Source organism: Pseudophryne corroboree, chromosome 6, assembly GCF_028390025.1.
Source record: "Pseudophryne corroboree isolate aPseCor3 chromosome 6, aPseCor3.hap2, whole genome shotgun sequence".
Taxonomy (NCBI): Eukaryota; Metazoa; Chordata; class Amphibia; order Anura; family Myobatrachidae; genus Pseudophryne; species Pseudophryne corroboree.
Genome location: NC_086449.1, coordinates 46,732,057 through 46,804,145, shown reverse-complemented (window position 1 = coordinate 46,804,145; position 72,089 = coordinate 46,732,057). Strand labels below are relative to the sequence as shown.

Here is a 72,089-nt window from a genome sequence, read left to right as displayed (position 1 = left end):
CCCACAGCATGATGCTGCCATCACCATGCTTCCCTGTAGGTATCCTCCAAACATGACACCTGGCATTCACGCCAGAGAGTTCAATCTTTGTCTCATCAGACCAGAGAATTTTGTTTCTCATGGTCTGAGAGTCCTTCAGGTGCATTTTGGAAAACTTCAGGTGGCCTGCCACTTGCTTTTTACTAAGAAGTGGCTTCCTTCTGGCCACTCTACCATACAGGCCAGATTGCTGCAGAGATGGTTGTCCTTCTGGAAGGTTCTCCTCTCTCCACAGAGGAATGCTGTAGCTCTGACAGAGTGAGCATCAGGTTCTTGGTCACCTCCCTGACTAGGGTCCTTCCCACCTGATCGCTCAGTTTAGACAGCCGGCCATCTCTAGGAAGAGTCCTGGTGGTTCCGAAATTCTTCCATTTACGGATGATGAAGGCCACTGTGCTCATTGGGACCTTCAAAGCAGCAGATATTTTTCTGTACCCTTCCCCACATTTGTGCCTCGAGACAATCCTGTCTTGGAGGTCTACAGACAATTCCTTTGACTTCATGCTTGGTTTGTGCTCAGACATGCACTGTTAAGTGTGGGACCTTATATAGACAGGTGTGTGTCTTTCCAAATCATATCCAATCAACTGAATTTACCATGGGTGGACTCCAATTAAGCTGCAGGAACATTTCAATTATGCTCAGTGGAAACAGGATGCACCTGAGCTCAAGTTTGAGCTTCATGGCAAAGACTGTGAATACTTATGTACTTATGTAGTTTTTTATTTTTAATAAATTTGCAAAAATCTCAAAAATACTTTTTTCATGTTGTCATTATGGGGTATTGTGTATAAAATTTTGAGGGAAAAAATTAATTTATTCCATATTGAAATAAGGCTGTAACATAACAAAATGTGGAAAAAGTGAAGCGATGTGAATACTTTCCGGATGCACTGTATATACCTGCAGTACTGTGTAAAAGGGGACTCTACCTGCCGTAATGTGTAAAAGGGGACTCTACCTGCAGTACTGTGTAAAAGGGGACTCTCCCTGCCTTAATGTGTAAAAGGGGGCTCTTCCCAGAGTAATGTGTAAAGGGGGGGCTCTACCTGGAGTAATGTGTACAAGGGGCCTCTACCTGCCAAACTGTGTAAAAAGGGACTTTACCTGCCATAATGTGTAAAAGGGGGACTATACCTGCTGTAATGTGTAAAAGGGGACTCTACTTGCTGTACTATGTAAAAGGGGGCTCTACATGGCGTAATGGGTAAAAGGGGGCTCTACCTGGAGTAATGTGTGATAGGGGCTCTACCTGGAGTTATGTGTAACATGGGACTCTACCTGGCATAATGTGTGACATGGGCTCTATCTGGCATAATGTTTGACAGGGGGTCTACCTAGTGTAATATGTGTAAGCGGCACTACTGTGCGGCGTAATTTGAATAATGGAGATTACTGTACAGCGTAATATGAATTGGTATTATTTTGTGGCCATGCCCCTTTCCCATGAAGCCATGCCCCTATATTTTTGCCATGCGCCTACGCTGCGCCCTGGCTCTATTTTAAATATGGGGGGCGCCGATTCTGTTTCTTGCACACAGCGCTTAAATGTCTAGTTATGGCACTGGGAGTTGGATTCTATATAAGGTGCCGTGGCCGGGTCTCTGTGCCATTTCACAGTAATGCTGTAAGCTGCGCTGACTCTGCTGTATTGGCTGTGTTCTGTTTCCAGACTCACCAGTAACTCTGCTTAATGTGACTATGTATGTTGGGTACGCTGCTATATGCTGCGCTATACTCTACTGTATTGTGCTGTGTCCATACTCACATCTGGCTCTGCTTAAAGTGACTGTGTATAGGGGACCCGTTGCTAACAGCTGTGCTATACTCTGCTGTACTGAGACTCCGGACTCACAAGTGGCTATGCTGTATAAAGTGATTGTGTATAGGGGGCACACTGCACGCTGCTGTATGCTGCGCTGTACTCTGCACTTTGTTCACTTACATCTATAAGCCCTGTGATTCACGCAGTTTGATCCAAGTTTTAAAAAGAAAGAACAATATATATTTGTATTATTTCAACTGGTTGGTGGGCATCACATCCATTGCATCACTGGTGGGCATTCGCATGCTGGGTGGCCTTTTCCTGTGCTGGGCAGACCCTCAGCATGCAATTGCAGCCAGTTGCAGTTTTGCTATTTTAGCAAAATTGCAACTGAAGGTGAATAACGTTCACAGTATGCGATGTAACTCTAGATGCTTTCTATTCCCCCCATGATTCCTGTGTTTTTCTGGGAGCTCCTGATGGTTTTGTAGAAAATATCTGGATTATGACTATATACAGGTGTATATACCAATTTCCTATAGGTACTATAGCATGGATAGATATTTGTACTTGTCTCATGTGATGTCTCATCTCCCACTACAGACACAGAAAGTACAACGTCCTACACCACAACCAATCCTTGTCTGATATCAACTACTGAGACTTCTACATCATTAGAGTCAACTACAGGTAATAACCCCACTCTGTCTGTCTGTCTGTCTGTCTGTCCGTCCGTCCGTCCGTCCGTCCGTCCGTCCGTCCGTCCGTCCGTCCGTCCGTCTGTCTGTCTGTCTGTCTGTCTATCTATCTATCTATCTATCTAAAGGTGGGTACACAATGGCCGATATATCGTCCGTTCTCTTGAACAGCCGATATATCGCGGGTCTGTCGGCCAGTATGTACGGGCGATATATCTGTGAACTCCGTCGTTCACTGACATATTGCGTCGGCCCTGCAGCACAGCCGACGACCAATATATATATATATATATATATATATATATATATATATATATATATATAGGCGCGATGCTGCGGCAGCCGGCTGTGATTGACAGCTGAACTGGGCGGGCATTGACGTCAGTCCCCGACGGATCGGGCAGTGTGTATGCACAGCACACTGCCCGATCCGTCCATAGGGGGTCATTCCGAGTTGATCGCTCACTAGCTAGTTTTAACAGCCGTGCAAACGCTATGCCGCCGCCCACTGGGAGTGTATTTTAGCTTAGCAGAGCTGCTAAAAATTTATTTTGTGCAGTTTTAGAGTAGCTCAATACCTACTCAGCGCTTGCGATCACTTCAGACTATTCAGTTCCGGATTTGACGTCACAAACACACCCTGCGTTCTCCCAGCCACGCCTGCGTTTTTCCTGGCACGCCTGCATTTTTCTGCACACTCCCTGAAAACAGTCAGTTGCCACCCAGAAACGCCCACTTCATGCAATCACCCTGCGGCCAGCAGTGCAACTGAAATGCATCGCTAGACCCTGTGCAAAATGACATTGTTCGTTGTGCCCGTACGTCGCGCGTGCGCATTGCGCCACATACGCATACGCAGAATTGCCATTTTTTAGCCTGATCGCTGCGCTGCGAACAAATTCAGCTGGCGATCAACTCGGAATGACCCCTAAGATATATCTGCCAATCAGTTGATCGGCAGATATATCTATCAGTGTGTACCCACCTTTAGATTTGCAGTGCACATGGGGGGTAATTCTGAGTTGATCGCAGCAGGAACTTTGTTAGCAATTGGGCAAAACCATGTGCACTGCAGGTGTGGCAGATGTAACATGTGCAGAGAGAGTTAGATTTCTGTGGGTTATTTTGTTTCTGTGCAGGGTAAATACTGGCTGCTTTATTTTTACACTGCAATTTAGATTGCAGATTGAACACACCACACCCAAATCTAACTCTCTCTGCACATGTTAGATCTGCCCCCCCTGCAGTGCACATGGTTTTGCCCAACTGCTAACAAAATTCCTGCTGCTATCAACTCAGAATTACCCCCATAGTTTTGCCCATCTGCTAACAAATTTGCTGCTACGATCAGTTCTGAATTAGGCCCTTTGTCAGGCATCAAGGAGTATTTCAGTCATATGTAGTACTCAGGAGTATGATTTTAATAAGACTGTCATTATGATGTTTTTCTTTAGCTGTTAGATGTCATTGCTAGTAAAAGCATCAGCTTGTAATTTCAGTAAATATTTCCTGTACCTTCCAGGTACAGTTTAAATGTTAATAAATTAGTAAATTACATTCAAAGCTCATTTCTCTGAGCACAAAGCACGAGACGCATTTCGCTCCTTCCAGTTGCATTCTGGTGAAGAACACCAACACATTTTGAATCAATATTAATGTGAATAAGAATGCCCTTAACCATCGGTGGATCCTACCGGATGATGGATGGAGGCTGCCGCAACCTGTGCCTTCCGAGATAGAGGAGAGAAGGAGAGGAAACAATCAGCCCGTCAGCCGGGTCCCAGAATCTGCAACCTGGTTTGGCAGTCCCAGAGGGAGGAAACAGCTCCCAATGGGACTGCCTGTAGTGTCAGTGAGCTGAGGTGGTGGATTTTTATTTACCTTAGAGGGCTGCAGTCCTGCAGCACATACTTAAATCCACCACTGCCTTAACCACTTACCTGGCATGGTTCCATCAGATGCCATTACACCGGGCTGGGCTATCCCTATCAGAAATGTTCACTGTGCGTCTGCTGGAGGATAATATTCCAGCATCTGCCACTCTCAAAGGGACCTCTGCTTCTTGGTTTCCTCTCCTAGTGCCTGCCGTTCAGCCGATCACTGAAGACTGGGCAGCCCGGTGGCCCCCCCGAGCCTCCAGCTGCAGAGATTAACAGCCACTGGGGAAATGTAATAGAAGCCACTCTTACCTACCATGTGTACAACTGAAGCTTCAGAGAGGAGCTGCCACTGGCAAACTAAGACTGAAGTGTCACGATGATCTGATCATCAATGGTCCGATATAATTGGTCATCGATGTTTAGACTGATATTTATTTAATGTTTTGTTTTTTTAACTAAATTGTGTTGGATATGTTTTAAATAAATATTCTTAACCTTATTCAACAATAAAATCCCAAAATTTCTGAGCATGACACCATAAACTGAATGTACACTGTAGACCCGCGGATGTTTCAGTTAGTAAAATGAGATAAACATTTCCATAGCTGCAAATTGTTGGCAAAAGGTGGTGTCTCAGCCTCAGCAATGGCGCCCTCTAGTGTCAAACAAAGAAAAAAGAAAAAATTCCAGCGCTAATTAAACCACCAAGTTTAATATACTAATTGGTCTTCGGTTAAATGACCTAAAATAAATGCAGCTCCTAACTGGGCAGTACTGATATGCCCACCAATAAACAATAGCACAAGATAAAAGAATTATCAAGGAGCGCATATATAGGGTAAAATTTATCACAATTTAAACAAAATAACATGTATCAATAAATTACATACACAGATGAAATATAATGATTTCAAAAAGTTAGCAATGCTCTGATTCCTCCAGCGGTAAAAAAAAAATAACAGATTTATAAACATCCTAGTGACATTTGGTGGACCCTTTCATTCCAAGTAAAGCATTCGTTACCTCTAAACCCAATAAATAAAGACACGGAGACTTGAATTTGGCAGAAAAATTGCTAGCTATTTATTTGACCCTAACCATAGCAAACCTGTAAATGAAAACTTTGTTAAGATGCCGATAAAGCCGGCATATGGTGGCAGCAAAAAGAACGGCTCTACTAACCTAAATTAACCGTAAAATACTAAAAATTCGAAACCATCCTAATTTTACTACAACTATCAAAAACCGGTAATAGGTGACAACTCCACCCCCACAGTGACTACCCACCGCTCCTGGGTGCCCTGCCGCTGCCTTCCCGGACGGGTGGTCAAGCGGCCAATAAGTCGATGGAGGTGAGTGCACCTAAACCAAATCAAACTGTAAATCACTACAGCTTACCATACAACCACCAACTGCCGTTCTTTTCCGCCAATAAATAGCCAACGATAAAACCAGCCAAACAATTTACTGCCAAGGCACTCCGTGCCAGAAACCTTTACCAACAGGGCGGGAGGGCGGGAAGGCAATTTCACCAACAAGAGAGAGACAAAATGTCTATCCTTCCCTATATATATACTAACCCTCCCTTTTTCCCAAAGGGCTGTACTTTCCTTCCAGCTAGGTCCACCCCTCACAAGATGTTTAACTCATTCCTTTCCTATGCTGTCAATTCTCTCTCCAAAGTTTAGTAAGTATTGTGTTGTAGCAGAAGTAGTTAAGAAATTAAAACTGGGGTGACATTTAATCCTCTGCACACTCACTAAATATCTCAGTCCATTTCCTGAAAGCATCTCCTCTCTCTCAGTCCATCTCCTTCATTTGTCTCTCTGCTTCTTAGGGGTTAATTCAGTTCAATGCGGATTGAATAGCGCTGAGAGGAAGCTCCTGGAGCTATTTAATTCAGAGTGATGCTGTCCCTGTCTAGAGGATTTCTTCTGGCACCCTTCCAGGGGTGCGAGCAGAAATCCAACAAAACTAGGTCCGCAGTGCTGCTTTGCGACTTAACGGCGAGGCAGTTTAGTCGGAGAATGCCCATTCTTGCAATTAAACACCCTTTTTAGTCCGGGAATACGGGCATTTCTGCCTCTCTCCCCTTTTATCTGCCAGGCTTCTGTGCCAATGGGACAGCCACAATTGCATCACAATAGTGCATCTCCACTGGGTGAACAATTCTAAGCATTTCGCTTCCCCATGCTTTGCCAATTGTTCCACATCTGTATATATGCCTTCATCTATCAATCACTTATCTGTCTTCCATCTTCTGTTTGCCTTCTTGTCTCCAATTTTGTATGTGCAGTTTCTTCCCCATGTGAGCCACTATATCTCCTTTGTCTTTTTAATCTGTCTCCTCTTTGTATGTTGTCTGTCCCTACCAGGGCTTAAAGTGGTTCTGGAAAGGTGGTGGAACTCCTTTCCCCTGCCACCGACCTCCCTCCCATTAGGCAGAGGCAGGGGCAATTGTAGGGTGTTAGGCACCCCCTGTAAACTACAAATTTTTGTCTTAAGCCCCATACCATCTAAAGGAACAGTGCGCGCCGAAGGCGTGCAGCACAAAAAAGGGGTGTGGCATCACATGGCAGGGGTGTGGTCACACAATAGTACCAAATCAAATGACGCCACACAGTAGCACAATCTTATTGTCATTACACTGTTCATAGTGCCTCTATTTCATATTACATCACAGAGTAGCGCCCCTTTCTCACATTACGACACACAGTGCTACCCCATATTCACACTATGCTACACAGTAGTGCCCCTTATACACAATTCCCACGGTAGCAGTGCCCCTTATACATATGCCAACAGTATCAGTTCCGATTATACACATAATAATACCCACGGTATCATTGCTGCTTATACACATAATAATGCCCATGGTAGCAGTGCCGCTTATACACATAATAATGACCACGATAGCAGTGCCGTTTATATACATAATAATGCCCACGGTAGCAGTGCCGCTTTTACACATAATGACCATGGTAGCAGTGCCGCTTTTACACATAATGGCCATGGTAGCAGTGCCGTTTATACACATAATGACCACGGTAGCAGTGCCGTTATTCACATAATGACACGGTAGCAGTGCTGTTTATACACATAATGACCACGGTAGCAGTGCTGTTATTCACATAATGACACAGTAGCAGTGCCGCTTATACACATAATAATGCCCATTGTAGCAGTGCCCCTTATACACATAATAATGCCCATTGTAGCAGTGCCGCTTATACACATAATAATGCCGATTGTAGCAGTGCCGCTTATACATATAATGCCCATTGTAGCAGTGCCGCTTATACACATAATAATGCCCATTGTAGCAGTGCCGCTTATACACATAATAATGCCCATTGTAGCAGTGCTGTTATTCACATAATGACACAGTAGCAGTGCCGCTTATACACATAATAATGCCCATTGTAGCAGTGCCCCTTATACACATAATAATGCCCATTGTAGCAGTGCCGCTTATACACATAATAATGCCCATTGTAGCAGTGCCGCTTATACATATAATGCCCATTGTAGCAGTGCCGCTTATACACATAATAATGCCCATTGTAGCAGTGCCGCTTATGCACATAATAATGCCCATTGTAGCAGTGCCGCTTATACACATAATAATGCCCATTGTAGCAGTGCCGCTTATACACATAATAATGCCCATTGTAGCAGTGCCGCTTATACACATAATAAAGACCACGATAGCAGTGCCGTTTATATATATATATATATAATAATGCCCACGGTAGCAGTGCCGCTTTTACACATAATGACCATGGTAGCAGTGCCGCTTTTACACATAATGGCCACGGTAGCAGTGCCGCTTATACACATAATGGCCACGGTAGCAGTGCCGTTTATACACATAATGACCACGGTAGCAGTGCCGTTATTCACATAATGACACGGTAGCAGTGCTGTTCATACACATAATGACCACGGTAGCAGTGCTGTTATTCACATAATGACACGGTAGCAGTGCCACTTATACACATAATAATGCCCATTGTAACAGTGCCCCTTATACACATAATAATGCCCATTGTAGCAGTGCCGCTTATACACATAATAATGCCGATTGTAGCAGTGCCGCTTATACATATAATGCCCATTGTAGCAGTGCCGCTTATACATATAATGCCCATTGTAGCAGTGCCGCTTATACACATAATAATGCCCATTGTAGCAGTGCCGCTTATACACATAATAATGCCCATTGTAGCAGTGCCGCTTATACACATAATAATGCCCATTGTAGCAGTGCCCCTTATACACATAATAATGCCGATTGTAGCAGTGCCGCTTATACATATAATGCCCATTGTAGCAGTGCCACTTATACACATAATAATGCCCATTGTAGCAGTGCCGCTTATACACATAATAATGCCCATTGTAGCAGTGCCGCTTATACACATAATAATGCCCATTGTAGCAGTGCCGCTTATACACATAATAATGCCCATTGTAGCAGTGCCGCTTATACACATAATAATGCCCATTGTAGCAGTGCCACTTATACACATAATAATGTCCATTGTAGCAGTGCCGCTTATACACATAATAATGTCCATTGTAGCAGTGCCGCTTATACATATAATGCCCATTGTAGCAGTGCCGCTTATACACATAATAATGCCCATTGTAGCAGTGCCGCTTATACACATAATAATGCCCATTGTAGCAGTGCCGCTTATACACATAATAATGCCCATTGTAGCAGTGCCGCTTATACACATAATAATGCCCATTGTAGCAGTGCCGCTTATGCATATAATGCCCATTGTAGCAGTGCCGCTTATACACATAATGCCCACGGTAGCAGTGCCGCTTATACACATAATTATGCCCATTGTAGCAGTGCCGCTTATACACATAATAATGCCCATTGTAGCAGTGCCGCTTATACACATAATAATGCCTATTGTAGCAGTGCCGCTTATACACATGTCCACTGAAGCAGTGCAGCTTATACATATAAGAAATGTCTGAAATGTCACCCCCACTCCACTTGCCACATCTGTCACTGGTGTCTGCCCTCAATGTGCCACCGGTTCCTTATTCCTTCCGCACCATCGGAGGCGGGCTAAGGGCGTCGGTCACAGTCTAGCGCTGCCTGCCCACCCATCCCTTCTATTTGTGCGGGAGCAGCGGCTACACTATAGTGCTGCATCACAGAATTCTCATGGCTGGTCAAGGTGGGCTAGAGGAAATAGAACTGAGAGTACTCCTCTGCTGCATACTGTTATACTTCCCCCATCCAGCTCTCCATGTACCACTGTCACTGCAGCTCTCAGTCTTTTAAAAATATGTCCTGCAAACTGCAGTACCTGATAGTGATACATGGAGATCTGCCTGACTGCAGCAATCAGGGCAGGCTCCATGTCACCACCATTTCTCCTGGATGCTTCCTCCCTTCCTGCAGAAGGCTGGCATTACAGTGCAGTCTGGTAGTGGCCCGTTAGCGCAGTGCAGGCAGAGGTCAGAGTACACTTATACTCACCCTCTCCTGCAGGACGCGCACCCGCCATGGCTGAACCGTCTCTCCCCCCGAGGTCCGTGCTGGTGACATCAGTGCGGTTAGCGCGCTGACCTCCTCCTTTCAGCTGGGTAGGGCTGGGGCCTGTGCTCCCTATAACGGTAAGGGGCTGCGGCGCACACTGCGTGGGCTATTCCTGTAAATCAGCCGGCAGGTGACGTGAGGAGGGCGGAGCTACATATGTGAGGTGGCCCCGCAGCCCGAATAGCCCACCGAGGAACTTCCCGCCAGGTGCAGTGCTCAATCCGGCCCTGACTATAGGCATGAAAAAATGTTGGTGCCCCCCCACCCCTATACATATGGCGGTATATATATATATATAGATAGATAGATAGATAGATAGATAGATAGATCTCTATCTATCTATCTATCTATCTATCTATCTATATCTATATATATATATATATATATATATATATACGCCATATGTACTGTAGATATTTGGTACTCAGGGTGAACAGTAGCAGCGTACTCATGTGCCTTTCACAATAGTAGCATAGATATACACACACACTTCTTTCACTCACACACATCTTTTTTCCTTGCACACACGTCTCTTTCACTTAAAATGCACACACCTCTTTCACTTACATATACACACATGCCTCTTTCACTTACACACAAACACACATGCACGCACACACACACACACACACACACACACACACACACACACACACACACACACACACACACCTCTTACTTACACAAACACACACACACACGCCTCTTTCACACTCACATGCCTTTTACTTACACACACACACGCCTCTTTCACACTCAGATGCCTTTTACTTACACACACACACACACACACACACACACACACACACACACACACACACACACACCTCTTTCACACTGACATGCCTTTTACTTACACACATCTCTTTCACTTACACTCACAACTTTCTTTAAAAACACACACACATTCACACATATAAACACAGTGCTGACAACATTTATTAAAGACACCCCCGGTAATCACCAACCCCGCACACACACACACATACACCACACACACAGTGCAGCAACTTGAGGCAGGTGGTGCCAGTGCCTACCTGTTGCTATCCCCAGGACGCAGGAAGAGACCGAGGAAGCTTGCCAGCTCTATTGGAAATGCCTGTGAGCAGCTGTGTGCTGGAGCTCCCCCTAGCTGCAGCCAGCTGCCAGCTCATCTCTGAGGGTACGAGGAGGCAGCTGCTGCTGCTGAGTCACGACGACACTGACACAGCTCCTCCATCCAGTCAGATGCGGCGATGGATTGTCGGGCAGTGGGAGGCAATGGAGGAGAAGTGCCCCCTGCAAGGCAGGAGCCCGGCGGCAGCCGACTCCATTGCCTCCCACAGTTTCGCCACTGGCTGAGTTATTTCTTCCTCATACCTCTAAATAACAGTATTTTCTACAGCATGTACATTAAAGGATCACAAGCTCATGTTATATTGAATGATATGGGTGTACAAAATTATAGCGCTTTATTGCTTATTCTTTCACATTTGAGTTTTATTATGTGTTCACCAATATTATCATATATAAGTGGCTATAATGCTAACAATTTAAATCTGTATGGTACCCCAATTTCCTCTCATTTAGACAGGAAACTTAAGGGTACATTTACTAAGCAGTGATAAGAGCAGAGAAGTGAGCCAGCGGAAAAGTTTCCCCATAAACCAATCAGCAGCTGTGTATAATTTTATAGTATGCAAATTATAGATGTTACTTCAGTGCTGATTGGTTGCCATGGGCAACTTCTCCACTGGCTCACTTCTCCACTCTCATCACTGCTTAGTAAATGTAACCTTACTGTCACAAATATAAATGTAAATACTTTACATACAAAAAGATGGATACACAAAATGGCTTTGTGGGTGTCACTGTTATATAAGAGATTAGAGTTATATATAACTCTAACATTCAATATAACATGAGCTTGTGATCCTTACATTTACATGCAGTAGAAAATACTGTTATTTGGAGGAATGAGGAAGAAATAACTCAGCAGTAATCAAGTCTGCTTTATACTTATCTAAAATATATAAGGAAAATAGGCATTTATTATTGCACAATCCCTGGGTATAATGTTTATTATCAGCTGGATTTAAAACAGGAATACATCAACGTTGCAGCGTTTCTAGAACATATCTCAATAGTGCTACATGAAAGTAATGTAACTTGTATAACCACTGAATGAGAAACTCGCAAAAACTAGGCAAAATGGGGGTCATTCCGAGTTGTTCACTCGCTAGCAGTTTTTAGCAGCCGTGCAAATGTTATGCCACTTGCCACTGGGAGTGTATCTTAGCTTAGCAGAAGTGCGAACGAAAGGATCGCAGAGCGGCCTCAACGTTTTTTTGTGCAGTTTTAGAGTAGCTCAATACCTACTCAGAGCTTGCAATGACTTCAGACTGTCCAGTTCCTGTTTTGACGTCACAAACACGCCCTGCGTTCGCCCAGCCACGCCTGCATTTTTCCTGGCACGCCTGCGTTTTTTCGAACACTCCCTGAAAATGGTCAGTTGACACTCAGAAACGCCCACTTCATGTCAATCACTCTGCGGCCAGCAGTGCCACTGAAAAGCTTTGCTAGACCTTGTGTGAAACTACATCGTTCGTTGCAATAGTACATCGCGCGTGCGTTTTTTTGCCTCATTTTTTGCCTCATCGCTGCACAGCAAACGAATGCAGTTTTTTTGCCTCATCGCTGCACAGCAAACGAATGCAGCTAGCGATCAACTCGGAATGACCACCAACATTGTTACATTTGTAACCTCCACTAGATGTCACTGCTCAGAATAACCCAGTGATCATTTAAGAGCAGAACTATTCATCTGAAACATCACAGGCAGGGGCGGATTGGGAACAAAAAGTGGCCCTGGAAAAATTTGTACTAGTGGCCCCACATGGGCAGCACCAGAGGTGTAAGGTCTAGCCATGGGCCATGGCAGCAGCACCCTCCCCCCAAGACTTTCCAGATAGTGGGCATGTCCAGCATCAAGGGGGAAGTTAAAAAGAAATAAAATTACATATTATGAGCACATTATATGATACACCTTCAGAATGTAGGAAACTATATAATTCTTTAGAAAGATATATTTTCTTGCTTATTACACCAACCGTATCCCAATCACTATTCACTCAATCTTATATGTCAGCCAAGCAGGCAGACAGAGCATACACTAGATCATCTGCAATCACAGGCTAAGTGGCAAAGTCATTTTCATATATGAAAATTATTTTGCATCTTATTCATTATGTCTATAAAAAGGACCACATGTCCTCAAACAAAACAGGCCACACGGGTGCGTCGGCCCACCGGGAATCTTCCCTGTAGACCCTATGGCCAATCCGCCTCTGATCACAGGTATACAAATTATCACACAGAATAAAGATAGTGCACCATCATTTTCTTTTAAATCACTTCTTATTTACACTGAATATTTTTCTTTCTTTATTTCTACACGTTATTCTATCTCTAGAAATGTTATATTTCGCTCTGCATGACCCCTATGTATAAAAAATAAGGGGGATATATAATACATCATATGTGGTAACAATAAAGAGAAACATATCACATTTGGGTATTGAACTTTCTATAATATTTTATACAGTCTAACAATAAAGTACAAATATTTAAATTAAAAAGAGAAAATAAAACCAATTTTTTTTCTCATGGAAGGGAAAGAGTGCTGCTATTTATGAAGCTGATTCCCTTTTTCTTTTTTAAATCTTCATAGGGTACATTGGGGGTCATTCTGACCTGATCGTAGCTGTGCTAAATTTAGCACAGCTGCAATCACTGACACAGACATGCAGGGGGGACGCCCAGCACAGGGCTAGTCCGCCCCGCATGTCAGGCTCCCCGCCCCCCTTCCCCCGCACAAGTACAAAAGCATCGCCCAGCGGTGTACTTTTGTACTTGAAGAGTAACTCCCTGCGGCTGACCAGGTGTTACTTGTTGCTGCCAGGGTCGCAGCGGCTGCGTGTGATGTCACACAGCCGATTCACCTATACGTGCTTGATTATGAAAACAATCTTCTTTTTAATAGGAAATGTCACGTGACAAATATTCCCTACAGATCATTCATTATTAAATATTCTGGTGCGGGAGTATCTTGAATCCAAAAAACTATTGTGAACATTGGAATTGCAGCATCCCACTAAGAATCGCCTCCCACGTGGGAATAAAAGTAATTTTTCTAAATAATAATTAGTGTTCAAATATTTATTATTCTGTGCAGAATCCTTACAAATAAATATGTTTCCCAATACGCTATGCAAATACAAAATGTAAGTGCAGATGCTTCAATTTCCAAACTAATTTCTATCATTTACAGGCACAGAATCAACCGTTACAGAAACTGCAGAATCCACAACATCGCCTCCCACTATCTCAACCACGGAACCACCTACAGACACTGGATCCACCACTACAGAAACTACAGAATCTACAACACCACCTCCCACTATCTCAACCATGGAACCACCTACAGACACTGCATCCACCACTACAGAAACTACAGAATCCACAACAGAGCCTCCCACTATCTCAACCACGGACCTACCTACAGACACTGGATCCACCACTACAGAAACTACAGAATCCACAACAGAGCCTCCCACTATCTCAGCCACAGAACCACCTACAGACACTGCATCCACCACTACAGAAACTACAGAATCCTCAGCACAGCCTCCCACTATCTCAGCCACAGAACCACCTACAGACACTGCATCCACCACTACAGAAACTACAGAATCCACAACACCGCCTCCCACTATCTCAACCACGGACCTACCTACAGACACTGGATCCACCACTACAGAAACTACAGAATCCACAACAGAGCCTCCCACTATCTCAGCCACAGAACCACCTACAGACACTGCATCCACCACTACAGAAACTACAGAATCCACAACAGAGCCTCCCACTATCTCAGCCACAGAACCACCTACAGACACTGCATCCACCACTACAGAAACTACAGAATCCACAACACCGCCTCCCACTATCTCAACCACGGAGCTACCTACAGACACTGGATCCACCACTACAGAAACTACAGAATCCACAACACCGCCTCCCACTATCTCAACCACGGAACTACCTACAGACACTGGATCCACCACTACAGAAACTACAGAATCTAAAACACCACCTCCCACTATCTCAACCACGGAACCACCTACAGACACTGCATCCACCACTACAGAAACAACAGAATCCACAACACCACCTCCCACTATCTCAACCACGGAACCACCTACAGACACTGCATCCACTACTACAGAAACTACAGAATCCACAACAGAGCCTCCCACTATCTCAACCACGGACCTACCTACAGACACTGGATCCACCACTACAGAAACTACAGAATCCACAACAGAGCCTCCCACTATCTCAGCCACAGAACCACCTACAGACACTGCATCCACCACTACAGAAACTACAGAATCCTCAGCACAGCCTCCCACTATCTCAGCCACAGAACCACCTACAGACACTGCATCCACCACTACAGAAACTACAGAATCCACAACACCGCCTCCCACTATCTCAACCACAGAGCTACCTACAGACACTGAATCCACCACTACAGAAACTACAGAATCCACAACACCGCCTCCCACTATCTCAGCCGTAGAAGCACCTACAGACACTGCATCCACCACTACAGAAACTACAGAATCCACAACAGAGCCTCCCACTATCTCAACCACGGAGCGACCTACAGACACTGGATCTACCACTACAGAAACTACAGAATCCACAACACCGCCTCCCACTATCTCAACCACGGAGCTACCTACAGACACTGCATCCACCACAACAGAAACTACAGAATCCACAACAGAGCCTCCCACTATCTCAACCACAGAACCACCTACAGACACTGGATCCACCACTACAGAAACTACAGAATCCACAACAGAGCCTCCCACTATCTCAGCCACAGAACCACCTACAGACACTGCATACACCGCTACAGAAACTACAGAATCCACAACACCGCCTCCCACTATCTCAACCACGGAACTACCTACAGACACTGGATCCACCACTACAGAAACTACAGAATCTAAAACACCACCTCCCACTATCTCAACCACAGAACCACCTACAGACACTGCATCCACCACTACAGAAACTACAGAATCCACAACAGAGCCTCCCACTATCTCAGCCACAGAACCACCTACAGACACTGCATCCACCACTACAGAAACTACAGAATCCACAACAGAGCCTCCCACTATCTCAACCACGGAGCTACCTACAGACACTGGATCTACCACTACAGAAACTACAGAATCCACAACACCGCCTCCCACTATCTCAACCACGGAGCTACCTACAGACACTGGATCCACCACTACAGAAACGACAGAATCCACAACACCGCCTCCCACTATCTCAACCACGGAACTACCTACAGACACTGGATCCACCACTACAGAAACTACAGAATCTAAAACACCACCTCCCACTATCTCAACCACGGAACCACCTATAGACACTGGATCCACCACTACAGAAACTACAGAATCAAAAACACCGCCTCCCACTATCTCAACCACGGAACCACCTATAGACACTGGATCCACCTCTACAGAAACTACAGAATACACAACAGAGCCTCCCACTATCTCAACCACGGAACTACCTACAGACACTGGATCCACCACTACAGAAACTACAGAATCCACAACACCGCCTCCCACTATCTCAACCACGGAACCACCTACAGACACTGGATCCACCACTACAGAAACTACAGAATCTACAACACCACCTCCCACTATCTCAACCACGGAACCACCTATAGACACTGGATCCACCACTACAGAAACTACAGAATCCACAAGACCGACTCCCACTATCTCAACCACAGAACCACCTACAGACACTGGATCTAGCACTACAGAAACTACAGAATCCTCAACACAGCCTCCCACTATCTCAACCACAGAACCACCTACAGACACTGCATCCACCACTACAGAAACTACAGAATCCTCAGCACAGCCTCCCACTATCTCAACCACAGATCCACCTACAGACACTGGATCTACCACTACAGAAACTACAGAATCCTCAACACAGCCTTCCACTATCTCAACCACGGAACCACCTACAGACACTGCATCCACCACTACAGAAACTACAGAATCCACAACACTGACTTCTACTGTCTCAACCACGGAACCACCTACAGACACTGGATCTACCACTACAGAAACTATAGAATCCTCAACACAGCCTTCCACTATCTCAACCACAGAACCACCTACAGACACTGCATCCACCACTACAGAAACGACAGAATCCACAACACCACCTCCCACTATCTCAACCACAGAACTACCTACAGACACTGGATCCACGAATACAGAAACGACAGAATCTACAACACCGCCTCCCACTATCTCAACCACGGAACCACCTATAGACACTGGATCCACCACTACAGAAACTACAGAATCCACAACACTGACTCCTACTATCTCAACCACAGAACCACCTACAAACACTGGATCCACCACTACAGAAACTACAGAATCCTCAACACAGCCTCCCACTATCTCAACCACAGAACCACCTACAGACACTGGATCTACCACTACAGAAACTACAGAATCCTCAACACAGCCTTCCACTATCTCAACCACGGAACCACCTCCAGACACTGCATCCACCACTACAGAAACAACAGAATCTACAACACCGCCTCCCACTATCTCAACCACAGAACCACCTGCAGACACTGGATCCACCACGACAGAAACTACAGAATCCACAACACCGCCTCCCACTATCTCAACCACAGAACTACCTACAGACACTGCATCCACCACTACAAAAACTACAGAATACACACCAGAGCCTCCCACTATTTCAACCACGGAACCACCTACAGACACTGCATCCACCACTGCAAAAACTACAGAATCCACAACAGAGCCTCCCACTATCTCAACCACAGAACCGCCTACAGACACTGCATCTTCCACTGCAAAAACAACAGAATCCACAACACCGCCTCCCACTATATCAACCACAGAACCACCTACAGACACTGGATCCACCACTACAGAAACTACAGAATCCACAACACCGCCTCCCACTATCTCAAACACGGAACCACCTACAGACACGGGATCCACCACTACAGAAACTACAGAATCCACAACACCGCCTCCCACTATCTCAACCATGGAACCACCTACAGACACTGGATCCACCACTACAGAAACTACAGAATCCAGAACACCGCCTCCGACTATCTCAACCACAGAACTACCTACAGACACTGGATCCACCACTACAGAAACTACAGAATCTACAACACTGCCTCCCACTATCTCAACCACGGAACCACCTACAGACACTGCATCCACCACTACAAAAACTACAGAATACACAACAGAGCCTCCCACTATCTCAACCACAGAACCGCCTACAGACACTGCATCCACCACTGCAAAACCTACAGAATCCACAACACCACCTCCCACTATCTCAACCACAGTACCGCCTACAGACACTGCATCTACCACTGCAAAAACTACAGAATCCACAACACCGCCTCCCACTATCTCAACCACAGAGCCACCTACAGACACTGGATCCACCACTACAGAAACTACAGAATCCACAACACCGCCTCCCACTATCTCAACCACGGAACCACCTACAGACACTGCATCCACCACTACAGAAACTACAGAATCCACAACACCGCCTCCCACTATCTCAACCATGGATCCACCTACAGACACTGGATCCACCACTACAGAAACTACAGAATCCAGAACACCGCCTCCCACTATCTCAACCACAGAACTACCTACAGACACTGGATCCACCACTACAGAAACTATAGAATCTACAACACTGCCTCCCACTATCTCAACCACGGAACCACCTACAGACACTGCATCCACCACTACAAAAACTACAGAATACACAACAGAGCCTCCCACTATCTCAACCACGGAACCACCTACAGACACTGCATCCACCACTGCAAAAACTACAGAATACACAACAGAGCCTCCCACTATCTCAACCACAGAACCGCCTACAGACACTGCATCCACCACTGCAAAACCTACAGAATCCTCAACATCACCTCCCACTATCTCAACCACAGTACCGCCTACAGACACTGCATCTACCACTGCAAAAACGACAGAATCCACAACACCGCCTCCCACTATCTCAACCACGGAACCACCTACAGACACTGGATCCACCACTACAGAAACTACAGAATCCACAACACCGCCTCCCACTATCTCAACCACGGAACCACCTACAGACACTGCATCCACCACTGCAAAAACTACAGAATCCACAACAGAGCCTCCCACTATCTTAACCACAGAACCGCCTACAGACACTGCATCTACCACTGCAAAAACTACAGAATCTACATCACCGCCTCCCACTATCTCAACCACGGAACCACCTACAGACACTGAATCCACCACTGCAAAAACGACAGAATCCACAACACCGCCTCCCACTATCTCAACCACAGAACCACCTACAGACACTGGATCCACCACTACAGAAACCACAGAATCCACAACATCGCCTCCCACTATCTCAACCACGGAACCACCTACAGACACTGCATCCACCACTGCAAAACCTACAGAATCCACAACACCACCTCCCACTATCTCAACCACAGTACCGCCTACAGACACTGCATCTACCACTGCAAAAACGACAGAATCCACAACACCGCCTCCCACTATCTCAACCACAGAGCCACCTACAGACACTGGATCCACCAGTACAGAAACGACAGAATCCACAACACCGCCTCCCACTATCTCAACCACGGAACCGCCTACAGACACTGGATCCACCACTACAGAAACTACAGAATCCACAACACCGCCTCCCACTATCTCAACCACAGAACCGCCTACAGACACTGGATCCACCACTACAGAAACTACAGAATCTACAACACCGCCTCCCACTATCTCAACCACGGAGCCACCTACAGACACTGCATCCACCACTGCAAAAACTACAGAATCCACAACAGAGCCTCCCACTATCTCAACCACAGAACCACCTACAGACACTGCATCTACCACTGCAAAAACTACAGAATCCAGAACACCGCCTCCCACTATTTCAACCACGGAACCACCTACAGACACTGCATCCACCTCTGCAAAAACTACAGAATCCACAACACAGCCTCCAACTATCTCAACCACAAAACCGCCTACAGACACTGCATCTACCACTGCAAAAACTACAGAATCCACAACACAGCCTCCCACTATCTCAACTACAGAACCGCCTACAGACACTGAATCCACCACTGCAAAATCTACAGAATCCACAACACAGCCTCCCACAATCTCAACTACAGAACCGCCTACAGACACTGAATCCACCACTGCAAAAACTACAGAATTCACAACAGAACCCCCCACTATCTCATCCACAGAACCGCCTACAGGCACTGCATCCACCACTGCAAAAACTACAGAATCCACAACACAGCCAACCACTATCTCAACCACAGACCCACCTGCGGACACTGCATCTACCACTGCAAAAACTACAGAATATACAACACCACCTCCCACTGTCTCAACCACAGAACCGCCTACAGATACTGAATCCACCACTGCAAAAACTACAGAATCCACAACACAGCCTCCCACTATCTCAACCACAGAACCGCCTACAGACACTGCATCCACCACTGCAAAAACTACAGAATCCACAACACAGCCTCCCACAGTCTCAACTACAGAACCGCCTACAGACACTGAATCCACCACTGCAAAAACTACAGAATTCACAACACAACCCCCCACTATCTCAACCACAGAACCGCCTACAGGCACTGCATCCACCACTGCAAAAACTACAGAATCCACAACACAGCCAACCTCTATCTCAACCACGGAACCACCTACAGACACTGCATCTACCACTGCGAAAACTACAGAATCTACAACACCACCTCCCACTATCTCAACCACAGAACCACCTACAGACACTGCATCTACCACTGCAAAAACTACAGAATCCACAGCACCACCTCCCACTATCTCAACCTCCGAACCACCTACAGACACTATATCTACCACTGTAAAAACTACAGAATCTACAATACAGCCGCCCACTATCTCAACCACAGAACCACCTACAGACACTGAATCTACAACTGCAAAAACTACAGAATTTACAACACAGCCACCCACTATCTCAACCACAGAACCGCCTACAGACACTGCGTCTACCACTGCAAAAACTACAGAATCCACAACACCTCCTCCAACTATCTCAACCACAGAACCACCTACAGACACTGCATCTACGACTGCAAAAACTACAGAATCTACAACACCACCTCCAACTATCTCAACCACGGAACCATCTACAAGTACAAGTAACATCACTGAATCAAGATCACTTACTTCAACTATAGAACACACTACAGGAACTGAAGTAACCACCACAAAAAGCAATGAGACAACAACAAAGCCATCTACAACATCAACCATAAAACCACCCACAACTGAATCTACTGTAAGAAATACTACAGAATTATCAACAGAAACACCCACTACATTAATCACAACAGCAAGTACGAAACTGCCTGTTATTCTCAGTACGACTCAGTCCACCACCATCTTGTCATCAACCACTAGATCACCAGTTACCGCACCAGGTAAGTCCTGCGTTACAATATTATGATTTTTATTTTATTTATCCATTTATTCAATTTCTATTAGAAAATGATAACTGTTAGGACTGTGAAATGAATTAGAGGCAACCATACAATAAAACCAAAATAATGCACAATTAATGTAACTTTTAGCAAGTTGTGCTCATCTATTGATATTTATTGATACTTGTGCAAATTGAATAACTGTGTTTGTTGTATTTGTGGTTGTGACTCTGGGGCTGATGCTGAGTCGCGGGCTGCCGTTTTACCATAGTTTGCCGTATTTGCACCTCGTGTACATTTATGCGTATGAATGTATAAGGGGGTCATTCCGAGATGATCGTAGCTGTGCTAAATTTAGCACAGCTACGATCATTCACACTGACATGCGGGGGGACGCCCAGCACAGGGCTAGTCCGCCCCGCACGTCAGTGCCGCCCCCTCCCCCCCCCGCAGAAGTGCAAAGGCATTACACAGCGGCGATTCCTTTGCACTTCAAGAGTAGCTCCCGGCCAGCGCAGCTTTAGCGTGCTGGCCGGGAGCTACTCGTCGCTCCCCGGCACGCAGTGGCTGTGTGTGAAATCACGCAGCCACCGCGGCCCGCCTCCCCAACGGTCCGGCCATGCCTGCATTGGCCGGACCATTCCCCCTAAATGGCAGCTTAACACCGCCGTCCAGCCCCCTCCCGCCCAGCGACCGCCTCTGCCTCAGAGGTGATCGCTAGGCAACGACGGCTGCCATGCACCGGCACACTGCAGTGCCGGCGCATGCGCAGTTCCGACCCGATCGCTGCGCTGCGACAAACTGCAGCGAGCGATCGGATCAGAATGACCCCCAAGGAGTGAGAGTCTGTAGATGCTGTAATGCCTTCTGGTGCATGGTTGAAGACACCATCGGTCGCTCCATTGAAACTTACATCGGATCCATTCCAGGTGCAGATTTTCTGCCAGAGTATGGTCTGCGGTGTGAGAGATTAAGAGTCTGTGTACTCAATCACTTCAGCGGCGCGTCTGTGACAGTCCCTTAACATGCCCATAAAAAGGACCCCATCCACATTCACCTCTCTCTTTCTTTCTCATCAATCCCCCCTCAGGCCCGGATTTCCCACAAGCCAACCTAGGCGCCCACCTATGGCCTTGGATGGGCCCAATTAAGAAATCTTGCCTGTAGAAAACGTTCCCAGAATAGCACTGTGCGACTACTGCATGACGTTATGACATCATGCGGACTCGCCCGTAGCCCCAGAGTCCCGTTGTCTGCACTGCGCATGTTATAATATACATGTAATATAAGGCAGTCTGTCCACTTTCCACTTACCATAAAAAAAGAATTACAGATGGGTCCACGGTTATCTTGGCTAGTTTGCTGCACCTAGGCACCCCATGGTTTATTAACATAAACCCTTCATCTATTGTTCTCAGCTGCAATACAATACAGAGAACAATACAGCAGGGGATTAAGTCCGACTGCCCAGTCTCAGTTGTTAAAGGTCAAAATAAACATGGAGCCATCTGTACTATAGTGTACTTAAAAAAATAAAAGCTAGACACTGACTACCCAATTAAATAACCTTGTAATTGATAGATGTCGGTATAAGCGTATAGGCAGACAGGCCCCCTCCTGTACGCTTATACCGACATCTATCAATTACAAGGTTATTTAATTGGGTAGTCAGTGTCTAGCTTGTGAAATTACCCTGGCACCCCAGTAATGTCACTGTTATATTAGGCAGGCACCCTTTGCTTGCAGTGTGTAAATACAAATGAAAGTGCTGTGCCACAAAGTCCGGGAGAGATTAGCCCTCGAGAGTCTTTTGTGATAACTCACCACCATCGTTACAGTACATATCATAGGCACAAAGCAGGACACAGTCATACACATTACTGTGCATGTACCCTAACCCACCGCACTACAGCCCCCACTGCAGATGCCACCTCGCAGTGACCTTCTAATCCCTAGCACTCTTTCAGATCAGAATTGTGTGCTGTATGTAAGGAGTAACGGGGAGAGGGCAATCCACCTTTATACTATTAAGAGGGAAAACTAAGGGCTAGGATTAATTTAGGCATTTTGGGTTAGGGGATTATGTATAGGGTATTAGGGTTAGTTTAGGGGTTTGGGTTAAGGTATTATGATTAGTTTAGGGGTTAGGAGTAGGGTATAAGGGTTGTTTAGGGTTTAGTGAATTGGGTTGGGGGTTAGGGTATTGGGGTTATGGTTAGGGTGAGGTTTGGGGTTAGGGATGAGTTACTGTAGGGTCAGGATTAGGGTAGGGATGCTATGCGTCCTGGATTTACAGATCTAAATATTGTAGATTCAGGCCAAGGGCCCAGAGTATACAGTTTTCAACTGCTGTGTAAGGTGGAATTGCAATATCCTTTACACATTCATCTATATACCTAGAACCTGCCAAGTCCAAGAAATACAAGGTCCTGATCCAATAATCCCCAAGAATGCAGCCTACCAATTTATAAGGACTGGTGGCCTACAGTAGGGCCTGATTCAGACGTGTACACAATGTTCATGCAACTGAGCGATTACTGGTTGACTGCGCACACTACGTGATCGCACTACACATGGATGGACCAAGGTACTATTGTGCTGCCGCTCGCAACCAGGAATGAAAATAAAATGCTATGGATTGTTTGAAGAAGAGGGGCCTCAAACTGGCATCTTGCCTAGGGCCCCATGAGGTCTAAATGTGTCTCTGCCCCCACCCCCCCCTATTCCCCTCTGCCACTCAGTGATTCCCACCCTATATTTCTCTCTCAGAAGTAAGTGACACTATCATAATGGGATTCCTTACCAGAATAGACAAGGTCCTGTTAGCAGGACCTTCCTCTCTCTGCTACATGATGGAGGAGGTGTCCATCCATGAATTTCCCCGACCACAGGCAGCTTCAGAGTATGATGCGGCTGCTTGGCTCATAAACAGGGGCTGCTTGGTAGGGCAGAAATCAAGTCCATTGAGTGCCAAGCGGCGGGCCATCTCCTGCAGGGTCAGGGTCGTGTCCAGCACCCAGAAGATCCACGATTCATATATTGGGATGTGAATGGAAGAGAGGGGATTCCGTGGCCACGTCTGAGCTGGAAGATGGCTCAGTGGCCTGGGCCAGAGGTTCAGTACAGCTCCTACCATAGGAGCCAGGATTGGGTCCTTCTCACAGTCTGGGACTGGGACTTCTATCCCTGTAGTCCCCCCCTGATGGCAGCTCTGCTGACGCCTCTGCGGTGTGACCGTGACACCTGCGCAGTCGGCCAATAATTGCTCGGCTATGAAAACATTGGTATAGTGCAGATATCTGCATCATGCCCTATGATACTGGGAGAGATGTAACAAAACCCGGGCAGAGGCAAAGTGGAGTAGTTGCCCAAAGCAACAAATCAGCTTATAACTGTCATTTATCTAGCAGTGGGTCAGATGTATTAAGCCTGGAGAAGTGATAAAGCAGTGATAAGTGCAGGGTAGTGCAGGGTGATAACGCACCAGCCAGTCAGCTCCTGTCATTTTTCAAATCCATAATGATTGGCTGGTGCGTTATCACCTTGAACTTATCACTTCTCCAGGCTTAATACATCTGCCCCACTCTCCAAAGCTTGATACATCTTCTCCACTGTACTAAAAAGACAAGGATTTTGGATTCCAGGCACTCTCAAGGGTTCAGCCTGTGGTATGCACTATGGGGTCTGACCCCTGTGATTCGGGGATAAAGTAGTACTGAATGCGTTGTAGGAGGTGTACTCCCACCTGGCGCTTCCTTGACAAAAGAATATAACGATGTGGTGGGGTTTATGAGGATGTATTTGAAAAGATAGTATTACTATTAATACAAAACAAGCAGGGGCGGGTTGGGAAGGAAAACCCAGCCTGGGAAATTCATGGGAGCAGCCTAAATGGGTGAGGGCTCTTTTTTGTGGGGGTGAGGTCTGTCGAGGGAAAGGGATCTCTCTTCATAGGGTCTGATTCTGAGTTGGATGCAGTTGCGGCCTTCCTTGTGTCCTTTGCTGCAGCTGGATCTGTGACTTTCTGCTAATGACGCTACAGTGCAGTTTCCTAGCTTACATCCATGCATCCAGAGCCGGCCCTAACCAATATGATGCCCTAGGCAACATTTTCCCTCTTGCCCTCTAGCACCACCGCTGGTTCCGCCTCTGACCTTGCACCTCTTTCCCAGCACCATCACCCCTCACCCATAGCAGTCCTTATTTTGTACCCCCTATATTTTAAATAGGAACAGTTCGCACATTTGGTGCACAGCCCAAAAAGCGGTGTGTTTTTGCTGGTAGGGGCATGGCCACACAATAGTAACCCCAATTCCAATTACGCCACAAAGTACTGCACTTTATTCAGATTTGATCATGCGATAGTGTCCATAAGTCATATTACATCCCACAGTAGTATCACTTTACCTTATAAACGTTACTCCTCACAGTAGAGACCCTTATTCACATTACATCACACTGAATTGCTCTTTATTCACATTACACCACACTCTATTGCTCTTTATTCACATTATACCACACCTTATTGCTCTTTATTCACATTAGACAACACAGTAGTGACCTTTCTATACGCAACGCCACATAGTAGAGCATTTTAAACACATAATGCCACACAGTAATGCCCCTTACACATATGAGACACATAATTAATGTCCTTATAAACATTATGACAACCTTAATTAATGGCCTTTTACACATAATGTCCCTGTTACACATATGCCGCACATTATTAATACCTTTATACACATAATGTAACACATAGTGCCCCCTACACATTTGCTGCACATTATTAGTGCCCCTATACACATAATGACACACATACAGTACTACCCTGTTACACATATACCACACATTATTAATGCCCTTATACACATAATGTAACACATAGTGCCCCTTACACATATGTTGCACATTATTAATGCATTTTTACATGACACACATAATGCTCCTTCCACATATTCCGAACAGTACTGCACAACCAACCCACTCACATGCACACAGCACTCACACTGCCACTAACACTGTGACCTCTGCCTCTGCTTGGATACAGATGTGTCCTCATAAATCTTGCCTTAATGCTAACCTTAGGCACATTTTTTTCATGAAAATGTATATTATTTGCATTGCTATGTGGCTAAGGGCACAAGCAGCTTCTGCTGATTAAAATGATATGCAGCATGCCTATATACTGTGTGAGACTGTGGCTGTATCTGCATATGAAATGCTACACTCAGAATATAGGCATGCCACATATCATTTTAATCAGCAGAAGCTGCCGATGCCCCTAGGCATATCAAATGCCCTAGGCAATTGCATAGTTTACCTATGCCTATGGCCGGCTCTGCATGCATCCCTATGTGCAAGAACTGAGATGCCCACTTTCAGTATCCACAGGTGCTGCAATCATGCTTTGTGCGTCTTTAGATGCCACTATCGTTCGCACCATTGAATCTTTCCCCAGCCGTATGCTAGGTGCAGATCATCCGTCTGAGTGGTATCCGGATGATAGATAGACAGTGTCTAGTTAGACAGTTAATAGCTAGACACCATATGTTAGACAGATATTAGGTCAATGGGGTCAAAAGGTCGATATGAAAATTAAAGCCATAAAAAAGCTAGACATAGTTGATTTTTTTTTTTTTTTTAAAGTTTTTTGGACTTTTTATACCTTCTCTATCCATGTCGGCATAGAGTTGGTTATAAACCTTGTGACGAGCGCAGTGAGCCACCGAGCCAGAAGCGTGGCCAGTGAAGTGAGCCCCGAGAGGTGTCTACCATTTTCATGTTGACCTTTTGACTGTCTAACATGTGGTGTCTATCTATTGACTGTCTAACTAAACACTGTCTATCTGTTATACCACACCCCGTCTGAGTAAGGACTCCAATGTGAGCATTTCACTGTCTCTATATGTAACCACTTTCAGCAGGGACGTGCAGTCAGGGGAGGTAGGAGGCAGTGCCTCCCCTGTGATTAATCATTAAAATCATACAAAGACGATACTTATGACACATGTTCTTCTTTATTTAATTGTAATCATTTTATGGGGTTAAATTACTTTTGGAGACACTGATAGCAGTGCCTCCCATAGATAATGGGAACGGGAACAGAGCAGGGGCGGGGCTAAGCACTGGGCTGTAAAAGCCCATGAAAAAAGATAGGGAAAGCAGCACATAACCAAGTGCCTCGCTGACAGGGACACCACCTCCATGTCAGCGAGGCACCTGTGATTGCACAGCAGTTTTTACAGGCACCCCTGTTGGATTCTTCTGGGCAAGTGGACGTCATCGGCGTGGGATGTAGGTAAGTATGTGTGAGTGTGTAAGTATGTTTTAATACATTTTTTCTTTCAAGGTGTGCGTGTGTGTTGTGTTTTTATTTGGGTATGTTTTTTGTTGCAGAACTACAGGTACCAGCGGGCCCGTTATTTCCCCGCATGCTGCTACTTGAGGTTTTACAAGTACCAGCAAGGGGAGGCTTCCTGGGCCTTGTAGTTCCACAAAAAAAAAATATTATTTTTTTAACACCCAACCAGGGGTGCTGGGCACAGCCTCGGGCATCACCCCTGGTCCTTGGGTGCCTGGAGGAGGGGGACCCCTTCATTTAGTATGTCTGATTTAGTATGTCTTTTTATCCATGAGGTCTATGATGAGTTTTACCTTTCTTGTTATTTAGGGCTCATCTGTGAAAATGGAGGCTATTTCGATGGAAGAAAATGCGTCTGCAAAACTGAGTTCTACGGGGCCAAGTGTGAATTTATTGTAGATGAATTGAGACCAAGTAGGTTTGGATTTTTTTTATCTTAATGCAATAAAAAAGTTTCTGTGTATCAGATCTCTTCTGGGGGTCAGGGTGATAATCAGTATTGGAATGCACGCAGGGGCGCAGTCAGTGGAGTCAGCTGCCGCCGGGCTCCAGGCCTGAAGGGGGCACTTCCTCCATTGTCCCGGGAGGATCGGACTGCGCTACAGTGGGGGGGCCGAGGAGCCAGGTAATTTACCCATGGTCCCCACAGCTTACAGGCCATGCCGGGGATCAGCAAGCGGCAATCGCCAAGGCAAGGTTCTGCCCGTGTGCTTATATAGCACCGTCAGCGTGGCTGGGCACAGGGCAGCATTCTCTCCCTGTGTCCGGCTGTCAGTCAGCACTGTGCGCTCCGACTTCGCTCTGCAGTGGCAGCAGATCCTTCCTGACACTGAACTGGCTGCCTGAGCTGCGGGTGCGGCGGAATATCTTACATGCAATCCCTCCCCTCTCTGCTTGAGAACCCAGAGTCTCTGCCCCAGCCTGCTCTTTCCTGTCAGTCACTCTATTCTACTGATTCTCACCCCTCCTGTCCAAGACACACCACTCACCCCGAGTCCCCGCCGCCTCCTCTGCCCTATCTGACTATTATAATGTCTCTCACGATGACTCCGCCCCCTCACCCTGAGTGCCCGCCCCCTCCTATGCACTGACTATTATAAAGTTCCTCGCCATGACTCCGCCCCATCACCCTTTGTCCCCACCCCCTTCTCTACCCTTTCTGACCATTCTAATGTCCCTCGCCATGACTCCTCCCCCTCACCCTGAGTCCCCGCCCATTCCTCTGCCCTGACAATTATAATCTATTCCAGAGATTTTCAACCTTTTACAACTCGCGGCACACTGACCAAGATTTAAATATTGCCAGGGCACACTCAAATATAATGGTGATGCATGGTGCAGTTGCGTGTCCTAGGATGTCATGTCACAGCTTCTCCACAGGTAACACCTGAGCAATATCTGAGAAAGCCAGAACAGCCCAACACGGCCGGGCCCGAAATTAGAACTGGCTCTGCAACCACTAAACTCACCGGTGTTGATCGTTCCAGGGCCTCAGTAGCGGCAAAACACTGACAGGCCTGGCTCTGCTTCTATGGCGGCACACCTGGAGACTGCTCAGGGCACAGTGGTTGAAAAACACTGATCTACTCCTTGCTGACCCTGCTCAAGATCCCGCCCCCTCAAGTCTCCACCCCTTCAGTCTATCTTTATTCCTTAAAGGTGTGTATTCTGTTCCTGTTACCTGGAGCACAGCAGGACAGGGACAAGTCAGAGCTTCCTATTGGGGGGAAGGGGGGGGGGGGGGGTGTAGTGAGGCTGAAGGTATACTTATGCAATGGAGAGGGGTGCATTTGTTCTTATCTTGTTGGGGGGATTGTCTTAATATTGTCTGTGCTGGGGGTGCTTTATTAATGTGTCTGTGTGGGAGGGGGCTGTATTCATATGCTTTCTTTTATGTGGGTCACTGATGGTCTCCGCTATATCTAGTGGTCACCACAATGCTCTCTGCATTATCTGGTGGTCACATCGACGCTTTCTGCTCTATCATTATCTGACGGTCACAGCGACACTCTCTGCATTATCTGGCGGTCACAGCTGTGCTCTCTGCATTATCTGACGGTCACAGCGGCGCTCACTGCATTATCTGACGGTCACAGTGGCGCTCACTGCATTATCTGACGGTCACAGCGGCGCTTTCTGCATTATCTGGTGGTCACAGCGGCGCTCTCTGCATTATTTGACCGTCACAGCGGCGGTCTCCGCATTATCGGATGTTCACAGCAACGCTCTCTGCATTATCTGGCGGTCACAGCAGAGCTCTCTGCATTACTTAGTGGTTATGGCGACGCTCTCTGTTTTACATGATGGCCACTATATTGTCTGTATTATTTGGCGGGCGTTGTGCTGCTCCCTGCATATATGGTGGTCGATGCAACACTCTCTGTATAATATGGCGGGCATTTCAGCGCTCTGTGCCACACCCCTTCAATCATCTGTAGCTTTGCGCCACCTCTCTTCTGTGGGCCCCTACCGCTGCATTCACCCTTATGAGCCCTTCGTGTCCTAGTCTGACACTACCCCCATTCCCTGTCCTTTCAGACCACACATTGAGAAGAAGAGGAAAGAGGGAGGTCATGACAGCAGTTCTCCATGTTGAACAGAGCTGTACTGGCTGTTGTGTCCCTGTTTTAGCCTGCAGACATGAGAGCTGCAGGAGAGATGGACCCCCCGTACATCTCAGCAGAGCACCCCAGCAGAGTGAGCACATATACCCAGAAAGTGCAGACAGATAGGTACAGGGCTGTTCTGGGGCATTAGGGGGCACATTACTAGCCATGGCACCACAGTTTGTAAAAAGTGAATTTGCTCTGTGACCTGCGGTGCCGGGGACAGCCATCAGAGAATTGGCAGGGCCTGGAAATGAAAATGACTGTCTTAACAGTGCGAATCGGAGAAACGTTTGATGCGGCGGCCAAATTGGAATGTGGAGGTACGCATCCTTGATATCTAGGGATACCAGGAATTCCCCCTCCTCCAGACCCGATATCACCGCCCTCAGAGACTCCATTTTGAACTTGAACTCCCTCAGGAAGGAGTTTAGCGATTTTAAGTTCACAATGGGCCTGACCGAACCACCCGGTTTCGGTACCACGAAAAGGTTTGAATAGTAACCTTTGTTTTGCAAATGGGGTGGAACTGGTACAATGACCTGTGACTCCACCAACTTTTGGATGGCTTCCTGTAAGACAGCCTTGTCTGCCAGCAAAGCTGGCAAGCCTGATTTGAAGAATCAGTGAGGAGGGAGGTCTTGAAACTCCAGCCTGTACCCCTAGGACACAATATCTTGCACCCAGGGATCCAGGCCGGACGACACCCAGATGTGACTGAAATGCCTGAATCTCACCCCCACCGGCCCCACCTCCAGGCCGCACTGTCCACTGCCATGCTGAGGACTTTGGCCTCCCTGAAGCAGGCTTCTGTTCCTGGGAACCCGCAGCAGCAGGTTTCTTGGATTTTGGCTGACCTTCTCTAAAGAAGGTGTTGGACGGCTTGGCCTTTCTTGTTTTAGCAGCCCGAAAGGACTGAGAAGCAGCTGAAGAAAAAGGTTTCTACGTAGCAGGTGCTGCTGAGGGAAGAAAAGGTGACTTACCCGCTGTAGCCGTGGGAATCCACGCATCCAATGCTTCCCTAAAGAGAGCCTGACCTGTGTAGGGTATGGTCTCCACACCTCTCCTGGATTCCGCGTCGGCAAACCACTGGGGCAGCCAAAGTCCTCTACGAGCTGAGACAGACATGGAAGATATCCCTGCAGCCATCGAACCCAGGTCTTTCATGGATTCCACCATAAATCCTGCAGAATTCTGGATGTTACGTAAAAACAATTCAACGTTACTTTGATCCATTGTATCCAAATCCTCAAGTAACATCTATAGCTTTGGAAATCCATGCACAGGCAATAGTAGGACGTAGTATTGCCGCTAAAGCCGTGTATATGGATTTGAGCGTAGTGTCAATTTTGCGATCAGCCAGTTCTTTTAACGCGGTAGATCTGGGGACAGGTAAAACCACCTTTTTTGAGAGTCTGGATACAGACGTGTCAACTGTGTAATCCTATCCTTCTCAGGGAAAGGGAAAGCAACCAGACCCTTTCTAGGGATCTGATTTTTTTTCTCCGGGTTTCCCCATGCTTTATCAAATATAGCATTTAATTTCTTAGATGCAGGGAAGATTAGCGAGGCTTTCTTATTGTCAATGAAGTAAACCTCCTCAACCTGCTCAGGTGTTGTATCAGCAATATTAAACACATCTCTAATGGCCTCTATCATTAACTGATAGATACCGGATACCGATTCTGACACGGCAGACGTGATGGGGATGCCCTCCGCAGCACATCCCCATCACTTCTGCCGTGACAGAATCGGTATCCGTGTCATCTTGCATAATCTGGGCAAGAGCACGTTTGTGGAAACCAACCTGAGGTAACAGAACCGGACCAAACTGCCATAGTGTTCTGTAAAGCCCGAGTTGGAGACTCATTTTGTGCAACTCTAGTAGATATCTGAGAAATCATACTTTTAAGAGAGGCTAACCACTCAGGCTTTCTTGCTGGGACCTGCGCTAACACAGTGCAATCCTGATTACATGGAATGGGATCATCCTGAGAGGACATATTCTCTGCAGCGTGTGATACAGAGTCCCTGGACATACTGTAGCTAAATGGAGACCACACACAGACACACACACACACACACACACACACACACACACACACACACACACACACACACACACGGAAAGGCAGACAGAGTTTCCCCCCCAAGAATGGCAAGAGAGACAGAAATTGGAGCCAACCCACACACAGCGCTACAAGATAGGGAGACCCCTAACCAGCGCTTACTGTGTACCTTAATAGGTAGCACAGTACAGATATACAGCCCCCCCCCACCCCCTTCTACAACCCCTGGTACCGTAAGAGATAGCTGGAGTTGATTTGGAGGGACAGCTCTCACGGACGGCGCTTCTGCAGGCAGAAAAATGGCGCTGAGCGCTGCTGGGTCCGCTCTGAGGAGAAGCTCCACCCTCTTCATGGCGCTGCTTCCCACCCTTCTGAAGATTATACTGGCCTGAGGAAAAGTGCTGCCACCGATCCTGACAGGATTGTTGCACAGTGTAGGGTGTAGGCGCTGGCTCAGGGCGCCCCTCACAGCGCCGCACTATGTACCGCTGAGCCCCGGAGCGCAGTTAGTTCTGCACTCCCTACCTTGTTGCCACCATCTTCACACCGGCTCCCCGCTTGCCAGGGGGGCCGGAGACTAAGATCGTCTGGCTCTGTAAGGGGGTGGTGGCATGCTGCTGGGGTGGCAGGGAAAGTTCGATCCCCTCAGGAGCTCAGTGTCTTGTCAGTGGAGATAGTGGCTCAGACCCCACAGGGAGGACACTACTTCCCCCCTTAGTCCCTCAAAGCAGGGAGGCTGTTGCCGGCAGCCTCCCTGTAAAATAATAAACTCTAAGATAAACTTTACTAAAGAAGCTCTAGGAGCTCCCCTAGCTGTGACCGACTCCTCCGGGCACATTCTCTAAACTGAGTCTGGTAGGAGGGGCATAGAGGGAGGAGCCAGCCCACACTGTTAAACTCTTAAAGTGCCAATGGCTCCTGGTGGACCTGTCTTTACCCCATGGTACTAATATGGACCCCAGCATCCTCTAGGACGTAAGAGAAATATATATATATATGCGTGTGTGTATTTATACAAATATATAAATATGTATACTGTATCTCTCCTTCCTCCCCCACACACCACAGTCTGTGTCTCCCTCTCTCCTTCCTCCCACACACCCACCCCACAGTCTCTCTCCCCAATGACTCCAAGCTGCATTCCCAGCTCCTCCAGCCCATCCCAAAGCCCTGTATCCCTTCACCAATCCATTCTTACCCCGGGTAGAGGCTCCCCTGTTCTGCACGCCCCAGACCCGAACACCACACAGCAGACCCTACTAGAAGAGGCCGGCGCAGGGCACGGGAATCCTGGCCTAGCGGAGCTGCTGCCATGTCCCGTAACTGTCTGCAACAGAGCAGAACCCGGGATAGCGGACACATATTCGCTCCGCACAGTCACTGCGTGTTCGAGGCTCCTGTCACTCTGAGGCTGTGGCCATAACGCCTACGGCTCGCTGCCCTATTTGGACAAGGTGGCTCACATCCCTGCCGGGTACTTATCAGCATATACTTGGGGTCCCCCCTGATCCTTGGGGCCCGGCACAGTTGTCCCCTGTCGCCGGCCCTGATAGGGGGATATGCATTATCTTGTCCCTTAGCTCTGAGTTAAGAGACATCCTATTTTACATTGCCACTTATCGCAGGATCGCAGGAGCGGCTGCATTGCACATAGGTGAACACTGAGGACACCCAGTAGCGGGGACTGGTAAGTAAGCATAGCGCCATCCTACGGTGACACTATATGTAACTAGACAAGTTCAGCTTATAGTCTCCTAGTAAATTCCCATCATGCTCGCTGGCAATGGCGGTACCATTAATTTGAGAAACCAACGGCACCACTAGAGAAAGGTCTTATTGCTCCACAGTCTGCATTTTAATACATTTGGGAGAAGCAGTAATTACCAGCAGGGGCTCCTACCTCTTTGATGGAGGTGGGCTGCCACAACCCGTGCTGCCTGCAGTAGGAGAGGAGAGCCCTGTCCGGGATCCGATCAGGATCCCGACACTGATCAAACTGCCGACGCCAGTATGCAGACAACGAGCACCATCCTGGTGCCGGAATTCCGAACGGGTGTGGACCGCGGCTGCTAGTCAGGTAATCCGCCGAGTGGGGGTTAAATTTAAGCTGCGGGGATACGGTAAGGATTAGGCTGCAGGGAAGGGAGGGTTAGGCTGCAGGGAGGGGGTTAGGGTTAGGGGGGCTTTGGGCTAAGGTAAGCCTACTTACCTTCCCCATGTTGGGATTCTAAGCATCGGGAAGCCATGGTCAGTCTTTTGACCGCGGCATCCCAACCGCCGGAAATTCCTACCCAACGCCTCTGGCCAGCCTAGAGAGAGGAGAGCCTCAGCTAGCCTAGTCCCGGCACCTGCGCAATGGATTTGCGCAATGGGGCCGGAACCGACGCATGCGTATAAACAGCAGCGGGGACTGTTCATGTGCACAACCCCAGCTTCAATGGACTGCATCGGCTGCAGCCCACAGAAGCTGGGTAGGGCTGCATAAAAGGCAGGAAGTGACTTGCTGCTGAAAGCACGCTCTCTGCTAATCTCAGCCCGTACTGGCAGTCCCAGAGGGAGAACACACCTCCCACAGGTTAGCCTGTTTAGTTAGACTGCAACCGGCTCATTCACTGAGGTGGCAGGTTTTACTGGGGTGTGGGGGTGGGGGGGGTGTAGGCAGCAGCCCTGCAACCTATAGGTAAAATCCGCCACTGGTAATAACCCCTTGATGCAAAAGAATAAGTAATGCATAAACACACACATGATGTAAAATAAACTTTAATTGAATAAGAGACACAAAAACCGCTATTGATGTACTTGGTTAAATATAATGTTAAATAACCAGTAATCTTCTTTTGTGTGAATCCGCTTGTGTTTGGCAGATGATTATGCTTGTCCATTGTAATTTAGGGTGAGATGTATCAAGTTTTGGAGAGAGGTAAAGTGGATGGAGATAAAGTACCAACCAACTAGCGTCTGTCATTTTCCAAACAGAGCCTGTAACATGACAATTGGGAGCTGATTGGCTGGTACTTTATATCTCTCAACTTTATGTCCCTCCAAGGCTTGATACATCTTGCTGTTAGAGATTATGGGGAATTTCACCTTATAAATCATTGCTGTTACTGTACATTACACATCAATGGTGCGTTTAGGAGACACGTGTATTACTGTATGTGCTGTACATGTTACAGGCGTGCCTTAACGTGTATGTCGCATTACAGGCTCGGTCGTCGTCAAAGTGGAAATCAGCATCTCCATAATTGAACAATTCAATGCAACTCTCAATGATGAAACCTCAGATGATTACATAAAATTTAAAGCTAGATTCAGCACGAAGGTATGTCTGTAACACATAAAGAAACATGTATCGCTATGTAAAGCATGCATCGCTATTTAGAGAAATCGCAAGTCGAGACAGCAGCTGCCAGCAGTGATCGCGAATGCACGGCTCGCCCACCGGTAGAAACGGCCCTGTTTAGCAGCTTTGTGGAGATCCCTGGAGCTGCAGGGAGACGATGAGGCAGCAGCCACTCTGCCTCGGTGCTACAGTCAGACACTGCTGTGCAGAGCTGGGGGCGGGGCCACAGCACAGGCAGTAACGCTGCGCAGAAAGGGGGTAATTAGAGGCATGCCTCTGAGTGTGAAGGGCGGGCCTTGTGCACTAATAGACACTTGGATGTGTCATGTGACCGGGAAGTGCAAACAGACACATCTGCAATACATTCATTGTGCCGTATGGACGCATAACTTGTGGCTAGCAGATGAGCATTAATATGAAATAAAATAACCAGAGATATGTGGGTGTGGTCATGCTAATAGTCTGACAATTCATATATTGACAGGTTCGCAATACTGCAATACCGTAATGTCAGCATTGGCTACAGTACTGATATTGTGACTGTTGACAGAATGTTGACAATAGGATTTTACATGTACATGTAACCTTAACCCTTACATCAGCCTAACCCTAAACCTAATCAATTCCTAACCCTCAATTGTAGCCTTATGCAAACTTTAAACATAACCATAATTGCAGCCTAACCCTAAGCTAATGTAACCCTAACCCTAACTGCAGCCTAAACCTAACCTAATGTAACCCTAACCCTAACTGCAGCCTAAACCTAACCTAATGTAACCCTAACTGCAGCCTAACCCTAACCTAATGTAACCCTCAGTGCATTTTAGCGCTGTGTGCAAGAAACGATAGTGGCGCCCCCCCCAATGTAAGATAGGGGCAGTGCGCGCCCTAGGCACGCAAAAAATTTATAGGGCCATGGCTTAATGGGGAAGGGGCGTGGCCACAAAATAATAGCAATTCATACTACGGTGCACAGTAGTCTCCATTATTCAAATTACGCTGCACAGTAGCGCCACTACACCAGGTAGAGCCCCTTTTATACATTACAATAGACAGCGTCCCCCTTTTTACACATTACAGCAGCCAGTCCCCCTTTTTACACATTGCGGCAGCTAGTCCCCCTTTTAACACATTGCGGCAGCCAGGCCCCCTTTTTACACATTGCGGCAGCCAGGACCCCATTTTACACATTGCGGCAGCCAGGACCCCATTTTACACATTGCGGCAGCCAGGCCCCCTTTTTACACATTGCGGCATCCAGGCCCCCTTTTTACACATTACGGCAGCCAGTCCACATTTTTACACATTGCGGCATCCAGGCCCCCTTTTTACACATTACGGCAGCCAGTCCCCCTTTTTACACATTGCGGCAGCCAGTCCCCCTTTTTACACATTGCGGCATCCAGGCCCCCTTTTTACACATTACGGCAGCCAGTCCCCCTTTTTACACATTGCGGCATCCAGGCCCCCTTTTTACACATTGCGGCAGCCGGGACCTCATTTTACACATTGCGGCAGCCGGGACACCTTTTTACACATTGCGGCAGCCGGGACCCCATTTTACACATTGCGGCAGCCGGGACCCCTTTTTACACATTGCGGCAGCCGGGACCTCATTTTACACATTGCGGCAGACGAGACCCCATTTTACACATTGCGGCAGACGGGACCCCTTTTTACACATTGCGGCAGACGAGACCCCATTTTACACATTGCGGCAGACGGGACCCCTTTTTACACATTGCGGCAGACGAGACCCCATTTTACACATTGCGGCAGACGGGACCCCTTTTTACACATTGCGGCAGACGGTGTCCCCGAGAGAGAGAGAGAGAGAGGGGGGGGATATACTTACCTTCTCCCCGCTGACAGGCTCCTCATGCAGCTTCCTCGGTGCAGGCAGGAGAGAAGAAGGAGGAGGGAGGGGGAGCAGGGAGCCGCAGCAGCGCTATTTGATTGGTAGTAAGCGCTGCTGCAGCATCCCCCTCTCCTTCTGTATTGGTTGCCTGGCGCTGCTGTGGATGCTGGGGAACCGCATCCCAGCATCCATAGCAGCGCCGGGCAGCCAATACAGAAGGAGAGGGGGATGCTGCAGCGGTGCTTACTACCAATCAAATAGCGATGCTGCGGCTCCCCCTCCCTCCTCCTCCTTCTCTCCGCTGCCCGGCGCTGGTCCTCCTCTCCCTCCAGCGCGGCGCACGGCGCAGACTTCGGCGGCATGTAATGAGTCAATTTGACTCATTACATGCCGCTGGCCATTGCGCCCTCAGGGCAACTGCGCTGTGTGCCAAGCCCCCTTGGCACACACGTAGTTACGGCCCTGGAAACCCTAACCCTAACTGCAGTCTAAACCTAATCTAATGTAACCCTAACCCTAACTGCAGCCTAAACCTAATCTAATGTAACCCTAACCCTAACTGCAGCCTAGCCCTAACCTAATGTAACCCTAACCCTAACCTAATGTAACCCTAACCCTAACTGCAGCCTAACCCTAACCTAATGTAACCCTAATTGCAGCCTAACCCTAACCTATTGTAACCCTAACCCTAACTGCAGCCTAAACCTAATCTTATGTAACCCTAACCCTAATTTCTCTATCGTCCTAGTGGATGCTGGGGTTCCTGAAAGGCCCATGGGGAATAGCGGCTCCGCAGGAGACAGGGCACAAAAGTAAAGCTTTCCGATCAGGTGGTGTGCACTGGCTCCTCCCCCTATGACCCTCCTCCAAGCCAGTTAGATTTTTGTGCCCGGCCGAGAAGGGTGCAATCTAGGTGGCTCTCCTAAAGAGCTGCTTAGAAAAGTTTAGCTTAGGTTTTTTATTTTACAGTGAGTCCTGCTGGCAACAGGATCACTGCAACGAGGGACTTAGGGGAGAAGAAGTGAACTCACCTGCGTGCAGGATGGATTGGCTTCTTGGCTACTGGACATCAGCTCCAGAGGGACGATCACAGGTACAGCCTGGATGGTCACCGGAGCCTTGCCGCCGGCCCCCTTGCAGATGCTGAAGTAAGAAGAGGTCCAGAATCGGCGGCAGAAGACTCCTCAGTCTTCTAAAGGTAGCGCACAGCACTGCAGCTGTGCGCCATTTTCCTCTCAGCACACTTCACACGGCAGTCACTGAGGGTGCAGGGCGCTGGGAGGGGGGCGCCCTGGGAGGCAAATGAATACCTATTTTGGCTAAAAATACCTCACATATAGCCTCCGGAGGCTATATGGAGATATTTAACCCCTGCCAGAATCCGTTAAGAGCGGGAGACGAGGCCGCCGAAAAAGGGGCGGGGCCTATCTCCTCAGCACACAGCGCCATTTTCCCTCACAGAAAGGCTGGAGGGAAGGCTCCCAGGCTCTCCCCTGCACTGCACTACAGAAACAGGGTTAAAACAGAGAGGGGGGGCACTAATTTGGCGTTAGAAATATATAAAAAAGATGCTATAAGGGAAAACACTTATATAAGGTTGTCCCTATATAATTATAGCGTTTTTGGTGTGTGCTGGTAAACTCTCCCTCTGTCTCTCCAAAGGGCTAGTGGGTCCTGTCCTCTATCAGAGCATTCCCTGTGTGTGTGCTGTGTGTCGGTACGTGTGTGTCGACATGTATGAGGACGATGTTGGTGAGGAGGCGGAGCAATTGCCTGTAATGGTGATGTCACTCTCTAGGGAGTCGACACCGGAATGGATGGCTTATTTAGGGAATTACGTGATAATGTCAACACGCTGCAAGGTCGGTTGACGACATGAGACGGCCGACAAACAATTAGTACCGGTCCAGACGTCTCAAAAACACCGTCAGGGGTTTTAAAACGCCCGTTTACTTTAGTCGGTCGACACAGACACAGACAGGGACACTGAATCCAGTGTCGACGGTGAATAAACAAACGTATTCCTTATTAGGGCCACACGTTAAAGGCAATGAAGGAGGTGTTACATATTTCTGATACTACAAGTACCACAAAAGAGGGTATTATGTGGGATGTGAAAAAACTACCGTAGTTTTTCCTGAATCAGATAAATTAAATAAAGTGTGTGATGATGCGTGGGTTCCCCCCGATAGAAAATTATGGGCGGTATACCCTTTCCCGCCAGAAGTTAGGGCGCGTTGGGAAACACCCCTTAGGGTGGATAAGGCGCTCACACGCTTATCAAAACAAGTGGCGGTACCGTCTATAGATAGGGCCGTCCTCAAGGACCAGCTGACAGGAGGCTGGAAAATATCATAAAAAGTATATACACACATACTGGTGTTATACTGCGACCAGCGATCGCCTCAGCCTGGATGTGCAGAGCTGGGGTGGCTTGGTCGGATTCCCTGACTAAAAATATTGATACCCTTGACAGGGACAGTATTTTATTGACTATAGAGCATTTAAAGGATGCATTTCTATATATGCGAGATGCACAGAGGGATATTTGCACTCTGGCATCAAGAGTAAATGCGATGTCCATATCTGCCAGAAGATGTTATGGACACGACAGTGGTCAGGTGATGCAGATTCCAAACGGCACAAAGGTGTATTGCCGTATAAAGGAAGAGGAGTTATTTGGGGTCGGTCCATCGGACCTGGTGGCCACGGCAACTGCTGGAAAATCCGCCGTTTTTACCCTAAGTCACATCTCTGCAGAAAAAGACACCGTCTTTTCAGCCTCAGTCCTTTCGTCCCTATAAGATCATATCTGCCCAGGGATAGAGGAAAGGGAAGAAGACTGCAGCAGGCAGCCCATTCCCAGGAACAGAAGCGTTCCACCGCTTCTGACAAGTTCTCAGCATGGCGCTGAGACCGTACAGGACCCCTGGATCCTACAAGTAGTATCCCAGGGGTACAGATTGGAATGTCGAGACGTTTCCCCTTCGCAGGCTCCTGAAGTCTGCTTTACCAAGGTCTCCCTCCGACAAGGAGGCAGTATGGGAAAAAATTCACAAGCTGTATTCCCAGCAGGTGATAATTAAATTACCCCTCCTACTACAAGAAAAGGGGTATTATTCCACACTATATTGTGGTACTGAAGCCAGAAGGCTAGGTGAGACTTATTCTAAAAAATTTTTTGAACACTTACAAAGGTTCAAATCAAGATGGAGTCACTCAGAGCAGTGATAACGAACCAGGAAGAAGGGGACTATATAGTGTCCCGGGACATCAGGGATGCTTACCTCTATGTCCCAAATTTGCCCTTCTCACTAAGGGTACCTCAGGTTCGTGGTACAGAACTGTCACTATCAGTTTCAGACGCTGCCGTTTGGATTGTCCACGGCACCCCGGGTCTTTACCAAGGTAATGGCCGAAATGATGATTCTTCTTCGAAGAAAAGGCGTCTTAATTATCCCTTACTTGGACGATCTCCTGATAAGGGCATAGTCCAGGGAACAGTTGGAGGTCGGAGTAGCACTATCTCGGATACTGCTACAACAGTACGGGTGGATTCTAAATATTCCAAAATCGCAGCTGATCCCGACGACACGTCTGCTGTGCCTAGGGATGATTCTGGACACAGTCCAGAAAAAGGTGTTTCTCCCGGAAGAGAAAGCCAGGGAGTTATCCGAGCTAGTCAGGAACCTCCTAAAAACAGTGCATCATTGCACAAGGGTCCTGGTAAAAATGGTGGCTTCCTACGAAGCAATTCCATTCGGCAGATTTCACGCAAGAACTTTTCAGTGGGATCTGCTGGACAAATGGTCCGGATCGCATCTTCAGATGCATCAGCGGATAACCCTATATCCAAGGACAAGGGTGTCTCTCCTGTGGTGGTTATAGAGTGCTCATCTTCTAGAGGGCCGCAGATTCGGCATTCAGGATTGGATGCTGGTGACCACGGAGCCCAGCCCGAGAGGCTGGGGAGCAGTCACACAAGGAAAAAATTTCCAGGGAGTGTGATCAAGTCTGGAGACTTTTCTCCACATAAATATACTGGAGCTAAGGGTAAATTTATAATGCTCTAAGCTTAGCAAGACCTCTGCTTCAAGGTCAGCCGGTATTGATCCAGTGGGAAAAACATCACGGCAGTCGCCCACGTAAACAGACAGGGCGACACAAGAAGCAGGAGGGCAATGGCAAAAACTGCAAGGACTTTTCGCTGGGCGGAAAATCATGTGATAGCACTGTCAGCAGTGTTTCATCCCGGGAATGGAAACTGGGAAGCAGACTTCCTCAGCAGGCACGACCTCCACCCGGGAGAGTGGAAACTTCATCGGGAAGTTTTTTCCACATGATTGTAAACCGTTGGGAAATACCAAAGGTGGACATGATGGCGTCCCGTCTGAACAAAAAACGGGACAGGTATTGCGCCAGGTCAAGAGACCCTCAGGCAATAGCTGTGGACGTTCTGGTAACACCGTGGGTGTACCAGTCGGTGTATGTGTTCCCTCCTCTGCTTCTCATACCTAAGGTGCTGAGAATTATAAGACGTAGAGGAGTAAGAACTATACTCATGGCTCCGGATTGGCCAAGAAGGACTTGGTACCCGGAACTTCAAGAGATGCTTACAGAGGTCTTATGGCCTCTGCCGCTAAGAAGGGACTTGCTTCAGCAAGTACCATGTCTGTTCCAAGACTTACCGCAGCTGCGTTTGTCGGCATGGCGGTGGAAAGCCGGATCCTAAGGGAAAAAGGCATTCCGGAAGAGGTCATTCCTACCCTGGTCAAAGCCAGAAAGGAGGTGACCGCACAACATTATCACCACATGTGGCGAAAATATGTTGCGTGGTGTGAGGCCAGGAAGGCCCCACAAAGAAATTTCAACTCGGTCGTTTCCTGCATTTCCTGCAAACAGGAGTGTCTATGGGCCTCAAATTGGGGTCCATTAAGGTTCAAATTTCGGCCCTGTCGATTTTCTTCCAGAAAGAATTGGCTTCAGTTCCTGAAGTCCAGAAGTTTGTCAAGGGAGTATTGCATATACAACCCCCTTTTGTGCCTCCAGTGGCACTGTGGGATCTCAACGTAGTTCTGGGATTCCTCAAATCACATTGGTTTAAAACCAGTCAAATCTGTGGATTTGAAGCATCTCACATGAAAAGTGACCATGCTCTTGGCCCTGGCCTGGACCAGGCGAGTGTCAAATTGGTGGTTTTTTCTCAAAAAAGCCCATATCTGTTTGTCCATTCGGACAGGGCAGAGCTGCGGACTCGTCCCCAGTTCTCTCCCTAAGGTGGTGTCAGTGTTTCACCTGAACCAGCTTATTGTGGTGCCTTGCACCTACTAGGGACTTGGAGGACTCCAAGTTGCTAGATGTTGTCAGGGCCCTGAAAATATTTCCAGGACGGCTGGAGTCAGGAAAACTGACTTGCTGTTATCCTGTATGCACCCAACAAACTGGGTGCTCTTGCTTCTAAGCAGACTATTGCTAGTTGGATGTGTAATACAATTCAGCTTGCACATTCTGTGGCAGGCCTGCCACAGCCAAAATATGTAAATGCCCATTCCACAAGGAAGGTGGGCTCATCTTGGGCGGCTGCCCGAGGGGTCTCGGCTTTACAACTTTGCCGAGCAGCTACTTGGTCAGGGGCAAACACGTTTGCTAAATTCTACAAATTTGATACCCTGGCTAAGGAGGACCAGGAGTTCTCTCATTCGGTGCTGCAGAGTCATCCGCACTCTCCCGCCCGTTTGGGAGCTTTGGTATAATCCCCATGGTCCTTTCAGGAACCCCAGCATCCACTAGGACGATAGAGAAAATAAGAATTTACTTACCGATAATTCTATTTCTCGGAGTCCGTAGTGGATGCTGGGCGCCCATCCCAAGTGCGGATTATCTGCAATACTTGTACATAGTTACAAAAATCGGGTTATTATTGTTGTGAGCCATCTTTTCAGAGGCTCCGCTGTTATCATACTGTTAACTGGGTTTAGATCACAAGTTGTACGGTGTGATTGGTGTGGCTGGTATGAGTCTTACCCGGGATTCAAAATTCCTCCCTTATTGTGTACGCTCGTCCGGGCACAGTACCTAACTGGCTTGGAGGAGGGTCATAGGGGGAGGAGCCAGTGCACACCACCTGATCGGAAAGCTTTACTTTTGTGCCCTGTCTCCTGCGGAGCCGCTATTCCCCATGGTCCTTTCAGGAACCCCAGCATCCACTACGGACTCCGAGAAATAGAATTATCGGTAAGTAAATTCTTATTTGCAGCCTAACCCTAACCTAATGTAACCCTAACTGCAGCCTAACCCTAACCTAATGTAACCCTAACCCTAACTGCAGCCTAACCCTAACCTAATGTAACCCTAACCCTAACTGCAGCCTAGCCCTAACCTAATGTAACCCTAACCCTAACCTAATGTAACCCTAACCCTAACTGCAGCCTAACCCTAACCTAATGTAACCCTAATTGCATCCTAACCCTAACCTAATGTAACTCTAACCCTAACTGCAGCCTAACCCTAACCTAATGTAACCCTAACCCTAACTGCAGCCTAAACCTAATCTAATGTAACCTTAACCCCAACTGCAACCTAACCCTAACCTAATGTAACCCTAACCCTAACTGCAGCCTAACCCTAACCTAATGTAACCCTAACCCTAACTGCAGCCTAGCCCTAACCTAATGTAACCCTAACCCTAACCTAATGTAACCCTAACCCTAACTGCAGCCTAAACCTAATCTAATGTAACCCTAACTGCAGCCTAACCCTAACCTAATGTAACCCTAGCCCTAACTGCAGCCTATCCCTAACCTAATGTAACCCTAAACCTAACCTAATGTAACCCTAACCCTAACTGCAGCCTAAACCTAATCTAATGTAACCCTAACTGCAGCCTAGCCCTAACCTAATGTAACCCTAACCCTAACTTAATGTAACCCTAACCCTAACTGCAGCCTAACCCTAATCTAATGTAACCCTAACCTAATGTAATGCTAACCCTAACTGCAGCCTAACCCTAACCTAATGTAACCCTAACTCTAACTGCATCCTAACCCTAACCTAATGTAACCCTAACCCTAACTGCAGCCTAACCCTATCCCTAACCTAATGTAACCCTAACCCTAACCTAATGTAACCCTAACTGCAGCCTAAACCTAATCTAATGTAACCCTAACTGCAGCCTAGCCCTAACCTAATGTAACCCTAACCCTAACTGCAGCCTAGCCCTAACCTAATGTAACCCTAACCCTAACTGCAGCCTAACCCTAACCTAATGTAACCCTAACTGCAGCCTAACCCTAACCTAATGTACCCCTAACCCTAACTGCAGCCTAACCCTAACCTAATGTAACCCTAACCCTAACTGCAGCCTAAACCTAATCTTATGTAACCTTAACCCCAACTGCAACCTAACCCTAACCTAATGTAACCCTAACCCTAACCTAATGTAACCCTAACCCTAACTGCAGCCTAGCCCTAACCTAATGTAACCCTAACCCTAACCTAATGTAACCCTAACCCTAACTGCAGCCTAAACCTAATCTAATGTAACCCTAACTGCAGCCTAACCCTAACCTAATGTAACCCTAACCCTAACTGCAGCCTAGCCCTAACCTAATGTAACCCTAAACCTAACCTAATGTAACCCTAACCCTAACTGCAGCCTAAACCTAATCTAATGTAACCCTAACTGCAGCCTAGCCCTAACCTAATGTAACCCTAACCCTAACTTAATGTAACCCTAACCCTAACTGCAGCCTAACCCTAATCTAATGTAACCCTAACCTAATGTAATGCTAACCCTAACTGCTGCCTAACCCTAACCTAATGTAACCCTAACTCTAACTGCATCCTAACCCTAACCTAATGTAACCCTAACCCTATCCCTAACCTAATGTAACCCTAACCCTAACCTAATGTAACCCTAACTGCAGCCTAAACCTAATCTAATGTAACCCTAACTGCAGCCTAGCCCTAACCTAATGTAACCCTAACCCTAACTGCAGCCTAAACCTAATCTAACCCTTACCCTAACTGCAGCCTAGCCCTAACCTAATATAAAACTAACCCTAACTGAACCTAATCTAACCCTAACTGTAATTGCAACCTATCTCTAACCCTAACCATTATCTAGCCCTAACGCTAATTGCAACCTAATGTAACCCTAACCCAAGCTGCAGCCTAAAACCTAGATCTAATCTAACCCGTACCCTAATTCCGGACTAACCATAATCTAACTGTAACATAGCCCTAACCCTACTTGTATCCTAACCCTAATGCAGCCTAACCCTATAACTAACTCTAATAGAATCGTAACCCTTAAGCCACCTACACACTCGGCAACCTGCGGCCGAGGTGCCCGATGGCCTATACGGCTGACGGGCGACCTTCTGCAGGTGCGGGGGACGAGGGGAGTGAATGTTTTTTTCACTCCCCACGTCACTCGGCCCTATTCCAGAACATGCAGGTTGTCCATATTGACCTGCAGGTGTGGATTGGCCACGGGGCTCACCAGGAAGATTCCTGGTAGGCTGAGATGCCCCATTCATTCTGTTATTCCATCTCTGCAGTACAGCCACTCTGCCATCCAGTGATGATGATGCCATGGCTACACGGTATGTTATACTTTTTGTGCTGCCCTATCGGGCCACTTCTACAAAAAGTCTCAGACACAACAGCAGCGAAAGATGCAAGGAAGTCCGCAATTGCATACAATCAGCCCTATGAGGAGAGATCCTGCCCCCCCCCCCTCGACAGACCCCACCCCCTCATCAGACCACACCCCCATTAGGGCTGCTTCCATAATTTCCCAGGCTTGTTTAACATCTCAATCCGCCCCTGTCGACCTGCATGTTCAAATGACGGGAGACCAACTAAAATCCAATTAAAGAAACAGTTACAGAGCGCTTGTAATGGTTACAAAAAGAAACATGTAGTGTATCCAAAGTAAGTGTGATATTGTGTTATTGTAGTGTAAAGGTTGAGCGCAATAGCTGTAAAGAAAAAAGTTAATATCAAAATGTTTACACTACAGCCCTTTGGCTGAGATGGATGCGGTGTCCAGGTAACAAGTGGGTTCCACAGTTTTGCATTAATTGAGGGTTTTTCTATAGTTGGTGGTGTTTAAAACAAACTTTCCCTGTGCTACCAACCCCTTCTCGGATTTCTTACAAAGCTCTGGCTTCCTCTCCGGCTGGCCCCTGCTGTGGCCGCGGCTCAAGGGGGTAATACAGATCTGATCGCTGCTGTGCGTTTTTGCAGAGTGGGCGATCAGGTCTGTACTGCGCATATGTATGCATCGCATTGCGCATGCGCGTCAGACAACAACAATGGGGATCGCTGGTCAGCAATGGATTTGTACAAAGAATCCATTTGCACGGGTAATCGCAAGGAGATTGACAGGAAGAGGGCGTTTGTGGGTGGCAACTGACCGTTTTCAGGGAGTGTCAGGAAAAACGCAGGCGTGTTCAAGCGTTTGAAGGGAGGGTGTCTGATGTCAATTCCAATCCTGAACAGCCTGATGTGATCGCAGCGGCTGAGTAAGTCCTGGGCTGCGCAGAGACTGCACAAAATCAGTTTGTGCAGCTCAGCTACACATGCGTTCGCACACTTGCACAGCGAATACACACTCCCTGTAGGCGGCGACTATCTGATCGCAGGGCTGCAATAATCGCTGGCTAGCAATCAGGTCTGAATTACCCCCCACGTGCGCTGTGCAGCACAATGTGCAGTTGTAGTCCCTGTCTCCTGGTCGCCTCTCAGTAGCGCTTCCAAGGCGTTTCGGGCTGCATGCCATTTCTCAAGGATAGTGCTGATTTGTTTTCCCCCGTTTTTTTTTTTTAAAACAACTTTATTGTTTCTGTTTAAAAAAAAGTATCTTCCAGGAAATACTTTACAAAAAAAGGTGGTTACCTACCACATGGCTCACCTTGCTGTTAGGTATTGCGCTCAGATTTTGATAAAAGTTATTATAAATAATAATGACTAAAAATGTGAAGTTAAGATATTTGTATAGTAATATATGTATGTATCAGGTGTTTGATATATTAAAAATTTTGACCATAAATGTATAAAAGTTTAGTAATTAATTTAAACGAAATGAACGAAAAGTGAGATTTTTTTCCATTTTGTTTTTTGTCTTTTCGATACAAATATCTTAACTTCACATATTTTAGTTGTTGTCTCTTATTTTTATCGATGCCTGTGGAACCCACTCATTACCTGGACACCGCACCCATCTCAGCCAAAGGGCTGTAAACATTTTGTTTATCAACATTTTTCTTTACAGGTATTTGCTCTCAACACAAAGTAAACAAATCCAATTGTTGGGTGTCTATACACGTGTGAGATCTATTGTGCGCTACACTGCGGCTGTGCAATACCCTACAAATCAGTCGGCCAAATATCGATAGTAAGCTTGTCGGCATTCAGAATGTTGACATATTGACTACTTACCTAATAAATCTGTCATGCAGTATATATGTAGTCCTGAGTGGGTGCTATTGGCCTGAGGTGCCACCTGACACTATCTGAGATTACATTCCGGAGCTTTATGTTACACAGTTATGTATGTATGTTTGTTGGTACAGGTTGAGTCTCCCTTATCCAAAATGCTTGGGACCAGAGGTATTTTGGATATCGGATTTTTCCGTATTTTGGAATAATTGCATACCATCAGAGGCAGAACTCTGGGAGGCAACGGAGTAAACTGCCGCCGGGCTCCTGCTCTGAAGGGAGGGGCACCTCTCCTCCCATTGTGTGACACCATTGAATTAAGTTAATTGATATCTGTCGCTGTCTTTTCAGTGGCCGACTTCCTCACTGGTCCCTGCACCTTACAAATCACACCATCTTTATTATACTATAGATACACATTTTATAAGTGTCATACCCCGGATTAGAAACCACACCCTATTCCACTGGAAGCTGACACCTTACTGATGAAGCTGTTTGCTCCTGTATAGGAAATATGAGTATTTTAACTATATGAAGATACTTCTCTGACAATTACACATAATTTCATATAGTCAGAATTATCATGCTTCAACTACAGGAGCAAATAGCTCCATCAGTAAAGTGTCTGCTGTTAGTGTAACAGGTCATGGATTCTAATCCTGGGTATGACTGCTAAGAAATGTGTGATTTAAAATAAAAGACAATTAAATGTATAAATACAGTATATACATTTATTTCAGAACACTCCACACACACACACACACACACACACACACACACACACACACACACACACACACACACACACACACACACATATACAGTATATACATATACACATATACACACGCACACATACATACATATATTTATCTTAATATAGGAAATAGGGGGGGCACCAATATTTATCTTGCCTCCAGGCGACTGTGACAAACTTACGCCACTGCATACCATAATGAGATATCATGGTGATGGGACACAAGTCTAAGCACAGAATGCATTTGTTTCATATACACCTTATACACACACCCTGGAGGTCATTTTATCCAATATTTTTTATAACTTTGTGTATTAAACAAAGTTTGTGAACATTGAGCCATCAAAAAACAAAGGTTTCACTATCTCACTCTCACTCAAAAAAGTCCGTATTTCGGAATATTTGGATATGGGATACTCAACCTGTATTACCTATAGGTGAGTCACATTACACTTCTCTCTTTTTTTGTTGCAGATGAAAGATTTTTATAAAGAAAAGGCACACATTACAAGTTTAAAGGATATCAAAATGAAATCCCTTAGGTAAGAACTGGACTCATCAGAAGTAAATGTTATAAGGGGAGATGTATCATGCATGGAGAGAAGTTGTCCAAAGCCACCAATCAGCTTCCTTGTCATTTCACAGGCTGTTCTAGATAAATGACAGTTAGAAGATGATTGGTTGCTTTGGGAAACTTTTCCACTTCATCTCTCTCCGAGGTTTGATACAACTCCCCCATGCAGAGATATGCACAACAGACAGACATACATTTGTAGTTCATGTGTACCATGCGGCCATGCCTGAGTGATACCTAACATCTTACCAGGAAGGAAGACTTGGTGAGACATCTGTGTAACTTTCATATGAGGGAATTTAAGTTCTTCTAATTTGATAACGGAGGTTAGAAAATGGGAAACAAGGTAAGTAGTGTGTAGGCAGTGCATTGCTCTGTACAACTGTGCTGTAGTCAGTAGCTATTACACTGACGTATAGCCATGGCGGATTCCATGGCTAGTCCTCTTAGACTGCCAACTGCAAAGGTCATGGATACATAATCTTAGGCTTCTTACTGCGAAGGCCACGACAACATCATCTTAGGCTGCCAGCGCCATAGGCCATGGCTACTTCATTGTAGGCTACCAGCGGCAGAGGCCATGGCTACGTCATCTTAGGCTGCCAGCGCCATAGACCATGGCTACATCATTGTAGGCTACCAGCAGCAGAGGCCATGGCTACATCATCTTAGGCTGCCAGTGCCATAGGCCATGGCTACATCATTGTAGGCTACCAGCGGCAGAGGCCATGGCTACGTCATCTTAGGCTGCCAGCGCCATAGGCCATAGCTACATCATTGTAGGCCACCAGCGGCAGAGGCCATGGCTACGTCCTCTTAGGCTGCCAGCGCCATACGCTATGGCTACATCATTGTAGGCTACCAGCAGCAGAGGCCATGGCTACGTCATCTTAGGCTGCCAGCGCCATAGACCATGGCTACATCATTGTAGGCTACCAGCAGCAGAGGCCATGGCTACGTCATCTTAGGCTGCCAGCACCATAGGCCATGGCTACATCATTGTAGGCTACCAGCAGCAGAGGCCATGGCTACACTACATCATGTTAGTTCTCAGTTAGAGGATAATGCCTGCACATGACTGGATGCAGGGGGTCCTGTCCACAACACGCAGGGACATGTTCTGCTCTTTGTAGTTCTCAGTACACAATCCAGTTACTTCTTTCTCTCCACTAACTTGCACATTCTATCCCCAGAAATGGCAGTATTATCGTAGAGCATGAAGTAAAACTAAATGCTAATTTTGGACATGCTGCAGAAGAACAACTTCAAGCAGTTTCTAGAATTAGTAATGCCTTAAAGGATAATAAATGCACGGCAGATGGGAGTGGTGAGTACAGCATGTGAATGTCTGTAAAATAGCATTTGTAAGCACAAAAGTTCTTTTGGAAAAAACAGGGTCATATAAAGTATGTATGTATATACATGTATGTATTTTTATATATATATATATATATATATATATACACACAGTATATATTATTGTGACATAGGCACAGAAATTAGAACACACAGTAGGCAGGTTCACGGCCACGCAGTGTCTATTAGTTGCAGCAGACACTGCACTTTAACACACACACACACACACACACACACACACACACACACACACACACACACACACACACACACAAATCCTTGACAAATAGGCACAGTGATTAGAGATGCAGGTGTGGCTAAAAGTCTCAGCACTAAAGTACTAACAATAGGTCTACTGTGATTGAATACAGCCACAATCTGCTGTAGTCCCTATTGAGACTTTGGCCTATTCACTGGCCGCAATTTGGTGTCAGTGCCCAAAGCACTGGGCATTATATTGTGTGCATTATGTGTAACTGGCACTATACTGGGAGACATTATGTGTAACTGAAACTATACTGGGAGACATTATGTGTAACTGGCACTATATTGGGTGCATTATGTGTAACTGGCACTATACTGGGAGACATTATGTGTAACTGAAACTATACTGGGAGACATTATGTGTAACTGGCACTATATTGGGTGCATTATGTGTAACTGGCACTATTGGGGCATTATGTGTATCTGGCACTATTAAGGCAGTATTTGTATTTGGCACTATACTGGGGACATTATGTTTACAAATATGTTTAACTGCCACTATTGGGGGCTGTATGTGTAACTGGCACTATACTGCGGATATTATGTGTAACTGGCACCATACTGCGGATATTATGTGTAACTGGCACTATAGTTCGAGACATTATGTGTATCTGGCACTATACTGGGGACATTATGTGTGTCTGGCAGTATACTGGAATATTATGTGTATCTGACACTATACTGGGGACATTGTGTGTAAGGAGCACTACTGTGGGCATTGTGTGTGTGTGTGTGTGTGTGTGTGTGTGTGTGTGTGTGTGTGTGTGTGTGTGTGTGAAGAGGGGTGGTGATAATATATATATAAATGTGTAGGATGTTAACATAATTAAAAGTTGCAAGGCTGCACTCACTTTTCCAGGAGCTTGCACACCTTTGGCGTGTGCATTTCAGGGTGCTGGTAGGCCTGGAGCCAGCCCTGCACAACCTGTTATTGTATGTGAGCCAATGAGAATAAATCACATGATTATCTCAAATATGGCAAAACTAATCATTCGGTACCTTTTTTGGTTGACCTCATTTAACATAACGATTGGTTAGTTACTGGCAGGAGGAGGTCCAACTAGTTTAACAATATTATAAGATGATCTCAGAAAATCTCAGCATTACTGTATATTTGTTTGTGGGATTTACTTATATTGTAATGAATGTGGACCATAATGGGAATAATATATACACTACTATGGTATACGGATTACCAAGTACTGAACTCCCTCTCATATTAACATAGAAATTATGCCAGAATAGCAGCGATGGCACTAGCTTGGAATAGAATTTATATTCAGCGAGAATGTCACGTTTGTCACATCTCATGGTAAAAGGGTTCTGCAGTTGTCCTGTGCCAGAAAAAGAATTGGCAACACCTCCCCCCCCCCCTCATTTTTTGAAATGGGACATAAGGTGCATACCCCGTGGGAAAGGGGCATGACAGAATTAATCCCAGAGGAGGCCCATGCTATGATGCCCCTTCCCACATTCTGTTAATAATCAGCTTTGCAAATTGAGCAGATCTATGTCGTGTGCAGCCACACATCCGATCTCTTGCAGCTACACACTACATAGATCTGCTCAGCCGCAATGGTTTACTTTCAGTTGCAACTACTCTGAAATCATTTATTTTTTATTTTTATGAATAGTAATACAAATATAAATTTCAAGAATAAGCCTGGTTTATGAAATGTAATGTTGAATATTTGTTGTTATTTTGCTCTTTTTCTGAAATATAACACTGTAATAGGACCACTTTGCTGCTCTTTGTTGCACAAGTTGATTTGAGATCTCTCAAATCAGACAAAAATTTTCAAATCCCAAATTTTGCTGAATTGTTTTGCTGATCTCTATACAATTGGTCCAGTTCGGTGAATATGCTGCAGCCTTGTCCTTTGATGCTACGGTCCTATCATAAGGACCTCTGTTTAATCAGGAATCAGTCGCAGCCAACTGGCGCTCATCCACTCCTGGCGCTCAACTAGGCGTCCATTTAAGGTTGTTATTGGGTTTTCAGTACCTGGAGCAAAGGACAAGTACAGTGACCCATATAAACAAAATGACATGACCCATATAGCAAAATACAGTATGTACATACCGGTAGACACCCTAAATGACTGTATATCACACCACATGGTGTCATGGAGGGGGTGTGTATATATATATATATATATATATATATATATATATATATGTATATATATATATATATATATATATATAAAGTTCCAGTATATTACCGCCTTGTTTTCTGTTTGCAGATCAATTGTGTTTTAATCCGAACGCCAGCGTTGTTCCAATACCGATTGAATTACAAGGTAATTATATCTCTGTAAATGAGAGGTGTGTTATGAAATGTATAAGTAAAAGACCATGGGCCAGATGTACTAAGCTTGAAAAGTGATAAATATCACTGTGATAAAGTACCAGCCAATCGGCTCCTAACTGTCATTTTTCAAACACAGCCTGTGACATGACAGTTAGGAGCCGATTGGCTGGTACTTTATCACAGTGATATTTATCACTTTTCAGGCTTAGTACATCTCCCCCCATGTCTGAGCAAAAACAGTTTAACAATGTTTTTTTAATAAATCATATCATTAAAACGCAGAACACTGAGCATAAAATGATTAGTCAAATTCGATTGCTGATTAGAATTACCTTCATTGGCGTAAGTTTGTCTCAGTTGCGAGAGGGGCGGACACATAGGAAAAAAGCTAGTCCTGGGTATCCCGGGATTGACCATTTTTCAATGCTGATACCCGGGATTGAAAAAATGGCCCAGGATTGGCCATTTCTCACAATGCTGATATTTTCTCTGACAATTATTTTACAAGTGTCATACCCTGGATTAGAACCCATGGCCTATTACACTGGAAACATGCACCTTACTGATTGAGATATTTGCTCCTGTATGCAAGCATGAGAATTCTATGAAGTTACTTGAAATTGTCAGAGAAGTAACTTCATTTAGTTAGTATTCTCATGCTTTCTTTATAGGAGCAAATAGCTTCATCAGTAAGGAGCCTGCTTCCAGTGTAATAGGTCATGGGTTCTAATCCTGGGTATAACACTTGTAAAAAGTGTATTTATAATAAAGCGGGTGCAGGGAAGAAGAGATAGTGATGACTGTCAATTAATTTAATTTAATGGTGTCACTGAACACATGGAACGGGAGAAGAGGTGCTCCCCTACAGAGCAGGAGCCCACTGGCAGCCGACTCCATTGCCTCTCACAGTTATGCCTCTGATTACCTTATTCTGTTCCCCACATGATTGGCATTCAGAGTGTCTGTCCAAACTTAGAATTAGTGATGAGCGGATTCGGTTTCACTCGGTTCTCAAAACGGCATCTTATTGGCGCATGGATGTCACGTGTTTTGGATAGCCAATAAGATGCCGTTTTGAAAACCGAGTAAAACCGAATCCGCTCATCACTACTTAGAATGCCACCGCACCATTCTCCTACTCTGTAAATACAATCTCTTACAGAACAAAAGAGACCTCACCTAGTGAAACTTAAGAATATATACAACGTTGTACAATATAACAAAAAAAAAAAATTGGTACTTGAGCCCTGACTTAGAAATAAGATCCTGAAAGAAATGTGGATTCACAAATAAGCTTACAAATTGTCAATTTCAAATTATATCCCGTCTTGGAGACACTGTAGGCAATAAAAAAAAAAATCACAGTTTCTAATTTTTATAGCAGACTTTTTAATTTGAAATGCCAGTAAAAAATACAGTTTGTTTTAAAAACAAAAAATAAAGCATAAAAAAGAGGCATTTAAAAAAAAAGTTTTTTTTGTATTTTTATACACTTTTTTCCCCTACTTCATAACCTTTATTTGTTGCAAACACTGCAATTCCACAATAGTTACATTATATCCAGATCTAACATTTGATTCATTCTCCAAATGTTACAAGCACAAGGAAAAAAAAGTGGCAAAAAAAAATCTCAATTTGTTATAGTATATACAAAATCTTCTGAAATCAATAACACCTTATGTGACTCAGAAATAAGCTGGAATTAGGTGGAACCCGGGAAGTACTGGAAAATGCTGGTGCACTGTTACGGGACATGGCTGGTTTCCTACCTAACCAATCTCTGCTCTTCCAGATGTTTGTCTTTAGGACTTTTTTTTTTTACTAACTTTATTTGTTACAGCTCAAAACTTGTAGAAACCGTATACATACCAGTCTCATTAATACAGTTTAATTAACATCTTAGATGGAAAGTCTCTGACTTTAGCTCATGAATGAGTCATTGGAATTGTACCCTCATTCCATATCAGTGATAATCAGGCTATCACTTTTAGTCATATTTTTTAATCCACATTACTTCCAGGGTTTGTTACTTTCTAAGTCAGCATCAGCAGTTTTCCTATATTCTTATGTAACATTTTTGTCGTTGAGAAAAACCCATTTCTTGTGTTCCAGACTTCAATATCTCATTTAGGCGCCAACATGCTGTATGCACCCGCTCCCTCTGTAAATATATACTGCTCAAAAAAATAAAGGTAACACTTAAACAACACAATGTAACTCCAAGTCAATCACACTTCTGTGAAATCAAAATGTCCACTTAGGAAGCTACACTGATTGACAATCAATTTCACATGCTGTTGTGCAAATGAAATAGACAACATTGGAAATTATAGGCAATTAGCAAGATACCCCCAATAAAAAAGTTAAGATACCCCCAATAAAAAAGTTGTTCTGCAGGTGGTGAACACAGACCACTTCTCAGCTCCTATGCTTTCTGGCTGATGTTTTGGTCACTTTTGAAAGCTGGCGGTGCTTTCACTCTAGTGGTAGCATGAGACGGAGTCTACAGCCCACACAAGTGGCTCAGGTAGTGCAGCTCATCCAGGATGGCACATCAATGCGAGCTGTGGCAAGAAGGTTTGCTGTGTCTATCAGCGTAGTGTTCAGAGCATGGAGGCGCTACCAGGAGACAGGCCAGTACATCAGGAGACGTGGAGGAGGCCGTAGTAGGGCAACAACCCGGCAGCAGGACCTCTACCTCCGCCTTTGTGTAAGGAGGAACAGGAGGAGCACTACCAGAGCCCTGCAAAATGACCTCCAGCAAGCCACAAATGTGCATGTGTCTACTCAAACGATCAGAAACAGACTCCATGAGGGTGGTGGGGGTTGTGCTTATAGCCCAACACCATGCAGGATGTTTGGCATTTGCCAGAGAACACCAAGATTGGCAATTTCGCCACTGGCGCCCTGTGTTCTTCACAGATTAAAGCAGGTTCTCACTGAGCACATGTGACAGACGTGACAGAGTCTGGAGACGCCAAGGAGAATGTTCTACTGCCTGCAACATCCTCCAGCATGACCGGTTTGGCAGTGGGTCAGTAATGGTGTGGGGTGGCATTTCTTTGGGGGGCGGCACAGCCCTCCATGTGCTCACCAGAGGTAGCCTGACTGCCATTAGGTACCAAGATGAGATCCTCAGACCCCTTGTGAGACCATATGCTGGTGCGGTTGGCCCTGGGTTCCTCCTAATGCAAGACAATGCTAGACCTCATGTGGCTGGAGTGTGTCAGCAGTTCCTGCAAGATGAAGGCATTGATGCTATGGACTGGCCCGCCCGTTCCGCAGACCTGAATCCAATTGAGCACATCTGGGACATCATGTCCTGCTCCATCCACCAACGCCACGTTGCACCACAGACTGTCCAAGAGTTGGCGGATGCTTTAGTCCAGGTCTGGGAGGAGATTCCTCAGGAGACCATCCGCCACCTCATCAGGAGCAGGCCCAGGCGTTGTAGGGAGGTCATACAAGCACGTGGAGGCCACACACACTACTGAGCCTCATTTTGACTTATTTTAAGGACATTACATCAAAGTTGGATCATCTTATAATGTGTTTTTCCAGTTTAATTTTGAGTGTGACTCCAAATCCAGACCTCCATGGGTTAATAAATTTGATTTCCATTGATAATTTTTGTGTGATTGTGTTGTCAGCACATTCAACTATGTAAAGAACAAAGTATTTAATAAGAATATTTCATTCATTCAGATCTAGGATGTGTTATTTTAGTGTTCCCTTTATTTTTTTTGAGCAGTGTATATTACTATGCATCCACATACAGTGTACACATAAACTTAGGCACAGTAACAGCAGCTGTACACAAGCTGGTGAGAAAGGGTGACAAGTGGCTTACACCTGACAGCACACTGACCACGCTACATGGACCTGTAGGATATTTACTTTAATCATATGTTTTGTCTCCCTAGAGTTGTGTGCTGATTCCCTTGATATTAGTGAAAATGTTACTCAATATTATGAAGCTGTAAATGAAACAACCGATCTCGTGTGCGCGTCAAACTGCAGTAGATTAAACAACCATTTTGTGGACTGCAACAAAGGACAATGTTCTCTCACACAAAAGGGACCCCATTGCTAGTAAGTGCCTTTCTTGTCACCTCTTCACAACTTCGTTATCATGACATCTCAGGAACCACTGTGACCTCAGCATCTTCTGTGCCCATCACGTCTTATATTTCCACCCATGCACGTGTTTATATACCTAGGGTCCTCATGTCCTCCTTCCTAAGTTCCTTCTTTTACCACCTCTAAAGCATTACAAATCTCTTTTTTGCAGCCACATACTGTATGTGGCCTTAATTGAGTCTCACAACATTTATTTAGTGCATGCAACACTAAAACACTGCAAGAGGAGCAAGGTTCTAACATGGAGCTTAGAAGAAGACCAGAACTAGTTGTACTCATGTGTCTTCTGGTCCATGTTTAATCTGCTCTCCTTGACCGCCAACATCTTATTCTCTCAGCCTTGCACATGCCCTCATCCAACCTTCTGCATCTTATCTTCATATGTACTGCACAATGTACAACAGTGAGTACAAAGCCTAAATACAAACATTGCAGACAAGGAGAGACAAGTACAAGGGAACAGGGGGTAGGTCAATACACTATAACTAGAGACAGTAGGCTGTGGTGAGTCACAGGGAACAACAGCTCTCAGTGACCCTGGACCCAACGTAGGAGTCAGCTTGCCGAGGTGGAGAAGAAGACAAGAGACAAGGAGCACTGGTGGTAAAGTTTGAGCAAGGGAAGAATGAGTTGGAAGAGGGCCCTACCCAAAAGCTTACGTTCTACTGGTGGAGGGGTAAACAGATGGAGGGACAATAGGGAGGAGACAAGTTGTGTGGGAAGGAGGAGGGAGTGAGAAAGGATTTAAGCGAAGGTCTGGTAGGCTTTAGTGAAAAGCTGTGTCTAAGAAGACGTGGTGAGAGAGTACATTCCAGAGGTGGGGTTACGGTGGGAGAAATCTTGGAGGCAGGCATGGAAGAAAGTGACCAGAGTAGAGGTGAGGCAGCAACCAGAGATGGCTGGAGGTGGTTGGACTGTGATGAGGTTGGCGTTGTAAATCGTTTTCATCCTTAGTGGACTTTAATAGTGCAATTGGAGCTTGGAGATTATAAAAATGGGTGGTAGTGGCCCCATGATATGGCATAGTATACCTTATGCACAAATATTACTATTACTATCTTTCAGTAGTTGACTCCTTCCTTTATACTTTTCTTCTTTTTATTTCAACAGTTGTGAGATTTCAGACCAGTACTGGTACACAGGAAATCGGTGCCAGACGGCAATCAGCAAAGCCGGGGTCATTGCTGGAGTGACTGTGGGTCTCTTTGTTCTTCTAATTATTATTTTGATGTTGTCTGTCTTCTTACGCAGACGTCGCACGCACTCAGACAAAGTCTAGTAAGTGTCCATGTTTCACAATGTTAGCTTCCCTCAGCCGTTTAAGACATAGGGTGAGACATTTAAAGCCTTCTGAGAAGGACCAATCAGCTTTGAGCTCTCTCTTATCATGTACATTCTAAAAAATGACAGCTACAAGCTAATTGGTTGCTATCGGCAACTTCTTCAACTATCCTCTTTAGCAGGTTTGATACAGAACATCTCCCCCTAGGCCATCTAAGATTTCTTAGATTTTGTATATTATTTAATGCTAAATGATTGGAGAATTCTACAGCCAAATATGTAGATATTTATTTTATGCCATAATTAGCTAAATTGACACAATCAATGTGTTTGTCAGGAACCTTCACCTTTAGTGCTCAAAGTCTGAAGTTCCTACAACACACTGGTACAGAGATATGAAAGCAAGGTGATTGATGAGGGGACCTGCACAGCCTTTGGCAAGACGTTGCTAATTCATAATCGTAACCCAGCATCTGAGTGGTTCACCAGTCAGAGAGGACCAATATTTTGATTGAATAATTTTAGGTTCAAGGACGCTGTCTAGGTAAGTTAGCAAAGTCAGGGGTGGTTTAAGGGAGGAGAGGACCTGTGTGCAGGCTCTGTGCAGGCCTCATCCTCTCTACCAGTGGAGTAGACTCTGGCTTTGCCCAGATCTTTGGGAATATGGTGCCTGTGCCTTGCTCCTGGAGACTTCTTCTCACTGTGCATGAGCAAATCACTGGGAAAATGTCCACCATGCCATTTTCCTGGTGATTTCTGCTGCTCTGTAGTGCCAGGCCACCGGCCAACTTGGGACTGCAGAGATAGCCGAGAGGTATATATAGCTACATATGGGTGTAGGGTAAACAGTGTGGCTCCCTCTGTGTGCACACACACCCTGCACCCATTGTATGTACGTCATTGTGTAGAGCCATAATACGATTTCTTGTGCATGGCACTTTTTGTCCAGTTGTGACGTCTTGGCCAGGCATGGTAGGTGGTCTCGCAACTTGTTTCCCTAAGCATGGGTGGCTATAGATGGAGACAAGTGCAATGGGGGTCATTCCGAGTTGATTGCATGTAGCAACTTTTTGCAGCTCGTACGATCAACCTGACTCCGCCTATGGGTGAGTGTATTTTAGCATAGCAGGGCTGCGAATGCTTGTGCAGCCCTGCTATGCTAAAAAAAAGTTTCACGTAAAACAAGACCACGGCTGTAGTTACTCACCCAGGCCACTGCGACGGATCCAACGATGAAGGTCCCAGTCCTGACGTCAGACATCTGCCCTCCAAACGCCTCGACATGCCTGCGCTGGACTCACCACGCCTGTAAAATGGTGAGTATCCGCCCTGGAACACCTCCCGCCTGTCCGTCTTCTTGCAATTGCCGCTGCAATCACACTTGTCGCTGGTTGCGTCATTGCCCGCGCGTGTGCATGCGCATTTCCGGCCCATTCGCACTGCATGAAATGTCTCTGCTGCCCCACCTCTATTTGTCCCTCTAAGTAGTAGGATTTGGACCATCTCCTTTTTAGCCGATGTGTCTCCAAATATTATCAAAATGAAAAGCTGTGGAATGTCGGTTGCCTCTTTTGTCTCATCTAATTGACACAACAAGTGTGTTAAAATGCTTATTTACCCGATTTTGTGTTTGGAAACCTGCAGCTGGCTCGGAGTTAAGCAATTGTTACTGATTGAGATTTACTGTTGGGTCTTATAAGATCAGTGGGATAAGATTTCAGTGCGTAAACTGTAATACTTCATCATTTATTTTCAAAAAGAAAATGGCTGTTATATTCACTGTGTAGACATTTTTAAATGGCTCCAAAATGCTTTTTTTCTTTGAGGCACAAATATTCTTAGTTGGACACAGTATAAAATAATATATAAATGATTGTTAATAATAATAATAATAATAATAATTATTATTATTATTATTATTCAACCTCCCACACGGAGATAGGGGGAAATGTATCAAACCTTAGAGAGAGATAAAGTGCCAACCAATCAGCTACAAACTGTCCTTTTTCAGGCTGTGGGGTAGATGTATTAACCTGGAGAAGGCTTTATACCTGTTCCCCTTAGAGTGATACTTTTTCTGCCTCTTGGCATGCGGAATGTTAGAATGTTAGAAATATAGAATATTATTACATTCACCTCTTCATGTGCAGCAAATATAAGCAATTAAACATGTCCGCTGTCAGAACATCATTATTAGAAGATCATAATTACAGTACATAAACAGCTAACACCTATATTACAAATATATCTGCAGTTAACACATATTTACTAAAATATAACATGCATTAATTAGTACGCAAATGGAATTTCACAGTAGTTGGTTCTTTGCATATGTGCATTCAGTTTTCATGGTCTCTATATGTTCTCTTTTCTGTAGCGTGCATGTTTGTGCGCCTATAGTAGGAAAATTAGATTGCAAGCTCACCTGGGGCAGGGACTGACGTGAATAAACATTCTCTGCTCAGTGCTGAATGATATGTGTAATTATATCTGGTAAAAGTCATAGGAACCCCCACGGTACAGAATCCCTGCAACTCCTGGGCTATAATAATCAAGTGGTCATCTAATTACCCAACAAAAAATACATTCATCTCATACCATAAACATGAGCTTTGTCCACAGCGTGTAAAAAATAATTTATCTGAACTTCTCCCACCTCTCACCCACACAGTTTGGTGGAGCCAGAACTACAGCGGTATGAGTATGAAAGTGAGCAGCACACCTATGAAAGCAACATCAGGAATCCTGAATTTCCCAACAGCATACAAGGTGGGAAATCTGCTAACGTCTTTAAGAGTCTAAACAAACACACATTACTTTATTATGCCTAAAATAGCAGGAAATCCATCAGATCTCTTTATCTACATCCAAATAGTGTGTGTAGTAGTAACTGCACTTCTCTAGTGTCTCAGAATGTCTAAGAGACTCACTGGGATCTTCTGGGAGAGCAGAGAACCATCAACATCCCTAATGACGTGATCGTGACTTGATGACAAGATTTGCATTGTTATGTCGTAGGGGGCTGGGTCTAGGTGACACAAATTGAGGTGCCACGCCCTGTGCACTTACCATTTGGACCTCCCCTCCAATATAACCCAAGAGGGAGGTCACAAGATTTGTCTAATATGGTATAAACCACTGCATAGGGTGGCTTGGAGTTTTCCACCACTGATTCAGAACATCTCCTGAGACCACTGTTCCAATGTAATTGTGACTTCCTATAAACTTTTATTTAATTTTTTTAGTTCTTTTTTTATTGTGTTCAGATGGGATCATGGTGGGACAAGGAAATCTAGCTACAATGCTACTTAAAATTTAAATGGGCTTATTTTCTTCAATTGTCTTACTCTAGGGTCCGAGAGTTCCAGACCCAACAGGAAGACCTTTAACCCATCCTTGGAAAGAGTGAATACAAATGCAAAAGTGAGTAACAGAAAAACGTGTTGATGCATAAACAATTACCCCCAAAAAGGTTAATTTACAGATATAAAAATATTTGTCAAAATTATCTGCAACTCCCCCCATTCCACTTGGGTGCACAATCATTATGCAGAATAGGGGGGATTTCAACCATTGTGTTTACATGCTATACAAGGTTGCACACGTAATTAAGGAACCCCAAATCATGAGAGAGTCATTAGTATGGATTGTATTTAACTAGCCTTCATATATAATTGTACTACAGTTTATAATGGTAATATAGCCGGCACTCCTGTGACCAATAAAAAATACTTACATTGGTGTCCTCCTCAATTACTGTTGCTGGTTGGGAGCAGAATCCGTGTATATTAGACCATATAGACAGCACTCTCGATGACTTATCATTAGTTTGGACCCTAAAGGATGTATCAACATAGAAACATTAAAAAAAATATGTATGTATAAAGATCCTTTTACAAGAATGAGTTGTCAATGCAAAAAAAAAAAAAAATTAAATTGTATTCACTTTCAACTAACATGAAAACTTTTAATTTGACTTTTTAAAAATGATGATGCCTGTAGGATACGATGATTAAAGAATACTGCAGGTACTGCCCCAATCTGTCAGCACCTACCTGCCTTCCTAAAATGCTCCCTCTCCTTATTTGCACTAAACATAGTCAAGGTAATATCTCCAAATGGTATAGATATCTAATTTCAGAAATGATGACTCATACTTTTGTTTCCCAAGGTAGATGGGAGAAAGATTTGCCCAAAGTCTTTACTGAGGAGATGTGGTCGAGTATTTATCACTCATGTTTTAAAATGTCAAGATGTGTTAGTCATTCGGAAATGTTTTTTAAATTGATCCATAGGGCATGTCTTACCCCAGATAGTCTTCATAAAATATGGACGAACGTCTCTCCCTACTGTTGGAGAGGATGTGGGCATATAGAGAACATTATGCACGTTTTTTGGTCATGCCCGATCTTACAACCCCTTTGGAGAGAGGTCTTTGTTTTAATCTCTGATGTGTTAGGTTATGCTATATCCTTGAATCCCCTCTTAGCTCTATTTCACTACTGCCGATTACATGTGGCTATCTCAGACAAATATTTGTTGGGACATATTCTGATAGCCTCAAAGCTTCCATAGCACAACTCTGGAACTCAGCGAAGATTCCAGACATTATAACTATTAAAACTAAAATCCACAAACATCATATCTTTGAGACAACTAGTAGCTTATTTTCCCCGTCCAGCTCTCTTATTTCTAATAAATGGCTGAAATGGTCTGATTATGTAAAGCGGTGCAATTCATCTTGGGCACATACTCAATATATTACTATTGACAATCTTGACTCGCCTCCTTTAGATACATAGCTTTTAGCTTTATCTTGTTTTGGAGTTCGTCCACACTGGCCTCTTATAATGGGCTCCCTAACTTTACGTACTTAAGTCGATGTGTTGTACTTGACTATGATGTATGATATACATGTTGACATGTTTGGCTCTCCACCCCCCCTTTATTTTATTTGAACGACTTCACCGCAGATGTTATGTCTACTATACTGTTGTCTTTTTCTTGCTCTTTTGTTATGGTTGTTATTCATAAAGTTCAATAAAAACTATTAAAGAAAAAAAAGAATACTGCAGGAAAAATAAGTACGTTTTGTAAACTCATAGGGGTCCTGGACGTGAAGACCAGTATCAGTATCCGTGGTTTCTCCAAGCATGATAGCCTGGAGAAGTTAGAAAGTCTTCGGGTTGGACTGAATATCTGTTGAAGCAACCGACGCATTCTCCACATCCTTTGTTCTTTCAAACGATTCCAGACTTTTGTGCTTGGAGATGCGGCCGTTACTAATAAGCAAATTGCTGGATTCCATGATGTGGACCATGGATGTTCTACCAGTTGGGCAGAAAGTAGCATGTTTACAAAGAATAAATTAACATTTTCTCTTGTGCAATCAGATTTTTTTTTCTGAAGTTTGACATTTTGGTTACTCCACGTAATTAACTACCATAGAAGATCATTGTCTATATTATCACCCACAGGTTACCACTGACAGACCCAGCCTCATCATCCCAAAATCCAAAAAGTGAATCTCCTTGTGATGCCGTAACCCAGCACCTAGCATCTGGTGGATAAAAACAAAGTTATGATTCAGAGAAGATGATGCTGTGTTTTTTTGCGAGCCATCTTTATCTCCTCATCGAATTTATGGCTATAAACTTAAACAAAATATATGTACTGTAAGAAGAGGTTCCGAGAGGGGAAGACATTTCCACACCTCAGCAGTGTTACTAGGAAAACTTTAACCAAGCCAAGTCATCTGTATTGTATTACATAACTGTCTGATAGCGACGTAACATTCCCAAGTATGGTATCTGGTAACCACTATATAAAATATTGTATATCCTGGAAGATCGGGGAAGATGAGCGTATCAGGGGATATACAAGCCAGATGATTAAACAATGCTTGTTTGTAGAAGAGTAGCACTGTTCCTCTGTACCAATCACATCTTTAAATGTATTATTTATCATGTTTAATACTATGTCACATAAAATAATTTATATTTAAAGGCTATACTGTCACTGATGTGCCAGACTTTTTTGATTTAAAAAATGAACAAAATTGTTAAACATTCTAGAGGCTGATGACAGCACAAAATTCATAATGAGTACTACGAATCCATAATAAATAATCATTACATTTGAACACTATATATCTATATATAAATACCTACAGTACGTACAGTAAGTGATGGAAGATGGCCAATCACTTGACAACATCTTCATGGGCCAAGTGTCTTAATAAGAGTTGAGAGACTCAAGGGCTATAGTTGGTGCAGCTGCTATGGGGCCTAGACCACATCCAACCCTCCACCCTGTTATACCACTTTTATACTAAAATGACGGGGCGCACCTGGGTGATTCCCGGGTTCGACCCGTCAAAGACCCTTTTCAGGCAGTGGACTGACCCTGCTAACTGCTGGGTTGGTGATGTCACCACTGACATGTGCAGAGGCAACACTTGGAGATGAAGTAATCTCCAAGTGCCGACTATTCTCTTGGCAGTGAACGGGTCCCGGGATGCATCAACCCGGCTAACCCATTTACACTGCACCATGACCCGGGGCCTTCCCAGAACCAACCTGCAAGCTAGCAAGGTTGGATTCCTGGGTAACTGGACCCTGGTCAACCCTTTTACACCGAGCCACACCCGGGTTATCACAGGAAAAATCTGGGTTTTTAGTGGAGGTGTAAAAAGGGTTTTAGTGTCTGTCGCTCTGTTCTCACTGATGCCCCAGCATGGCCACACCACCTCTCAGGCACAGGATTTTTGATCATTTACTGAGAGCCAGAGCAAGCTGGGACTGTTGCAGATAAAGGGGGGGGGAGAGTGTTTGGGGTTGCAGTGTGTGTGAAACATACAGTGACATATTCACTGTTTGACTACCCACCTCACCTGCACAAGACATATCACTATATGTTGATTACCATTCACTTAATCATATAAGTTAACCAGGCAGGCAGATAGTGCACACATTAGATCATTACGATGATAATGGCTAAGCTGCAAACTGATTTGCATATATGCAATTGAAGGGAGAGAAATTCAGGAAACAAAGAGGCAGATCACAAACCAACCACCTACTCTAAACCTGAAGATACACCTAATCCCCGCCTCTACACAGCTGAAGGTGTTGAAAGAGGAGTGTGCTACTGCACAGACTGCAGTCTTCCTGTTCTCCAGGAGGGCTTAATGCCCTATCCCAAGGTGGCCACCAAGATCTCTACTTTGCATGTGCAGGGGCCATCTTGAGACTGTGAAGAGTATAAGAGTAGCTTCTATGAGAGATCTGATTGACTCCTGCATGTGAAGCTGTCCCAGCATCTCGGCACAGCTAGCCATTTGCAGTATACATACCCTGGATGGGGAATTGTATGAAACCCCACTAGGCTCAATCTCTGCTCCATCACCAGTGTGCATGTAACAGTGAGTACGTCTGTACCCGTTATTTTGCAATAAACCAACACCACTGCTTAAGTAACTGAGCTGTTCATAGTATGGCTCATCCGCTGGTATGTGTCTACTGTACATATCGCTGCTATATCATCACCTGCACACAGAAGGCTGATCAATATGGCGCCACATCACAAACCTAAAATGAAAACCACAATATAAATGACATTTTACACACAACCTGTCCCATCCTTGAGGTTTATAGGCCATCGCACTTACTTCAGCGTTCTGTTATTTTCCCCCTGTGTACACACAATGGTGTGCATGCATTTGTTATGGTTGAATGTTAGAAACACTTTTAAAGTACAGCATACACAAAGCAAACTTTGGACACTCATGGAATAGTTAATATTCTCCTAAGAACCAACAGTCTGCAACATGTAGCTTGCTAATATTACCTTAGCATTACAGACCTCATTCAGAGTTGAACATAGATGCAAGTTGCAACTTTTTCTACCCATGGAACATGCAACGTGTGTGGATACGTCAATTCATAATGTGCATCTTTTGCCCTGGTGACTTGGCCATAGGTCCTGAGATGGGGGTTGGAAAAACCATGCAGATATGCCCAAAGTAGAGTATGGGTGTTATGACACAAATGCGTCCCAAGTTGTCCACCTACTAAGTGCAAATGCTCCCGTTTGATGTAAGATGACTTGTGGGTACTCAAACCCTGGTACAAGTTACTCACTGACGATGTTGGTGTTATAACTGTAGGTTTTTCGTGAGGGATCTATGTCTCCTAAAGGTTTTCTGGCAGTGACCTGTGTACACCCAGGGTTGAGACATGTAGATCTCACCAGCGGGTCTTCTCGCCTATAATTGCCACTTTTCCAGGTGGAATGTGCCTACCAGTACTGGGATGCCGCCAGGTCTTACATCGCTGGTGGTAGTACAAGCTCAACCCTGAGTGAACATTATCATCATCAATATTATCACAGTCATCATTTATTTCTAAGGCCCGCAGATTCTTGGTACCAGACAGTTATCTTGCAGATATGGAATACATAATAAGATACGAAATACAAACAGTGAAACAATATCAGCTAGCATGGATATCGATAAAAATCCATGTGTGTGAGCGGTCAGATAGAGGGGTGTCATCATGAATACATGTCCTATGAGAAGGATAGCAGTGAGACATAAGGTGAAGAGGACCCTGCCCATTCATACAAGACACAGGAGGTACTGATAGGCAGTAGGTACAAATAAGGCATTCGTAATGAGTAGTCAAGCATTAACAGATGAGTCTTGAAGGAATGTTTGATTTATTGAAGGCTGGCAGAAAGTATAGTAGGACAAGTTTCTATTCTTTTGGCGAGTTCATAACACATATATGGTGTTCATGAATGTGGTAGCTTCAAGAAAAAGTGCAATTACTGTGACTGTAGAGAATTTAATAAATATCTTAAATGAAGTGGAAAATGCCTAAAACAAATATAAAACATATGGCTTTTTCATTAATAATACAATGCTTATTAAACCATATAATTGGACATCATTTTCTTGGTGTGTCTAGGAGCGCATTGGTCCTTTCTGTCCATAAAAGGGCTTTCCTTTTTGCAAAAACTAGCAGTCTTTGGTTTCATTCTCCAGTATTCTCTTTAATAGAGCACATTGGGCCTAATTCAGGTTGGATTGCAAAACGCGATCCAACCGCCAAAATTGCTAAGAGGATGCAGGCGCAGTGCCCGTCCTGTGCATGTGCTCTTCCTGCACATCCGCTCACATTTTCTGCTGGGGGCCACAGAAAATGCTAGGGCTAGGGCGGCAACGCTCCATTTCATAGGCGGAGACGGATAATTGCAGGGGCAGAAGCAGCCAAGTGGGGGCGGCGGCATGGAAATAGGGAATCGTGGCTTGGCCCTGATCTCGGTGGCTGCGTAACTTTCACGCGCAGCCGCTGCGATCAGAAACATGGTGGCGGCAGGAGGGAACCTCAAATTCTATGATAAAGCAGAAATTGAGATGCAATCGCAATTTCTGCTTCATCAAGGGGGCGAGGTGGCGGTCAACATGCCGGGCAGTCTTGCCCTGCGATGGGCGGCGCACAGCATGCGAACACAAAGATTGCAAATTCTGTTAATTATCAGAATTTGCAATCCTTACTGAATTAGGCCCATTGTATGTCTGCATGTTATTCTTTAATGTAAAAGTGCATTCCAAGCAATGTCATATAAAATGCTACACACACAAAGCTTTTCTACATATAGGACCTTATTCAGCATCAGTCGCAGTGTCTGCAATTTTAGCAGAAACTGCGACTAGAAAAATCTCAGCTGGGGGCCTTTCATCACAGGGCAAGGTTGCCCAGCATGCAATTGCAATCTAACTATGTTTGATTCTTGCCTGCGCAGCCCAGCTGCGAAGGCAGGAGCAGCGGCGCCATTTTTTAATCGAAGTGGCTACGTGTAACGTCATGCAGCCACCCTGAAAAAAAAACCGCTCCAGACATACCTGAATTTTTTCTTTTATTAACACCCCCAATGCCGCGGCACTGCCCCACGTATGCCCACCCAATGGCCACTGCTGTCAATCACGTTTCAGCTACATCCTTCCGGGAAATGGAATAAAGGAATCATGAGTTGCTGGTGGAAAAATGGAATCATGTCAACAAGAAACTAAGGCCCTCATTTAGCTTTGATTGCCTGAGCGTGTGCAGTTTGCCGAAAGTCTGCGAACTGCCATGCAGCTGCATATGTGGTTGAAGCTGAATGAGGGCCTTAGGGGTCTATTTACTAAGCCCTGGATGGAGATAAAGTGGACAGAGATAAAGTACCAGCCAATACGCTCCTAACTGTCATTTTTTAAACCCAGTCTGTGACATGGCAGTTAGACATTGATTGGCTGGTACTTTACCTCTGTTTCTTGTTGATAGGATTCTGTTATTTCACCGGCCTCAAATAAGAGAGTGTGAGTCCTCATAGCTTCGCAGTAATGCAAAAATGTGAAAAATAAAATGCTTTTATTACATAACATAATATGTGTGATAGCACATAGTGCAAAGGAGACACCAAAAAGGGTTCCTCTAGTGACCATACATCTATGTCCTCTATTTTGTATTCTATAGTTTAAAAATAAAATAAAAACATAGCACCAGCAAATTTAAATGGAAATAACTGAAATGTTATGCTTTGCTATTTCACCCTTTTGAAGATATCAGTTGTACTGCATGTTTGGCAGTAGCTAAAATGAAGATGAGGCATTGAGAACATTCATGGTCTGTGCCTGTTTGAGCCTCTGTTGGTGTTCGACCACCCAGTCCACCCGAGGCATAGGTTCCGCATACTTTTCCAATGCCACCTGAAATTGCAAATCAGCTGGAAGTCACTCCTGCTGTCCAAAGAAAAGTTAATATAAAATGAACCCAGTAGAACAGTGTTTGATGTTGTTGTATATTAAGGTTAATTCAAGTAATACTATTGTCCACTCTATCCATTTGGGTAATGGAACAGCTTTCAACATTTTAATAGTGATTTACGTCATCTTTTCATACAACCCGTTACACTGAGGATGGTAAGCACTGCTACTAACAGTTTTTTATTTTACAAAAATATATTTAATCTACACAATTATGTCAATTAGGATATTTTCTGAATGGCTATAAGCATTTTCCAAAATGTTCCAGCAGTGATCTTGGCTGTGAGGTTCTTGATGGGTACTGCTACCTCATATTTGGACAAATGACTAAGTTTTGCTGGTAGCCTGACTGCACTCCAACGTGACATGATCTAGGATTACTAGTTCTAACAGTCTACTACTATTTATTGGGTGCAGGTGAGCTCTCTGTCTAGGATCAGCATTTCTCTTTGTACTGCAAATGGGAAATTCTGTGCAACTGTTTTTTTCTTTATATCTTTTCTCATACCAACAAAATAAAATCTTTTTCTTATGGTTCGCTAAGTTTAGAACTCTCCAAAGTACCTGGATTGGTCATTATAAGCCCATAGTATCTCTGCTAGTCATAGTTTAGGAGCAACAAATTGTTAACCTTTACAGTGTGTGGGCTTTTGGATTTACCCTCGGCTGCATTAAAGTTGTATTTTCAGTTCCCAGTTGGGTTACTTTGTCACCACAGTGAGATTAATTGAAACCCAGCTAAATGATGAGCCAATTTAGGGCTTGATACAGAGGTAGACGTAAACCTCGTTATAACTGCATTAGTAAATGTACCCCTATGTCTCTGCTGTCCTGATCTCCAAGGTAAAATTTTTATATTATTATTACATGTACTGTGCTCCCAAACATCTAGATTTCTCAATGCTGCAGATGACAGCAATAAATTAATTTTTTTGCTTTTTGTTTGAGTTTCCGGGTTCATGAAGCAAGTAATTTTGTATCTTAACTTAATCAATAAGAACAAAAACACAGGCAACAATGCTGGCATTAAAAATGTCAAACGTATTATTTAAAATTGATACTGTCAAATTAAAATAGTGAACAACATTAAAGAACAAATCGAACAACCAAACACACCCACACAGAACCAATAATTGGTGTTCAATTCTCCATTCCACAACCCATCTGTTCAGGTGGTGTAACCATTTCCTGTCCAAGACAATTGTTTTACAACATATCCCAATGCAAAGAGAGCACACTGACATAAGCCCCATACACACTACATGAGAAAGTGAAAGATCTCGCTCAGAAGGGCCGATCTGAGTGAGATCCATAAAATCTTGTCCAGCGTGTACACTCAATGTCATTAACAATGCATGCTCTTGTGCATCGGTAACGACCCCCTCCATCGTCTGAACATGTACAGATGAGGGAGGTCCTTGTTAATGACAGCCATGCTGCAAATTCAGCATGGCCGTCGTTCCCCCACGCTGCCCCCTTGCCATCGCTCCCTTCCCCGCTGGCATCAGCAAGTGTGTATGCACTTGCTGATGTCGGCACCCCACCGGGTCCCCGCTACCGCCAATATCAGCGTCGGTGGATATCGTCTAGTGTGTACTTGGCTTAAGCCTAAAATGTTATAAACTACTGTTCTTCAACACCACGCACACACTAGCAAATTATACCAAAAATGGTGGAAAACCAGAACAGAGAGGCAGATATTCTGCCTCTCACCACTATTAACTACAACCCCATCCCCACAACTTAATTACTAATGGCTGTTAAAATGAAAACTGACTGCCTTAAAGGGGAAAACTGCCAGCATATTATTGAACTCAAATTCCTTGTAGTCCCTCATGCTTATTGTCAGCCTTTGGTGGAACATCTCTCGGCAGAATTTAAATCATCATACAGTGAAACATGGTTTTGACCTGGTGCATATTTACTTGCTTATTTTTGCTTTACTTCCAACACAGAATGAGGCACAATATCTCTTAACACTTTCTCTTTCTTTGTCTAATGCCCAGATTTATCAAGCCTTGGAGAGTGATAAATTGCACGGTACTAACCAATTAGCTCCTAACTTGCATTTTTCAAACACAGCCTGTAATATGACAGTTAGGAGCTGATTGGCTGGTACTTTATCTCCATGCAATTATCACTTTCCAAGACTTGATAAATCTGGGCATTAATAGCTTAAACGGATATTATAAGGACCATTAAGTCTGGCTACATGTCCTATGAACACACTACTAGAGCAAATATACAATTTCCAGATTCCT

General features: G+C 45.2%; 1 protein-coding gene across 1 annotated transcript; it reads left to right on the top strand.

Annotated features, from left to right (window-relative positions):
- The first annotated feature begins 14,400 nt into the window (after nt 1-14,400).
- LOC134934228 (mucin-2-like) lies at nt 14,401-65,001 on the top strand. The gene is made up of 11 exons (XM_063929712.1): nt 14,401-21,646; nt 28,320-28,424; nt 35,892-36,007; nt 49,564-49,631; nt 50,857-50,990; nt 53,530-53,586; nt 57,521-57,689; nt 58,848-59,015; nt 61,690-61,787; nt 62,371-62,441; nt 64,496-65,001. Exons 1-11 carry the CDS (start codon nt 14,401-14,403, stop codon nt 64,541-64,543), a joined length of 8,280 nt encoding a protein of 2,759 aa, XP_063785782.1. The 3' UTR covers nt 64,544-65,001.
- The last annotated feature ends 7,088 nt before the right edge of the window (nt 65,002-72,089 follow it).

Coding starts and splice junctions, on each gene's coding strand:
- LOC134934228 (XM_063929712.1), top strand. CDS start 14,401: ATGGAACCACCTACAGACACTGCATCCACCACTACAGAAACTACAGAA. Junction 36,008..49,563: donor AAGCTAGATTCAGCACGAAG/GTATGTCTGTAA, acceptor TTTTTGTTGCAG/ATGAAAGATTTTTATAAAGA. Junction 59,016..61,689: donor ACGCACTCAGACAAAGTCTA/GTAAGTGTCCAT, acceptor TCACCCACACAG/TTTGGTGGAGCCAGAACTAC.